The sequence below is a fragment of the Tauraco erythrolophus genome, chromosome 12, assembly GCF_009769465.1.
Source record: "Tauraco erythrolophus isolate bTauEry1 chromosome 12, bTauEry1.pri, whole genome shotgun sequence".
In the NCBI taxonomy this organism is placed as follows: Eukaryota; Metazoa; Chordata; class Aves; order Musophagiformes; family Musophagidae; genus Tauraco; species Tauraco erythrolophus.
In genome coordinates, this window is record NC_141476.1 from 21,757,990 (window position 1) to 21,827,740 (window position 69,751).

General features: G+C 43.1%; 4 protein-coding genes across 9 annotated transcripts in view; 3 read left to right on the top strand and 1 right to left on the bottom strand.

Annotated features, from left to right (window-relative positions):
* The first annotated feature begins 8,362 nt into the window (after positions 1–8,362).
* Positions 8,363–17,838, top strand: CNBP (CCHC-type zinc finger nucleic acid binding protein). 2 transcript variants are annotated; one of them, XM_086618885.1, is made up of 5 exons: positions 8,363–8,457; positions 15,063–15,182; positions 15,464–15,559; positions 15,748–15,946; positions 16,863–17,838. In XM_086618885.1, the coding sequence occupies exons 2-5, from the start codon at positions 15,080–15,082 to the stop codon at positions 16,978–16,980; spliced, it is 516 nt and encodes a 171-aa protein (XP_086475011.1). In that variant the 5' UTR covers positions 8,363–8,457; positions 15,063–15,079; the 3' UTR covers positions 16,981–17,838. The 2 variants fall into 2 exon arrangements, with proteins under 2 accessions (XP_086475011.1, XP_086475012.1); XM_086618886.1 differs by having other exon boundaries at positions 15,467–15,559.
* Positions 17,839–21,990: 4,152 nt separating this feature from the next.
* ISY1 (ISY1 spliceosome associated protein) lies at positions 21,991–35,182 on the top strand. The gene is made up of 12 exons (XM_086619375.1): positions 21,991–22,037; positions 22,297–22,319; positions 23,978–24,029; positions 25,805–25,870; positions 26,631–26,673; positions 26,841–26,953; positions 27,680–27,797; positions 28,616–28,738; positions 31,184–31,293; positions 32,410–32,496; positions 33,939–34,056; positions 34,717–35,182. Exons 1-11 carry the CDS (start codon positions 22,035–22,037, stop codon positions 34,044–34,046), a joined length of 846 nt encoding a protein of 281 aa, XP_086475501.1. The 5' UTR covers positions 21,991–22,034; the 3' UTR covers positions 34,047–34,056; positions 34,717–35,182.
* On the top strand, positions 34,845–50,727 carry LOC104371126 (haloacid dehalogenase-like hydrolase domain-containing 5). 4 transcript variants are annotated; one of them, XM_086619371.1, is made up of 9 exons: positions 34,845–34,874; positions 37,072–37,183; positions 40,512–40,721; positions 41,185–41,297; positions 42,834–42,927; positions 44,108–44,141; positions 45,061–45,235; positions 47,630–47,818; positions 48,646–50,727. In XM_086619371.1, the coding sequence occupies exons 2-9, from the start codon at positions 37,130–37,132 to the stop codon at positions 49,058–49,060; spliced, it is 1,284 nt and encodes a 427-aa protein (XP_086475497.1). In that variant the 5' UTR covers positions 34,845–34,874; positions 37,072–37,129; the 3' UTR covers positions 49,061–50,727. The 4 variants fall into 4 exon arrangements, with proteins under 4 accessions (XP_086475497.1, XP_086475500.1, XP_086475496.1 ...); XM_086619374.1 differs by lacking the exon at positions 34,845–34,874 and adding an exon at positions 37,324–37,385 and having other exon boundaries at positions 37,143–37,183; XM_086619370.1 differs by lacking the exons at positions 34,845–34,874; positions 37,072–37,183 and adding an exon at positions 37,711–37,830.
* An 11,383-nt stretch (positions 50,728–62,110) lies between these two features.
* Positions 62,111–69,751, bottom strand: part of RAB43 (RAB43, member RAS oncogene family) — a 15,707-nt gene continuing 8,066 nt past the window's right edge. The window contains exons 2-4 of one of the 2 annotated variants that reach the window (XM_086619330.1): positions 66,883–67,066; positions 66,165–66,218; positions 62,111–65,999 (exon numbers count right to left, since the gene is read on the bottom strand). In XM_086619330.1, the coding sequence (XP_086475456.1) occupies positions 65,746–65,999; positions 66,165–66,218; positions 66,883–67,066 (492 nt within the window). In that variant the 3' untranslated portion in view covers positions 62,111–65,745. The remainder of the gene's footprint in view (positions 66,000–66,164; positions 66,219–66,882; positions 67,067–69,751) is intronic. The other variant, XM_086619331.1, reaches the window with a different exon arrangement.

Below are 69,751 nucleotides of genomic sequence, written 5' to 3' on the forward strand. Positions count from 1 at the left end.
CGGCTCCTGTCTAGATGTTATTTGCTATACACCAGTACATCTCCACCAACCCTTACGCACCCGTGCCCCTGCACACACATCCAGTGCCTAACTGTGACTCCAAACAGTTTTCAACTTGGGTAGTAGCACTGGATGTATTTAGTGTAAGAAGGAAGGTCTTGCAAGAAGACAGTGCACTGGCAAACAGTTTGAAAGGTCAAATGTGAAATGGAAACCCTTTCTGCATTTGTACCAGAGAAGAGTTTATGTGAAAGTATTAAGGTAAACTGTATGTTCCAGAGAGAGCTATTCTTGAATTCCCTAAGACACCACTACAAGGTGTTACGAATAATCAATTCAAAAAGCTGGAAAGCAGAAGAATATAATTTATTTATACGGAGCAGCTCACACCTACTGTGCATTCCGAACTATGAATTCATACAGCAGGCCATACGTGCTCACAAGGAGATCCTTTTCTGAAACTCCAGACGTAGGTAGCTTCCTACTAAGTTATATTTTACACGTGTTAACGAGAAGAAGCCTAGGAAACGAAGATAGTTCCTCCCTAAGTAAAAGTCCTGCTTATCACAGTGAAATGCACTCCCAGGACAGGACAAGAGCACTGACCACAGTGCAGAGCGCATCCTGAGCTGAGCCCTTCCGAGTAGCTTCCACAGGGCCTGGCTTACGAAGCTGGCTCGAAGTCAGCGTTACACTCTGAATTTAGGGATGCAGGGCCACTTGCCTGCACTCGTAACAGCCAGCAAAACCCAGGAGCTCTGCATGTTTTTGGAATGTCCATTTGCATTTCTGGGACCAAAATCCTTAAAACAACTTGAGAATATCCCAACAGGAGAAGAGCAGAACCTGGCCATATGCGTTGAGAATAATAAAAAGCTGGTTCATGGTTTTAGGATGATGTCATTTACTAAAAGCTTGCATCGAAGCTGACAATTTTTTGTTTGGCTGAAGCAAACAATTAGATCTGTAAATTCAGCTTTGTTGTTACAAACAGTGGGGAGATTATATTATTATACAATTACGTGGAGAGTATTCTTTCATTTCTATCTAATTCATATGGATTTGACATGAAAAGACTGGAAGTGGGGATGACTTATAAGTGTTTTTACGTGTAAATCTTCACCTTTACAATTGCAAACACAGTATGTTTGCACTGCTGGTGAACCCCAGGCTATCTGGGCTTGTTTTAACCTTTAACATTGCCTCACCTGTCTAACTTCTAGCTTATGACATAATTAAAGCAACTCTATTAACTCAGCCCTGCTGAATATCTAACATACACATCTTTGTCAGAACTTTTAATTCTGATGTCTGCTCTGATGCTTTTTTCTACTTTCAAGCCAAGCACCTTTTTATGACCTTTTATTCATCCTCAGCTTGTAGTTTCTCACGCAGCTGAAGTGAGACATGCCTATTTTTAGCACACAAAAATATTCTAGGAACTACAGAACTGTTTGCCATCTCTGTCGGTAGAGCCTGATTGTTTTCATTTGTTAGCTGGTTGATATTACCATGGAATTCAGTTATCTTTTTGTTGTTGACAATGTTTACATTGTTTAGATAATTTCTGCCTTGACTGTGGGTTATTCCCACTGCTCCTTCCTGACAGGCATAGCCCCTAACCTGGCTTTGCCCAGCATTAAATGGACATCTCTTTTAATCACCTTTTGGTTATCAAAAGATAATTACATTTGTATTTCTACTTAATATTTAATGAAGCCTAAAGGATGTTGTCATTTTTATATCCACATTTCAATAAGAGGCAGGATAACCTCACTCAGCTCTCTCACATACACTCTGCACTAGTTCAGGTGAAGCACCAGACTGGAAAAAAACAACAAAGCAGATAAATCTCTGTAATATTAACACAAACTTTTTTCCCATTAGATGTCTATATTTCCTCACAGAATTTATGTCTGAAAGGAATGTGGCTATAATATTTTCCATTAAATTATCATGCTGCTAAATCTCTCTTTGCAAAGACTGTGGTACGATGAAACAACTCAATTGCTTGATTGCTTGCTTGACAGATTATTCCAGTAATAATGTAGAGGGAAAAAAAGTTCTGCTGATTATTTCAGTAATGAGACGTAGGGGGGAAAAAAGTTTTAATCCCTTTGGCTTTGGCAGGCTGCAAGCAGGACACCAAATGGGATATGTTTAATAAATAAACACTGCAAAGCCTCCGATCCACCTACAGCCAAGTCCTTACTCAGCCTTCTCTTACCGAAATCATTTGGAGCCTAGTCAAGTACAGATAAAGAGCTCATTTCATTTTTGGATCCAAGCTGAGTATTACTGAATCCAAACTAGGTTAGGAACCTGATAGTGGGGAGAGGTGGGAGTGGGAAAGGACAAAGCAGCTTTGCTTTTATACTTCTCTTCTAGGCTCTAGCTGTCTTGCAGTCAAGTCAGAACAGTCTGTTTTCTCTGCTTACAGTTGCCTCCTGAAAACTGAAAAAAAAGCTCTTCTAGCATCTGGATATCTCTGGGCTGCCGCTGCACTCTTGACATATTATTTTTTTTTTTCCAAAGACTCTCTTTCTTCCCCAGAATTAACTGGAATGACCATGTGGGGATGCCCTCTAAACAAGGTAAAATCTCTGGTGCCCAGTTACAGGTGCTTGACAGCAAACACATGCTGATACAAGATGGGTTGATCATGAATCTCCGATGTGGACCTCACCATCCATTCCACACAGTTCAGTACGATTGCCCAGCAAAGAAAAGTTTTAGCTCCCAGGAGTCACAGATCAGGAGGCGCCTCGTTAAGTAACTAGAATTGCACAGGCGTTCAGCTGGCATACACAGCATGGAAGGCTCGGGCTCATATAGTCTGATGATGTTAAATTAACATTTTCAGTTGCATTTAGACATCTTCTGTCACTGGTTCCTAGTCAGCAAGACTTAAATTTTGGAATCACTTGTGTAAATCACTGGGAGAAGCGAGAAAGGCATTTGAAGGCAAGTGAGCAGCCCGGGCTGCAGATGGACTGCAGCAGGTGCCTGCGGATCAGACAGCTGATGATGGACTTCAGTGTGCTTCAGTGCATTCCCTGGTACCATCAAGGGCACCCCCTGACCTTGGCTTCACATTGTAACATTTTAACCTGAGGGCACTGAGCAAAAATAGAAGCAGCAGCACTACAAAATCTGACCCTTTAGTTGAATATCCCATTTTAGAGGGATGCCAGAACTCCACGTAAACACCTACTATTAGTATCACAGTATAGTGCCTAAGCCACTTTACACTTCAGGTTATGTAGGTCATTCTTCAATCTTTTTTATGTGTGTGGTCTTAAAGAGGTCCTTCAGCGAGAGCTGCTCCACTGTGCACAAAACAGTTCTTTGAAGTGTCATACAGACCACCAAATACTAGTGTAATTTTTAACAGCTTAACACAAGTAACAGTTGGCTCAATGGTGCCATTGCCGATGTGATAACAGGATACGATAGCCCGAAGATGGAAATAGTGCAAAATGTTCAAGGCTACTGAGCAGCTGGGAGCCAACAGTTCTTCTATAGGTTCCTTTAAAAATAAGAGAAGAATGGCAAAAGGAGGTTTGGGTGGGTTTTTTTTTACATCAAAGAACATTCTTTAGAGAATACTTTATTGAGACATTTTCTCACTACATCTCAGTCTGGTGCGCTGGCCATTGGTTTTGTTGGATATGACCTCACGGTGCCTTCTTACGCAGGTTGTATCTTCCCATTGTCACCAGACAGCATCTCGCCCTGTTTACAGCCACGGGACCTGACCCTGATCTGCAAATTGACTTCCTGGCAACACCTTGGACCTGCCTCCTCCTTAGGAGCTTATCTGATGATCCAGACTCCTGGTTGACCCCAGCAGCCATCCCTGGGCTTGCCCTGCCGGGATGCTCTGGGGCTGAGTGCTGCCCGGCGAGGCCACTGCCCTGCCACCTTGGTATCACGCCTGGTTCCCGGCTCCTTCTCCCCTTGGGAGCAGCTGGCCCTCACTGGGCTCTGCCAAACAATATATGCATTGCTGCATATATTTATATAACACTAAAAAATATTTAGAGAGTAGTTTTTCAGACATATTTAAGGGTTTCATTCTCTTTAGAGAAACAGAAGGATGATGGTGTAGCCGGACTCTTTAGTTTGCAAAGGAAGTTCTTTTTGCCTGACTCTAAATGTGGGCATCTGTGCAACAGTCATGAGCTAACTAATGATTCTTGCGTTATCATATACATTAAATAAGTAATTATTTGAAATCTCATCAGCTAATTATAATAAACCAAAATGAAGTAAGCATCTGGAATCAGTCAGTATGATTGCTTCTCTTCGACCGGAATAATTTTTCCTAGAAGACTCTATGTAGCTAATTTAGCATAGACACACTCTCAAAAAAAAAATTGATATATAAGCCTATGAAACAATCCATCCATAAGGCTTCAATATAAATATGATTATTTTACAAAAGCAGCAGGCAGATCTTTCCTGTTATCTGTTCCATCATCCAAGGGGTTATGCCTTCTATATCCCAAAAGTCTCTCAAGATCACCACTGAAGCTTACGGAAGTGTCATTTACACGGACAAGCATTAACCAGAGTCAGTCCTTCCTTTCTCAATATACCAACTGATTTCACTGGGTGTTTTATCAGGCCTCTTTTCAACAGCCAGTTGACCATTACTTTTTTAAACAAATAAATTTATAGAGCTGACTAAAGACTCACTTTGTTTCTTTTCAGCAACAGATGATTCTGTTTTTGCAGAAGTAATCTGGGTGATGTTGCTGACCCACTGGGCTTAAACCAGGTAAAATACACTTCTCTTATGTGACACTGTAATACAGAACGTCACAAGCAATCTATTGACCTTAGAGAGACAACCTCCCTCGCCAATTTTTAAAAACAAATACTTTCCCTCTTTGCTACTCTTATACCTCTGGAATTAAATTTAGTGCAGAGGCTAGGGCAAAGCATTCAGGGCAGAACTGTGTAAAGATGGGTATTCCCAGTCCGCTATGGCCTCCCGTCAGGGGACAAGAATGGTTGGGAATGGGGGAAGGAACAGGAAACAGCCCCCACTTGTTCTGAAACCGCGCTGACAAGTTGTTTTCAACTAAGCCATACTCCTGAAGCAGTTTCTCTTTTGAATACTTATGTTCCATAGTGATTATTTTAGTATCCTTGGTTTTGAAAAATCCCACATACAACATGAAATAAGATTTACTTTAACAATAAAATTATGTGGCCGAGAAGCAATGACAATTGCCCAGCAACTGAAACCGTTTTCTACCCACATGTCCAACCACTCAGAGGAAAACCATGCAAGAACATTGGTTGCAAAATGTGATTTGTTGTTTTATTTGGTCTTAAAACGATTTGGCTCTTCATCCAGCACTTCTAAGAACTGTCTGCGCTAGGAAAGATACATTGTTGAAACAACAGGTCACCTTCAGCTATTACTGTACTTGAGCTCCTTTGAGCACTGTTTTTCATAAATTGTTCTTGAGGCTTGGAATTTTGGGGGCAGAGCTAACACAACGGAGAAGTCTGGAACTGACACAAAATTGTTCGGTGATGCGTCTTTTCCTTGCGCATAAGAAATCCAAAGACTTTGTACTTCTACCTTGTTTTCTGCCTATTTTGTACTGTCTACTCAGTACTAACTGAGCCAGGAACAGATGTCATGCCTCTCTTTTGCTCTTCAACTGCAAGACTATCCTTTGCCTAAATATCAAAGAGAAACCTGCAAAACAAGAATTGCAAGCTTCATTAAGATCAACAAGCCAAATTAATTCTTGAGGTAAGTACGCAAACCAAGTGCTGTTAGAAGACTCTCTTATTATCTGCTGGGGGAAAATTTCATCCATCATAACGAAACATAGCTAAAAATACCCTGCATTATGAGAACACTGGAACTGTATTTGAGGCAGTACACTTAGAAAGGATGATTAACTGATTTGTCACCAGCAGTAACACTTCTTGAGCAATGCATTTTCACTCACGGTTGCGCCCTATTTCAATTTCCACTAAGGGCGAGTCCAGAATATGATCTGAAGTTCCTTCAAATAAAGTAAACAGTTTTAATTTGCTCAGGGGAGTTTACCGGCTGTATCAGTCACAAAAGTTTTATAAGACAGTAAGTTTACACATTGCCACCTAGATTAAGCTTGGAGTTTCGTAGCCTCATGGACAGTACCAGAAGTAGAACCAGCGAAACACCAGAAAAAGTTAGAAAAGTTGTACTACAATTGTTTTGTTAGTCTGACGTTCCTGAGTCCTGTTACAAAGACTCACAGAGAAGCCAGGTTCTAGTACTTTAAAAAAAGTAAAGATTTAGTGAAACATTTGAGGATATATGATTTTCCCTCTGCATTCTTTCTTAGTGACATGGATCTGTTGTTTGGTTGGGTTTTTTTAATGCAGTGTAGGCACACTCATGATTTAGAAGCTCTGAGCACTTCCTTAGCAACACACAATAATTTTCTTCCTTTTATTGCCTGAAAACAGTAGTAATTAAAACTAAAACTATTTGTGAACAGGATTGTAATGTATCCAAGGCAACAAAAGGCCATGAAAATTATGCTGAAATATGCCAGTAAAGATGAAAAAAAAGTCATTAATGGGAAGAAATGTTATCGTGAGTTCAAAGCTTGTTGGAAACGTTGGAAGTTTTTACATTGCTGTAAAACAAATGCCAGAAAGAGAGCTGGCAAAAGTTTTAGTCCGACAGTGTAGCGTAACATGAAAGGCTCGTCCCCTCTTCGAACCTCGGTGCCAAGGCAATCCAGCCTGGTTTATTTCTGTAGAAAATACAGCATATTAAAAACCACAAAAGACAGATGTGCAAATACAGCACACAAAGTACAAATAAACCCAAATAAAGTCCATCTTAAGTGAACTGCACTTCACACGGAGGAAGACATGCATTGTTAGTCATATTCTAATAAAAGAAACCTAACGATAGTGCTATGATATTAGATTCACAGCCTGAGGAAAGGTCAATCCAACGTGTCTCCATGATCAGCCTCTCACCGGCGTTTTACTCCGGAGGGTCTTTCTGGCTTTTGTCACTGATGGACGGGAAGGGAAAGACATTTCAACATGGAGCTGAAACGGTGGAATTTTAGACAAAGCTATCATGACCAAACGAACGGAGTCGTCGTGGATTTTGCCGGTGTGTTTTACTTCCCGGGACGTTCACACAGAAGTGGTTTCAGTGCAATAATTAGTCACTAATTCATTTACAAAGTTCCTAGGCGAAAGGGAGAGGGTTCATGTAAAAATCCTCCCAGCTGAGTACTAAACTGAGTAATATTATTTATGAGATTTGTCTAAGACACGCATTCTAAGTTAATTTTGTTCAGTAGTTCAATTCAAAAACACATTTTCCTCCTGCCGTCGGGTAAAAACCGCTGGTTACTCCGTGACACCCCCGGCGCCGCCGCTGCCCTTGTCCACCATTTCCCGGCGCTACCGGCGGCCAGGCGCGCCGTCAAGATGGCGGCCGTTTCCCGCGCCCGGCGCGTGCGGTGCGCGCGGCCTGTCCCCTCAGGAGCTTCCCGCCCGCCGCTCTCTTCCCCTCAGCGCCGTCCCGGCAGTCGAGACCGGGTCGCACCGGCGGCTCAGCTGCCTCACACGGTGCCCGCGGCGGGGCGGCGTGGGGAGCGGGGACAGCCCCGGTGCCGCCGGGGGAAGGCGGCCGCTCGGGCGCGGGCGGCAAGCCGAGCTGCGGTGGACGAGCTCATCCGGGCATGAAGATGGAGGCGGCTGCGCGGGAGCGGGAGGGCAGCGACGAGGCGCGGCAGAGGGGCGGGCCGGCAGCTCCCCGCGCACCGGGGCCGCTCCCGCCGATCCGCTGGATTTTGCGTGGGGCTGAGCTGCCTTTCCCGAGGCGGCCAACCCGCGGCAGCGACCGCCGCGGGGTTTTAACCCGGGCTGCGGAGCGGGGCGCAGGCAGAGGGCGGCTCCGACACGGCGTTTCGAGGCGCCGCGGTGCCGCCGCTTTCTGCTGCATCGCCGGGGCGCCCGGCGCGGGGGAGAGGGAGGTGCGGGAGGAAAGCGGAGCTGCCCGGGCGGTGAGTCACGGCGCGAACGACAGGGAGGCGCCGCGGAGCCGGAACGGAGCTACTGTCCGCGCGGCCCGCGGGGAACAGCAGCCCCGGCGGCAGGCAGCGGAACGGGGCGGGGCGGGTGCGCCCCGCCCACCTGCCGACGGCGATGGTTGGGTGCCCCCGTCCGCCGCTCCCATTGGCCACCCGGAAAAGAGGTTTGCGCCTATTGGCTGAGAGGTGGGCTCCAGCGAGCCGTGCGCAGAGTAGTAGGGCGGGGCGGGGTGAGCTGAGGAAGCGGGGGGAGAGCGCGTGGGGCCGTGTGCAAACCGCGTGTGGCGCAGCCAGAAGGGAGCAGGCGGGCCGAGCGGAGCGAGCGGGGCCTAGTGTCGGCCGGGCGGGCGACTGCCGCAGCGAGCTCGGGAGTCCGCAGGTAACGGCCGGGCCGGCCTCGCCTCGGCGGCCGAGGGAGCTGCTGGGGCCGGGGGTGAGGAGCGGAGGCAGAGTGCGGAGCGATGATGGCGCTGGCGCACTCCGGCCTAGTGCGCGGGAAAGTGGCGCCGACCGGCCCGCCTGCGCTCGGGTGCAGTTCCCCGGCCCGGGTGTCAGGGGGAGGGTGGAGGGAGGCGGATGGGGAGCGCTGAGGGGAGAACGGGGCTCCCCGGGCCCTGCGAGGGCGGGCGGTGGCGGCGGGTGAGTCAGGCTCCGGCGGGTTCCGGGAGGCGCGGAGGCAGGCTGCGCTGCGCTGGGGGAAGGGAGGCCGCGGTGAGGGCAGGTTGTCCCGGGCCGCTCGCTCAGGCCGGGCGCCGCTCGGGAGCAGTCTCCTGCCGAGCCCGCGGGCCGCCGGCGGCGCTCGGCCTGTTGGCCGGGGTCCGGCGGCGGCGACGTGTCGTGAGGGCCGGGCCTGCGGCGCGGGGGCGGAGGGCGGTGTGGCGGCCGGGGGTAGCGCTTGGCGTGGCCGGGCCGGCGGTGCGGGGAGCGGGAGGCCGCCTGGGCCGGCCCGAACGCGCGGTTTGGGCTGTGTGACTAACTTCCCTGCGGGAGCGCGGCTGCAGCGCGTTCGGGGAGAAGGTCTTGTGAGAGCGGGGCCTGGGTGGAAGGCGGTTAAAATAAAATCGTTTGTCATTCTTTTTCTAATTCTGTGGTTTTTTTATTTTTGTGGTTTTTTTTTTTTTAAATCTTTGCAAACTCCTCTCCGCCGTGACGGAGCGTGGCGGCCGGGCCGGGGCCTGGGCGCACCACGTGGCTGCCCACGTGTGAGGCGCTGCCGGAGGCAGGAGGGTCGAGGTGGTGCAACTGTTTGTCTCCGACCACGGGCGTGGATGGTGGCCTGCTGCAAATCCAAACGCGACCTATAAATGGATAGGAAAAACAGCCTGTGACATCTACAGATCACGGACTAGTGGAGCAGCCTTGTATTGAAGTTCCTGTCAGATGCAGTTCTCGAGTAACCGCTGTTACTCATTTAGTATCCGGAATTGTCATAAGGAATTATTAAACTTGATAGCGGGTTTTAGTTTTGTTTCAACAATTAATAAGGTCCCATTGGCAGGCAGCGTTAGTGTTGCCTAGGCCATGTTTTCTTCTTCCGTGCAAGCTTGCCTAGAGAAGTAATCCTGCATCTGTCTTCAAGGCAGGCAGGTTAAATGAGATCACCGGTGCTGCGCAGTAACCTTGCGAGTTACAGGCTTAATCTGCTGTTTTCTTAAACTGACTTCGTTAATGTCTGAACTGAATTTTATGCTGAAAAGTTTGCATGTTGCTGGTGGGGTTTGCTTCTTTTTAAAACATAATAAAAGGGGAAGACGATAGAATGTGCATATTAGGTAGCTAATCCGTAGTTCCTCCCACTCTGTAGGGAGAGGCAGAAAGTGCTACAGAGTCACTTTTTTGATGAACTTTTGCTCTCCTCCTGATTTGTGTCAACAAAGTTATTCAAGAATTGCTAGGCCTAATTGAAGTCATAATGTCTTTTTGACCTGGTTTCTGACCCCTCAGTAGGGATCCAAGTTCTTGAGTTTTAGTTAATGTTCAGCATTCTTGGATCAGTGTGGCTGCAGAATGTATTGAGGGGACACAGATGGAGTATAGGGCTTGGCTTTCCACTTCTGCAGGTGTTCTTGAAGTTTCAAACTACTTCCTTTCAGAATTGGCGTATTTTACTTTGTGGTCAGAATACTTAATTTTGTATCTCTTCTAGTGAGGACAAAAGCTGGAGACGGGAACATCACTAACACTCTGTAGCATGTTTTTGGGTTGCAGATGTGGAAGTTCAGCCAGCTGAATACTGAGTAGCTTTGGTGACAGTCATGTGTCCTGTGCTCAGGAATTCTCAAAAAATGCATCTTGGGAAATAAAAACTCTTCAAGGGTAGCATTTCTCTAGATGAGTAATATTTTGACTTCTCTTTTGAAACTAAATGCTAGCACTCTGTTAGCAGTCCTTCCTGCCTTTCCGTTTCTTTATCCTACAGGAAAGCAAAGCTACGCTTCCTGTTTCATAGGGCTTTTGCCATGTTCAGGCTGGCTCTGGGCTGGCTTGTCACATTCAGGTGTGGTGGTGTAGGTTGGTCATCAACAGCCTGGAAGGAAACTGCTGATTTCTCAACATTTGCCTCTGATATAGCTGACTTGCCAAAGAGCTCTTAAGTATGCTGGCTGTAGCAGCAGTTTTATCTAGTCTGTCCCTTGATTGAGGGAGCGAAGTCTTAGTAGTGTTGAATGGAAGTGATACTTGTAGCTCAAAAGAAGCACCTGGTAAGTATCATGAAGATAATTGCCCCTGTTATATTGGGCTGGTGAATTCTAAGGAACTGCTAGTGTCCAGAAGAATCCTGAGTAATCTTAGATGTGAAGTTCAGCTTCCTTTCTACTATGAGGAGCCCAGGTTAGTTTTACTTTTGTTAAAACAAACTTCTTCCTCAGAGGGCATGTGGGCTAAAAGCCATAAAATAAGGAGCGTTACAGTGGAGCTTAGTGGTAATTCGTTCCATCATCAGGTCTAGATGGGTTACTAAAGCAGACTTGAATATTGTTTAATTTGTGTGTGAAGACTGGAGATGAATAGCACCTCTCCATTTTTAAAAAGTTTTGAATGTGTATTAACTGTAAAGCCGCAGAAAGACACAATTTTCCACTTCAAAGTTCGAGACAAGAAACTTTGAAGTTTCTTGTATCACTAGAAGAATCACAAAGAAACTTTGTCACTTTGAAGCTTGGTGCTAAAGTTGCACTCAAAAAGTTTCAAGTCTGACCTAGGAAACCACTGTGGTGGCTCCTCTTACTTGGATCTTTGAGCTGTTCTCAGCCCATGATCTTTAGCCGTAGGGAGATCACACAGAACAAAGTCTAAAACTCATTCGTAATGTTTTGCTGAATAGCTGCAAGGTGATTTATTTCAGCTTCAAACTACAGTTGCAGAGCTCTGTAGAAGTTCAGGTAAATCACTAACTACCTTCTCCCTTTAGTAGAAAGGTGGTAAGGTCTGAGGCACCTAGGCTTGTGTTTCTTCACAAGTTTTGGAATCTCTTCTGTGAGGCAGTGGCTTAGGATATCTTGCAGAATTTGACCTGGCTCAGAAATGCTGGATGAGGCCATAGTTGTGGTTTATTTCCCATTATTACTTTTCCTGTCCTGGTGAGGTAAAAGCCTGGTTCTGGGATATTAAGCGGGGGTAGAGGTAAGCTGCTTCGCATAACACATTTGAGCTGTGGAAAACAGTGATAGATATGACTGAGTGAAAACTTCCCAGGAAGACTTAAACAAGTCGCCTTCTTACAGAAGGCTTGTTTAAGGTGGCCTTGGTAGATAAAAGGAGCTGCTGGAAACTTGCCTGTGGTGACAAAATGGGGGAGTATTGACTAATGGAGGAGAATTTGCACTTGGGTGGTTTTTACTGTACTCATTTTTTTTTCTTTTGGAAGTAACTGAAAAATGTAATGGTGTCCAAACTGCTTGGAGGCTGGCCATTTAAGGACTTGTCTTCTGAACCAGCCTTTTCTGGATATTGCGCCTTCAAGGTGGTAGCTGGCTTTATCTGAAAACTAAGTCCTTTTAGTGGTTTAAAAAAAAAAAAGTTTACGCCCCTGGGGAGTTTTGTTCCTGTGTAAGGCTTCTTAGAATGCGGGGCAAGTAAAACTAGTGTCAACTGCATCCACTTCTAGCTGGTGAAATTGTATTCAGTTTCAGATCCTTTACAGGAAGAATGCAGAAGTTAAACATTAAAATACTGGTGAAGAGAAATTCCAGACAAACTGTTGGGTGCTTTGATATACTGAAGGTATCTGAAGGCAGAGTAGTGTGTTTTGTAATCGTGCTTCTATTGCAGCCGTAACCTTCAAATATCTGAGTTCAGGGGGAAAAAGGGGCCTCTGAAGAGAAAAGTTTTTAAGTGAATGTCTCAAATAGTCTTGAAGGATAGTTGTGCAGAGACTATTGCTTGACTTCATAGTTCTTACTCGGTTTGCATAACCTTACTTTGCCAATTTGCTGTATAGCTGAAAAAAAAGAGACTTGGGTTTTCCTCCTGAAGGAGCAGTTAGGAAGCAACTTTGAATCAGATGTAAGACTTCTCTCTCTTTTCAGGTTCCTTTGGGGCAGTGAGTAGTGAGCTCTTCTCCATCATGCAGATCTTGACCCTGACTGGCAGACTGACAGGCTGACAGAATAATCTTTGTATAAAACTTTTCTGCTGGGTATCTAAAGCAGGTCTAGCTCACCTGTGAAATGTGTCTTTTACCATATGTTAACCTGACTGGTTATGTTAGGTTTTCATAGGGGTAACTACCGGAATAGGGAATCCTGTCGCTTCATGCTGTAGCCTCAATCAAGGTCATGGTTTGGAATGAGAGCCTGGTAGCTGTTAGTATCTGTAAATACATATTGCAGTTGTTACAGCTTTTGGCTGTAATTTGCTCTTTTTCGCAGGTTTTATGTTGCTGTTCTATAATGTTTTAATGTGAATACTTTTTTAAGTGAGTGGCGAGTCGAGTGGAGGATACATCTTGGCGTACAATTCAGAGCACCTGCCTTGTCCCTCTTGAAATCAAAAGCAGCGTTAACTATTGTGCCTGAGCCCAGCTCCTGCAGTTGGCTTTGCTTGTGTTTTCCCTGCTCTGCAGTGTCAACATGGTTGCTATGCAAACAGGCATAAACAATAGCACACTGAGTGCCAGCTGCTGCCACCGCAGCAGACAGCCCTCACCCTTGGGTGTCTTAATAAGATACTTTGAAATCTTGAACTCTGAGACGAAGCAGAGAAGACGGGGTTATGTGTAAAATCCAAATATGTCTCAAGTGCTCAGACAACCGGTTGTTTTATTCTCGTCAACATCTGTTTAAGATCTTCTTGCATCCTCTCATTGCAGAACTTTGTTGTAAGAGCAAATACTGCCTTGTCCAGCTGGAAAGTAGATGTGGGATTATGGAAGTAGCATACTAAAGTTTATATCTCATGTACTTTGAATTCTTGGGCTTCTACTGTGGTTGGATGGATGGATGGTCACTTCTGTGCTGAAGATGACTGGGGAGAGAGGAACTGTTTTGAGAGAGGGGTGACAAAAAAGCAACAGTAGTTTTGCTCAATGGTGGAGTACTTTTAAAATAACTCTAAATAAAAATTCTTGGTTTGATGTACAGTCTCCATTTAAGAGATGAATGTCAGGATGCTGATTCTGGTTCTGTCTCGTGGTGTTCTTACTGCTTCTGTAGTGGCTTTCTTCAAGACACAACTCCTGAACGTTCCTGTTAATCTGGGAATGCTGGATGGCTTAGAGAGGAGGGAAGTGTTCTGTAACATAAATAAATTGTAGGGTTACAGGAGGATTATCTTGGTGGGGGATCAGGTAGACTGACTAAGCATACCAGGTAATGATTCTCCTTCTGTTGGGTTAAGAATAATAAATTGGGAGAGCATTTAAACTTAGGGAGGCTTCATCAAAACAAAGCTTGACCTGCGTATTTTTAAACTAGTGTACTTTAAACTTGTCTTCAAGCTCACTTTAAAAGTCTCCCATTTAAATGTTTAGCTTCCTTGTTGCTTTATTTCTCGTTCTGGAAGTCTTGCGTGACTGTTTTACAGCGTGGGGAGCTATGGGTGCTGTGACCGCGGTCTGTGTCACCTGCCCCACCGTAACCACGGCTTCAGTGGCTGCGGTGCCGAATGAAAGGCATACCTCCATTCCCCAATATGGGCAAAACCAAGTGGTTCGTACTGGCTTGGACCGGCATGCCTATCTGATGTTTCCCCAGCATTCTAAGGATGTTTTCCAAGTTAGCCTTCCAGATATCTGGCAAGTGTCTGGTGTCTTTTAGGGAAGCCAAGCGTCTTACACGTTTTCTTTCATGTAAACCTGGGAGTGAAGTATGCATCCTGAGCTGTAGGTTAATACACTGAAGTGTTTCTTGTTTCTCAGATTTTAACTGCTGTTTAGGTCATAAAAGAACTTAAGGCTTCAAATGTAAAGCTAATATATCCTTTAAGACTTTAGGTTTAATACTGCCTGTTCTTACAATTAGCTTCTGGAATGAAGCTTGGTTAGTCAATAAATGTAGTAGCTGCCAGCCAGGCACATCAAGAGAAAGTGTAACAAGTACCAAGGAGAAAAGATTTGTAGAGATAAGCAGCTGGCTTTTGAGTTTAACTCTGAGGAATAAGGAAGAAGGTGCATTACTGAAAGAACAACAGTAAGGCTGGGAAGACAGTAGTGAAAAGGGTCTACTTTTTCCCCCACTCATAAGCATTTTGTAAGTTTTTTTTGAAGCAAAGACTGGCTGCAAAAACTAACTGGAAAAAAAGTTACATATGCTGTTTCTTTGGTGGTTCAAAGCTGCCTTACTCCAAGCGAAGCAGTGACAAACTCTTGCCTTCTACAGTGGTTTTAATAGTCATGATCAGCTTTTGTACAAGAAAGTATTGGGTTAGCCGGAAGTCCTTGGTTTTCATTGCCTTTGGGAGGGTGCGAAACCTTAAATGTCTTATTTTAACGTAGCCTTTGGTTGAGGGAGGGGAAGATGTTCTAACAATGTCTGTCTTCCTCAGGCAGGTGATCTGCAGCCATGAGCAGCAATGAATGCTTCAAGTGTGGACGTACTGGCCACTGGGCTCGGGAGTGCCCTACTGGAATTGGCCGTGGTCGTGGGATGAGAAGCCGTGGCAGAGGTGATTGATCACTGTGCTTTTCAGTTTATTCGTACAGTAAGATCTCTAGCAGATTGTTCTGAATAGTGTGTAAAACTGGCTTTGTTGGTCTGAAGTAAAGAAGTTAGGGCACAAATTGGTAATACGTTTCACTGGTTCTTAACCTCTGCATAAGAATTTTGCCAGGGGCCTCTGAGAGTGAAGTTAACTTCTCAATTCAGCTGGCAGTGTCCTTGATTAACTCTTAAGAATATTCTGAACCTTAATCCTTAAGCCTTTTTTCTCCTGTTACCCCTTTCAAGCAGGCTTCCAGTTCATGTCTTCGTCTCTTCCGGACATCTGTTACCGCTGTGGTGAGTCTGGCCATCTTGCCAAGGACTGTGATCTTCAGGAGGATGGTAAGTATCACTAAATATTCTATCTCTTCAATCACGTGGACAGAGATCTGTGGTTGAAGAGAAGGGTATAGTACACTGCTCATAATTCACTGGAAACAAGCTGTACGTGTCCTTCATTAGAAGCACGCTACATCTCCCTCTACCAAGGTTTTATAGTCTTGTTTGGTATGTTTTTCTTATTGTGGAAGCCTGCTATAACTGCGGTAGAGGTGGCCACATTGCGAAGGACTGCAAGGAGCCGAAGCGGGAGAGAGAGCAGTGCTGCTACAACTGTGGCAAACCTGGCCACCTGGCTCGTGACTGTGACCATGCAGATGAGCAGAAGTGCTATTCTTGCGGAGAGTTTGGGCACATTCAAAAAGACTGCACCAAAGTGAAATGCTACAGGTAAGAGCTGACAGACAACTGCAAAACGGACCGTAAGCGATAGGTGCGTTCTGTGTCTTAATTCTGGTTAGGAAATGAAGCTCAGGCTTTTGACTAGGTGGCTTGCTTCTTCAGTTACCTACTGCTATGGAAAACTAAAACGCCTGTTAGCCAAGTCAAGTAATCGATGCAAAGATGTGTGTCTCTGGATGGCCATAACAGTGCAGATGTTAACTCTCTTAGGCTGTACAGGAGAAAGGGCCATATCTTTTTACAGAAGGTAACACAGAGTACTTGCCTGTAGCACAAACTTAAATTGGAGCTGGGTACCCTGTGTCTTAAGCTGGAACTAACAAACTCCAGCTGTACAGATGAGCTGACTGGCACTGCCAGCCCCAGCAGGAGTGTACTTCAGATGTCTTGGTTATTGCACACACAGGTGGATGTTAAATTAGTTTGAAACACCAGCTTCAGAACGCTGGCTGGTTTTTGAATGCGGGCCTGTACCAGAAACAGTGTGTTCCCCAGCGTGGTGTTCTTCACCCCCACCAAGATTTCCCTCCTGTGGAGGAAGGAGAGAGAACACGGTACATTTGAGTCAAAACTAACTGCTCTCAAAACAAAGCTGTGCTGCAAACAGAAGCATTGGAGCAGGCAAAACCTGGCTTAGATTAAAAACCCCTGTACACCACCACTTCTGTATTTGTACGGTGGTTTTGGTGTATACGGTTGTTAACATGTGCTGATAGCTGGGGACCAGTTCCTGGCTCTGGGGAAGACAAACTTGCCTCGTGTCAAAGAATTCTGGAACACTGCAGTGAAGTCTGGAATGTGGAACTAGTTACATGGAGTTTAAGTAGATCATGTGACAGAATAAGATTGCTTTTTTTGAGTAACTACTGTGGGTGATTTTGATAAAATCATTTGCTTTTTCCAGGTGTGGTGAAACTGGCCACGTAGCCATCAACTGCAGCAAGACCAGTGAAGTCAACTGCTATCGCTGCGGCGAGTCAGGGCACCTTGCACGGGAATGCACAATTGAAGCTACAGCCTAATTATTTTCCTTTGTCGCCCCTCCTTTTTCTGATTGATGGTTGTATTATTTTTCTCTGAATCCTCTTCACTGGCCAAAGGTTGGCAGATAGAGGCTACTCCCAGGCCAGTGAGCTTTACTTGCCGTGTAAAAGGAGGAAAGGGGTGGAAAAATCAACTTTCTGCATTTAACTACAAAAATGTTTATGTTTAGTTTGGTAGAGGTGTTATGTATAATGCTTTGTTAAAGAACCCCCTTTCCGTGCCACTGGTGAATAGGGATTGATGAGTGGGAAGAGTTGAGTCAGACCAGCAAACCCTCTCTGGGTTACATGGAAGTGATCCTATGCAGGAGGACAGAAATTCTGGAAGTGTCTAAACTTCCTCATAACTTTAATTTTATTACAATGGCCTTGGATTGTCTGACCTCAGTAGCTGTTAACACCAAGTAATATCTGTATCAGGCCCTACCTAGAGCATATAGCTGAGTGGGAGTAAAAACAAGATGCACATGCCTGTTAATGGCCATGAGAGAGAGAGAGAAATCAGGAATAAACTTAAAAGTAACAGTAATTCAGTCAATGAATGTTCACGTTGGAGATACAGAACGTAATGGGAAGCTTTTGAATAAATACTTCAAGGTAAATCTGAAACCCAGACATCAGTGCTCATAGCATATACAATTTGGAGCTATTCAGGAGTTGCAAATAAATGCATTTTCACAGAAATCAAGATGTTATTTTTGTATACTATATCACTTAGACAACTGAGTTTCATTTGCTTGTAATCAGTTTTTAAAGTAAGATGGTAAAAGCAATTGAAGTCCTAGAACATAGAAAATGTAATTTTAAACTATCAATAAAGCTGGAGGAGGAAGGGGAGTTTGGCTAAAGTTCCTTTTGTTTATTTTTGGTTTTCATGTACACGGTGCAAAATAACATATTAAAAAGGGGTATATGGAGGTGTAAAAAGTTTAGTTTGGACTTTTCTTTTGTGCTCTCATGTTCAGTTTCTATCCGGTAGCATCAGACTGCAAAAACATGAAGTGTGCAGTCTTCCCGACTCGCGTATCCGTGTGTGCTCGTATGATTGGATTGCAGTGGTCTCGGAGTGGGCTTGTTCTGTCTGTGCTGATGCAGTTAAAGCATTTCTTTAAAAAAAATCATGGAAGAAGGCACAAAAGCTGCTGAAGGTGCTGTGAGTTCCAAATCTGGAGTAGTTTAATAGTCTGCTGGCAGTACTTCAGGCTTCACAGATGTCATTACACTACACTATCGTTTCAAACACCTGGTATTACCAACACTGCCTGTTACCATACATTGTTCTGTGGCCATTGACCAAGGGCTAGTAACCAGTTACACAGATGAACGGGGAGCTTATGCAGTGTGTCTTGAGCGCACCCACTCAAGAAGTGACTGAAGTCCTGCTCTGCAAGAAAAACAAGGGCAGGGGTTCTTGACTGGTCAGTGCTTCAATTGTAGAAGGCACATTTTGAACACCTGGTGTTCAAGGCAGCTGAGAGCAGCTTCAGCTGGAGAACCCCCTCAGCTGTCTTCAGGAGCTGTAGCAGGTGATGTGGCATCTTTGTCCAGTTATGAGCAGGAGTAGCGTACTGGAGTCTGTGTTTGCATCTTCACACACAAACAAAAGGCTTTCCTTCCTTTCGAGTCCCAAAGCTTTTCGTAGGCTGTGCATGCTATTGCAGTGACACAGTTGCCCTGATGTTGGGGTGGCTGGGTGTGGAGACCTCTTCAGAGAGAGCAGTAATTTACAGCTGTGTTAGGGCAAGACTGCATTGGCACTGTGACTTGTAGATCTGTGTTATGGTTAACCAGTTAAGTACCATGTTCACATTCTCGGTTATTCTGAAATAATTTGGCTGTTAAACATTATGCAATGATGCCCCTGAAGGTCGTGGTCTTCCAGGAACAGCTTAAGCCAGTGGCTTTTGGCAGACCACGTAGCACAGAGGGGAAGCTTACAGAACAGTAAGAACAACTCGGGTGATGACCTGGAAGGTCCCAAGGAGGAATCTTACCTGGGAGCTTTTGAAACTGTAAAAGCAGGCACCTGTACCTGATGGTCTTTGGGTTGTTCCAGGAAATCTGGTGTCTAAAACGTGTGGCCAAGAAAATTGTGAGAGTCAGCTGCTGTGTCGTATCAGGTGAACTTTGATCGGGTTGTTGCTGTTCTGCGGCGGGCTGCTGCGGAGATCTAGAGTTCCTTATGCTTCATGAAATAAAGATTTACAAAGAAGGAAAGCTTTCAGCCCAGATTTGATGTTCAAAGCCTGTGGAACACATTAAACCATAGTTCAGGGAGAAAAAGCATATTCTTGGTGAGAATATGAAGTACAAGGCAGCTGGAGCCCATGGGGCTGGCAGCAGCCACCCTGAGCGGGTTCTAGAAAGGCTGAGTTGGAACTACTGCGAGGAGGGAAGAAAACGCAGGTTGGAAGAAGGCTCTGAAGCACTTAAAGAGGGAGTGTTCTTGTACTGCTTTGCCCAAGCGGAAAAAAAATCCCGAGTATTTGCTCCTGCCTGGTCAGCGTGACATCAAAGTGTGGAAGGCAGGTCCTACAGAGCGTACACCCAGATTACAATTGGCCATGGTCCTTCAGCAGGTTTTGTGCAACCTGTTTCCTGAAGAACAAAGCCTTTCAGCTCTTGTGGAACTGAGGGGTGGGGAGGAGGTTCTTGTGTGGGTTTTGGTTTGTTGTTGTTTTGTTTTTTGTTTTTTTAATAGCTGCTATTAGAGCGTGAGTATGCCTTTGAGTCTTAAACATGGTTGCCAAATCCCTCGTAAAATCCACACTTGAGTGGGTTTTTGGGGGTAGCACAGGTAGCCTAATCGTAGCACGTTCTTGTTCAGCCTTTTAGTATAAATTGACATATAATTATTTTAGTTAAACAGTAATAAAGCGTGAGGCTCTGTGTTTACAAAGACCTGAAAGTCTCTGGGACTTAAGCTGTAGCTAAAAAAATGCTGCGTCACAGACCTGCAGGGCTGCTGACGTCTGTAGTCGACCTCCCCGTTCCTGCAGAACCTGGCGATGAAGCTTGGTTGTGAAGATCCTGCAGCTGCTCTGCTGCCGAATTGCTTCGTTACCGCTCCAGTTTTGTGTGTCTGAAAGGCAGCATTGTTCCCTGAAAGTTATCCTGGTGGTTTCTTTTAACAAAGAAAATGGTGTTTGGGAGCTGAGAAATAAAAACCAGGATGTAACTTCAAAAGGAGAAAATGATCCCAGTGGAGGTCTCTCTTTGTAGTCCTCTTTCTGTAGAGAACAGTTCAGAACACTGCTGCTGCTGCCTTGAGTGTCAGTTGTTTCAGAGTTAACGAGACGAACGAGCAAGTGGTGATGTCAGAACTTGTGGGGACTTGGGAGGATCACACCTAATATTTAACTTATTCTGCGTTAATCTTTTTCCCTTCATCTTCATTTTGAAGACCAATCCCGTGACAAACTCCAGTGTAATGGTTTTCATAGATGAAGTGGATTATATGGATGAGGAAGGCAAAGAGAGAAACGTGTAACAGGGTATTTTCTACAAACAGGCCTCTCTGAAGGGCTAGAATTTTCTGGAAAGGGAAGTTTTATTTTGTTAAAATTATCCAGAGTCATTGAATAAATTCTCACTGAAGACCAGTCTTCCCAGTCTGGTTTTTAGACCAAGGGATTGATGTCATTGCTCCAGTGATAATGAGGCGCATGGTCTGTGCCCAGTCAAACACCGGTGGCTTTGGTCCGTAGGCTGTGGAAGTCTGGACAGCAGGATAATCTGTTGGTGTTTAGCGGTAGCAAAGTTTGGGATGCTCTGGGAATTTATCTGTATGGATGTTGCCGGCCATGCGGAGTGAATACGGAGGAGTCTGGTCTGTGTGCCAGCGTTCCCAAATCCGTGCCTTGTAACGCTGCTGCTGTGCAGGAAGCCTGGAGTGTGGTGTGTGAAATGGCTGCAAAAAAATACATTTCCATTTGGAAGTGGAGAAACCGAGCATGTGGAAGAACAGAAAAGTGTTTTTTACTGCCTTTCATTGTTTTGAGAACTAAAAGTGCAGCAGTAACGCTGCAGGAGGCAAGTACTGGATTTCTTTTCCCAACAGTTGGATGTTCCTTCAAGTACTCGGATTGCGAGAGAAATACTTAGAGGTTTCAAATTATTAGCAGGAAAAATAGTTACTGTTTTAAACGAGAGTGAAGAATTATCGTGCAATACCACATTTTGTATCTGGGAATTTCGAGTTTTGCACATCGTTTCCTCGGATTACGAGCATGTTGAAGGCCGCGAGCCAGGCACGGTCCCGTGCGACTCCGTTAGCCTGCAGGTGGTTGTAACGCAGACCTGGAAGGAACATGGATGCGAGGTGCGGGTTCCCGCGGCGGCTGCGAGCCGGAGGGATGTCGGTCCGAGTCCGGGCACGCCGTACGCGTGCACGCCGCACACCGGCCTCGCAGCTCGGTTTTCCGCGCGGCACGTGCTCCGCGCGTGACGTCACGCCGTCCTCACCGAGCGCAGCAACACGCCGTGTTCGGGGGGAAACCGTTGGCTCGGCGTTTGGAAACCACCGAGGGACGGGGCCCCGCGGTCCGGCTGTTCTCCCGAACCGGAGCTTGCGGGAAGCAGCGCGCATCCAACCGGGCGCCGCTCGGAGCGGCGCGGGTGGCGGCGGGTTCGCCAGCCCTCCCCGCAGGGTCCGGCCTCGGCGGGGAGCGCCGCGGTGCGAACGGCGAAGGCGGCGAGTTCGCTCCGCTTCCCGCCGCGGCGGCGGCGGCTCCTCGTCCTCCCCGGGGCCGCCCGCGCAGAGGGCGCGCTCGAGTCTCCCGCGCCTCGCGCCGGGCACCCCGCGCATGCGCGGCGGGGGAGCGAGCGCCCCCCCCCCCCCGTCCCCCACCCCCGCGTCGCGAGGATTGCGCGTGCGCAGCAGGGCGAGGCGGGGCGCCGCCGCGCGGCCCTTCGGTGCGCGTGCGCGGCAGGGCCCGGTTCCGGTTCCGGGGTGGCGGCGCCGCGGCTGCTTCCGGGGCCTCTCTCCGTGTCTCCGGTGGGGCGGCGCGGGGCCGAGGCGGCGGGTTGGCGCCATGGTGAGTGCGGGGCCTGCGTACAGCGGGGCCGCTGGGCGCTTCCTCTCCGCCGGTGCGACGGGGGCCCCGCGGAGAGCCGGGCTGCCGTGCGGGGTGCCCCTGCGCCGCCCCGGTGAGGGTGAGGAGCGAGGCGGCGGCCTGGTGCCCGTTCCCTCCTTCGGGGGACGCGTCGGCGCGGGGCCGGGCGGTGGGGCCGGGCGGTGAGGCGAGGTGCTGCCGAGCGCCGTCGGTAACGGCCCGTCTGTTCTCTCTCTTTCAGGCCCGGAACGCGGAGAAGGCCATGTGAGTAGGGCCGGGGGGGCGGCTGGGGCTGCCCGGCCGCGGGGGGCCCGCTCGAACCCCGCAGCGGGCACCTCAGTACCGGCACCGCCTGCTGTGGCCTGGGGGCAGGGCCCCGCGGGCCCCGCAGGTCCCGCAGCCGGCTCCGTGTTACCTGGGGGCGCTGCCGAAGCAGCAGCACGATCGTTGTTGTGTGCGTGGTGTCCCGCACGCCTGGCACCCCGGCTCTGTTTGGCTTCAGAGCCACCCGTGCCCTGGCTCGCACCCACGGAGCCCTGCTTACCCCGCGGGACCCCCTCTCCAGCCTTTGTAAAGCACTGGGAGCTTAATAATGCTTTTCGGTGCTTACTGGTGTGTTGTACTGGTCTGGAGACGGTGGGAGTAGGAGCGGTGCGCAGCACCCGTGCGCTGGTGGCGTGGAGCTGTGCGGCTGCGCCAGGCGGTGCCACGCTGACCGGCGTGGGAGAGAGCAGCAGCAAGGGCCGGGTGGGAAACGTGGGGAAACGTGTTCTGAAGGCCCGCTGCAGCTTTGGGCAGTTCCCGTTTGGAAGCAGAGGCGGCGGGCTGGATAGGGATCTGAAAGCGTTGGTTTAAGTGTAATTCTTCTGACTTGGGAGTGGCTTGGGCTGAACCAATGTTTTGTAATATATTTCACAGAATCATAGGATGGTTTGGGTTGGAAGGGACCTCAAAGATTATCCAGTTCCAACCCCCCTGCCATGGGCAGGGACACCCTCCACTACACCAGGTTGCCCAAAGCCCCATCCAACCTGGCCTTGAACACTTTTTATTATTTATTTATTTTCATATCGACTTTCTTGAGTACTTTTCAAAAAGGTTTGCAGACCACATGTTTAGAACTATGAGATTAGAGGCTTTTCAGTGTGTTTGTCTGGTGTTCGTTCTTTTTCACAAAATACGCTCCGACCTTGTAACAGTAAGTCTGGGAGAGGCTGGAGAGACTACAGCTGCCTGGTGCCTTGCGAGGTGCTCTCTGACTGAGCCCATCCAGTGCATCTGGGACACTGAACTGGACAGTGTGATTCTTGTCCTGGAAATGCCTCTTAACAGCAGATGGAGCCCAGATAATTGGCTTGGATGGAGGGTATAGGTGTGCTGTTAAAGGTTTTAAACGCTTAGATGCTTGTTTTGTGCTTTTTAAAGTAACTGTTATATGTCTAGTAAATGAATAAAACTGCGTATTAAAAAACTGTAGTGTGTGCAGTCTCTGATCAGTTGTGAGAGACTCAGAATATTTTGGTAATGTTAATAAATTTGATTACTAACTGCTGCTTTCCTTACTGAAACTTTTTTATCTTGAGTTTCCTGTTTGCTTTTTGATGTATCCCCTGCTAGGGTATGTAAACTTTGTGCTTGCAACTTGTTGACGTCCTTTTGCTGCTAATATCTGACATGCTGGCATATGCTAAACAGAAAAAACAATCAGCTGCTTACCAGGATTTATATTAATCTAAGGAATTAACCACTGGGGATTTCTAGTGTTGAAGAAGTCGCTAGCCAGAAGAGCTAGTCAAAAAATATGTCCAAGGCTTTGTTTTCTAGATGCTGTGATTAAGTCCACAGTAAACATCCGGAGCAAAGCTCTTTCCCGTTGGAATGTAGATTTGTAAAAGTAAACCTGCTGCCTTTCTCTTCCTTAGGACGGCCTTGGCAAGATTCCGGCAAGCTCAGCTGGAGGAAGGAAAAGTTAAGGTACGATATGAAAGAGCCAAAGCTTCGTTAGCCCCAGTCAAGAGGGGAATGCACAGTGGGTACGGAGCTGCGTGGCAGCTGTCAGAAAGGTCCTGTGCCAGGTACAGGTGTCCTGTGGGAGTCTGACATCAGTTGTCTGGAAAGCAGCTGAAGCAGGGACTGTTTTTCACAGTGACACAAAACAAACAGTAAATAGAATTTTCTTAACTAAATAACCTGTTTAAAAATTTATATATATTTATGTTTCAGAGGTATGTTGGCATGCCTGCCGAGAAGAAAGTGCAAATTGAACATCTTTTTTTTTTTTAATGTAATGTAGGTAGAATATGTAATAGTTTTGAAAAAAAAAAACAACAAACCCCAACAACAAAACCCCCAAGCTACAATAATGCTCTAAGCAGAGGCAGCATGCCGGGCGGAAAATGAAAATTATTTTTGAGACTGCGGTTATCTCCTTACAACTAATCACACAAACTGATGCATGTATAGTTATTTTTACGGACAGTAATCACAAGGTTTGTTCGGATTTCTTCCCAGAAGAGGCAGAGAAATCCTTCTCACAACCTTGTTCATTGGTAATATTCTGACAAAACAGTACCCACAACCCAGAGGGATTCAGGATTGTTGTGAACGTGAGGCTTGCACGAGACAGAGCGTTGGTGGGTTATTAACCCAGCTCATGACACCTGTGTGCTTGTTCATAATTGTCTTTGCTGTCCTGCAGCTTTTTTTTTTTTTTGATTGGTGTAAGATTGACAAAAAATGGGCTCAGCAACTTCGTATTTTAAAAAACCCCAACACCATAATGAAAGAAATAGCACCTCTAAACCCACATGGAACTTCAGAGACTGATCCTCAACCATCTCTGGATTTTCCTGTACGATTTTCACTGAATTACAACTCCAATTGTAAGAACGTTTATGTGGGGATCAGAGTGTTCCCAGTAACTTTTTGTGGACAGGTTTATAATTTTTAGTTTTGGGTAACTGATGAAGGGATTCTGGAAACTATATCTGAGGTGTCCTATGTTTGCACCTTAAGAAATGATGTTTTACACATGAGTGCGAGCAATATGGAACACTAAAGTGGAAAACAACGGTTTGGGGAAACTGTAATGGAGAAGATTCCGTGAACAACAGCCAGGGAATAAGATGGAATAGAGTTTCTGGTATGTTATGTGAAGGAAGGCTTTTTAGTGTATAAGGCAGAGCCGTGCGGGTGCTACTGTAGGGAAAGGGAGAAAAAACTGCACAGAGTCCTAGAGGTAAGATGAAGTATTTTTGTAAGCAAGTCAACAGAACGTAAAGAAGGTGCTTTGAGTAAACTGTAGTTGGGAGAGTACAAAACAGAATCATCTTGGAAAAAAATTACAATATTTAGGAAGCAGTGATTGAGAAAGAAAGGCCTAAACTTAACAGCTACTTGGCAAACAGCAGATTTTGTTCAGGTGCTGGTATACTGGAAGTGATGTAATTCAGCTGTCCTAAATGGAATATTATTTGTATTGGAGAGGATTGTGGGGTGATTTGAAAAAACAGATGACAGATTTGTTTTGAATAAAGTAGATTTAAGTAGGTTGTTCTATTCGGTGATAGTTTAATTTGGCAGGGCTGTAGATCATCATTGTTTTCCACTTAATAAAAATCGGTGGGAGCAGAAGGCACTGGATCTGGGTGGCGTAGTTTGGGCTGAATCAAGCAATAACATTTGCATGAAATGCTGTGAATATATTGATGCTGGCTTAAAACTTCATGGCGTGTGACTTTGTCAAACAGGAGCGAAGACCTTTCCTTGCGTCGGAGTGCAATGAATTGCCCAAAGCTGAGAAGTGGAGGCGACAGGTAATGTCAAGCTGTAGATTTTTTTTTTCCAATTCCATAGTAGGTAGAACTGTAGCACTTCCTGTTTAGATAGCCTGCTCACAAATGTTTTTCGAGCTTCTTCAGTATGCTGACAGTTAAATCACAGAATAATGCCGATTGAACGCCACGGCGAAGAGTATGATCTTCCAAAGTAGGTCGTGGTGCATCAACTTGATCAGGGCTGTGTCCAACGGAGTTTGGACTGTCCTCGGAGATTTGGATTCCACAACTTTTTTGGGGCCCCTGTTCCAGTGCTTTATTGCCTTCCTGATGATGTATTTTTTTCCCTTCTCAAATTTAATCAGAAATTCCCCCATTCCACCTTGTGTTGGTTATTTCTTGTCCTGTTGTCACAGACCTCCCAAACAGTCTGTCTCTGTCTTCCCTGTGCCCTCCACCAGGCAGCTGAAGACAGCAATGGGTTATTCCCTTTTTGTCTGCTCTTAAGGCAGATCAAACCCAGTCGTGTCTCAGCTTTTCTCTGTACTTCACATGCTCCTCTCCTCATCACATGTACAGCTGTAAAAGTCGTTCTTGTTTTGTGGGGTGGTTTTTTTTTTTGCTTCTGAGGTACTGTATTTGTACCTGAATAAAATCTGTGTTGTTATTTGAAATTGATAGCTCTGGTCCATTTTCTAGATCAAAAAGCTAGAAGTTGGACCTTTCTAGGGATTTTTTTTTAGCCTTTTTTTTTTTTTTTTTTTTTAAGAAATTCACTTCTGTGTTCTTATTTAACTAGATCATTGGGGAAATTTCCAAGAAAGTGGCACAGATTCAAAATGGTAAGATTTTTCTAATCATGTTTTATTTTTTTGAACCTCCAGTCCTAAGCAGTTACAGCGAAAATCACGTTTCACGTGAACTATACTGCTTCCATTGCATAAATTCTGAAATTACTCTGATGCTTTTAGTAAGCTGCCTGATTTATTGCCTTTTCCCCCTCTAACAGCTGGATTAGGTGAATTCAGAATTCGGGACCTGAATGATGAAATAAACAAACTTCTGAGGGAGAAAGGACACTGGGAATTCAGAATAAAGGAGCTAGGAGGTCCTGATTATGCTGTAAGTGTAGATTATTTTGTACTATGTGAACTTCATAATTGAAATCTGTACTACAGAATCACCTGCTTACAAATAAAGTGACTAATGAGAAAAATCTGTGCAGCCTTTAGTTAACCACATATTACCTGGCCAACATTTGTTAGAGGGGAACATTATTCAGCCCCTAAAAACATTAGGTTGTGTTAGAAGAAATACTTGTTTCTATGATGAGCAAATCTGACTTTTCCTTTGGAACACTGGTTCAAGGGATCTTGCCTTCCAGTTAAGAGTTTGCAGCAATGGTCTGATTTCACCCATCAATAAGTGATGCTTTTCTATATTGTACTCTACCAGTCTGCAGAAGGGTTTTCACTTGGCTCACCCAGTTACTGCTGGAAAGGAAATAATGACACTAGCTCTCACTTGCCAAAACATTAGAAGTGTGCTTATTGTCAGATTTAGTGGTGCTTGTTTGTCTGATACTGGATTGTACTTGTACAGAGAATAAGACATGTTAGATACTTTGTTTGGGCACTCTGTGATTTGTGTGGTCATTTTAAATGTGTGATTTGTAGTAAAAGTAGAGAAACTATCAGAATGAGCTGTGAGGGCCTTTAGTTGTGATGTAGTTTGAACTGGTATATTTGCTTTCTCAATCCTTTCATCTATTAAGATGCTCAGGAAAACAGGAAATACAAGATGCAAGAGGAATAAAATCTTAAGCAATTAACTCTGTTTATTTTCCAGCGGATTGGACCAAAAATGTTAGATCATGAAGGGAAAGAAGTTCCAGGAAACAGAGGCTACAAATATTTTGGAGCTGCAAAGGATTTACCAGGTGTCAGAGAACTTTTTGAAAAGGAACGTAAGTAAATAGCAACTCTTCCCAGACATTAATCTACCTAGTAGTGTATCTTGAGGTAACGCCGTATTCTGGCCTGTGTCTCTAGATCAGTTAAATGAAACGCTGAATACAAGTAATTAATTAAATGCTGTTTCTTCATGCAAATGATGCCTTTGGCAGTTTGCAATTAAAGGCACACGGAAAAGAGTAAACTCTGTTTTCTACTGGGAGTTCCAAATGGTAAGGACTGATGTTCTGTAGAAACTTTCCAGTGTAACAGGTTAACTTTATCGATAAGTTCTAAATAGTACTCTGAGTTCAGAATTTAAAAAAAAAAAAGGAAGTTGACTTGAACATGATTTTAGAAGCGGGAATCAGCTGTCATAATGAGAAAAATGATTTCTCATAGAAGAGTGGGAATGACTTGGACCTGAAAGCAAGGCAGACCTACTGAATCGGCCATCCTTACTTGCCATCTGCAGAGGAAAAATTGAGAAGTACTATGTGATCTGGGGGAGCTTGGGACAACTTTTTAACTCCTTTCATGTAGTAGTCTTGCTCGGTACTGGGGCTGCAGCACAAAACAACCGCGTGCCTGACAGTGTAGAATTGCCACAGGGTGGGAACTGTGCGGTGTGAAGCATCGGGTCGTGTATTTAAACTGTTCTGTGCGGGCCAGAGGGAAACACCAGTACTCCCAATACTGACAGCAGTCCAGGTCGTGCATTGGTGGCCAGCTTAGGAGAGGTGGCTGTAGCTGCGGTGAGGTTGATAGGAAACAGGAGGGCACAGCAAGCTGCCGAGATGGCCCTGGATGAATGACAGTCGTGTTCTTTCAGCGCTCCCACCGCCGCGGAAAACGCGAGCTGAGCTTATGAAATCCATTGATGCGGAATACTATGGCTACAGGGATGAAGATGATGGTATTCTGGAGCCACTGGAACAAGAACATGAAAAGAAAGGTTTGTGAGATTCAAAACTTACGTAAATCAGTCCAAGAAGTGGTGATGGTGGACTCTGAAGTTAAGATAGGTATTTTTTTTTCCCCTTGTGGGTGTTGTCTGGAGCTTAGCTGTCAGATTCCATCTGTCACGTAGGTATCTAAATCTCTATTGTGAAAGGCATTTCAGGGGTGAGGGGCTGTGCTTCAGAGTTGGCTTTCATCTTTGCTACAGTTAATGCTTTAATACTGTCAGCAAGTGATTGCTACTGAAGCAAAATCTCCTTTTTTCCTCACCTTTTTCATGCTTAAGAATGTAAGAGAGTAGGTTGCAGCAGGAAGATCTGTGGAATTCAAGCAGTTGTCTCCCTCCTTTGTGAAAACTGACTGTACCATCTGTTTCCTGTCTCACCTAATTATTGATCCATAATCACAGCTGTTTAGTTTCCTGGGAGATTAGAGGGGACCTTCTGGAAACCCTGAAGTCTAGATGACCTATGTTAATTTATCCACGTGTCATCTATCTCAGAACTTCGGCATGTTTGTGAATATTTTTTTCCTTTGAAACATATGCTTTCTCCATATATAACACTTACCCATGTGTCTGCTCACTTAGTTCTCTAGCTTCATTTCTACTGACTTGCCTGGTAAAGACTTTAGGATTATGAGTCTTAATTCCTGAAACCCTCTTTAAAATTCAGGACTGTGTGCCATCTTCTGGTATTTGTGTAGCTTTGAGCAAGAGCCTGTACACCCCCTTTAAGAGCTTAGCTGTTTTCTAAGTAGTTCTCTTAGTGCTTCTGGTGAGCATGGTCTCGTCCTGGCAATTTGTTGCTGTTTATGTTGTACGTTTGGTTTATGATCTCTTCTTCCGAAGCTTTAACTGCAGGCAGATCCTCAGTCATCTGTAGGAAATGCCCTGATACAGGAACCCCTGGCAGGTTCTTCCACAGAGCACAGCAGATAAAACAATTGGATTTTGCTTGAATGGTGCTTCTTTTTGTATACAATTCTCTCTCTGGAATTGGAGAAAAAAACTTTAAACAAAACTGCAATAAGTGACTTGTTTAAATGATTATAAGTTGTCAAGCTTGTAACTTATCAATACTTACTATCTCTTGGTGTGGTTTTTGTACTTATCCCTTCTCCATTTGTCTCCACACTTCATAGTGTCATGTGTTAGAGATCATGCCGTGTCGGTTAGATTATAGTACAGGGAGGAAGAGGGGAATAAAGGAAATATTTTGCTTATCTGTGTCCTGCAGCATAGCCTAGAGCCTTAAACCAAGTGCAGGGTAGCTGGTTGGCAGACAACTGACAGTGTGAGAAGGGAAGTTGTGTGGTGCAGCATTCCCAGAAAGTCCTCTCTGTGTTCATCTTGCACATCTTGCTAATTGCAGGCAGGAGAGGTAGCTCGTCTGGATTCACGTGGTTATTTAAGAAAATTACCATCTTTGGTGATTGTGCCACTTGCAATAACGAGGCTAGAGATGCTGACAGAACCAACAGGAGTACTGTTAGTGCAGAATTAATGCACGGTTAGTGCACAATAGCTAAGGTGGTCCTGGGATCACTTGTTGTCTGGACTCTTGCAGTTTTTACTTTGTTATCAGAAGAGTTAAATTGTTGTGAAACAAAGCATTGAAAAGACTTCTTCATTTGGGGTACCTTTTCTGTTATGAAACACCACAAAAACACAGCCATGTGCTGCTAGTTAGTTGGATCTTGCCTTCTCAGGGAGAGTGTTTTGATGTTTAACCTCTGACAGCTAGGGGCAGTGACTGTCTTGCACCTCCCTTGGACTTTTGTACACTGGTGTTGTCGCTGATTAAGCTTCTTAAAGCTCGTTTTAACGCTCTTACCAGCACTCTGTTGTGTGGCAGAGATACAGCAGCCTAACGGCTCCTAGCTAGCAGCGAGTTACAGAACTGGAGTCGTGCTTCAAAATAAGAGAAATACACTGTGAGACGAAAAGAAACTTATGTGGGTGGTCACTCTAAGGAGTGTAATCATGCTTAATTAATTACATGGTGATCAACATTCCTATAGCTGTTGACATCTTAGAGAGCTGTAAGAGCTGCTTAGCCTGGTCCTGGGACCCCCTGTTGTTCAGCTCAGAAAGTAGGTTGGTATTTAACCATGACATTTAGAGTCGAGGATACACCCAACTCAAGGCATTAGCAAGTACCACGCTTTCACAGCGCCGACGTTGGGTTTTGCTCAGACTAGGTGGGTGTAGTTTATTAGATACTACGTCAAGGTCCTACAGTAAGTGCGTGTTACCAATATAGGGGATTTCAGCAAGAAGTTTAAGTCTTTTGGAAAAGCTGTGGAAATAGGAGACAAATCAAGGGAGCCTGAGCTTCAGTTGCTGCAGAGCTGCTGTTGAGGAAACTGGGGCTACAGCTGGGCTGTGCTGCTTTGACCTGCTCTCAGATAACACTTGCCCTTTTCCTTTGCCAACCAGTTATAGCAGAAGCGGTGGAAAAATGGAAAATGGAGAGAGAGGCGCGACTTGCAAGAGGTGAGGAGGAGGAAGAGGAGGAAGTAAATATCTATGCTGTCAATGATGAGGAGGTATGTGATGGCTGAGGTGATGTAACCTTTCATGTGTCTTCTCTGCTGCCTTCTTGAAAGTAGAGTTATTTTGCAGAGAACCTGTCTGCTGCTGCGTTCTGCCCTTCTCTCTGCCCAACTTACTATACAATTGTCCCAGTTTAGTAAAAGTAGTAGGTGAGTACACTTGGTCCAAGCTTAGAGAGTGATGAAAGCTGGTAGTTAGGGCAGACTTGTTACTCGAGTGAGAAACAACTAACAGCTGAGACCTTGTGATTTAGCTGTCACTGCCTGAAATGCTGGCGTTTGTACAGTGGTGTGTTGCTAACTGAACACTGATCAGTCTTGTTTCCAAGTACGATCTACGTCAGTAAGAGCATGAGTAGTTCTGTGTACAGTATAATTCGATAACGCACAGCGAAACTAGGGGTTGCAGTGTCTTGGTTATGGTTGAATCCTGATGCAGCAAGGCTTTGCTGATGCTGCAGTCATTGCTGTGTCGTGACTCTTGCTCCTTTCCTCTCCCTGCTCCCAGAGCCAGTAAGGGAAGTGAGGGATGCTGCCTGTGCTCTTAGAGACCTGTAAAAGGGGTACTAGGAATGAGTCCTTAGTTTGCAGTCCATACCTAAACGGGTTTATCACAAGAAAAAAAAAGGAGATAGTCCACAAGGTAAAACTGGTTCTTCCCTCAGTACCCTGTTTTATCTGCATTATCTCATGATTCATAAGCTGAGCTCTCAGGTGTGAGAAAGAAGCAGTGCAGAGCTATACAGGGAAGTGAAACATGTATTTTTAAGGTACTTGCTTCTTAAGCTGACTAGCTCCTCTTCTGTTTGGAACTTTGCTATGGCAGCCAGAGAGAGATGGAAGAGGACGGAATATAGCTCTGTGTTCGTGCCCATGCCTCAGCAGAGGAAAAGCCGTATAAAGGACAAAAGCAGCAGTCCTGAAAATGTCAAGGAGCAGGATCTGAATGTGATGCTTGTTGTGTTCCTTTGTTTCTGCCTAGTTCTTGTGTTTGTAGCGCTGATTGTTCTCCATCTGGTTTCTTCTGGCAGAGCAAGTGAGAAAAGGTGGTTTGGACTCCTTCAGAAAGTAAACTTGATGTGGCTTAATTTTTTTTTTTTTTTTTTTCAGTCTGATGAGGAGGGTGGCAAGGAAAAAGAAGGTGAAGAAGGCCAGCAGAAATTTATTGCACATGTTCCAGTGCCATCTCAACAGGAGGTAAGGCATAAGAAAACAAAGTTGCAGAGATGCCCTCTGGCTTTTGCAAGATAGAGGTCTTAACTGGTGGCAGGTCATCTGTGACTTTGCCCGGCAGCTGTTCAATCCTCTTGCAAACGCTGTGGAACTGGCCAGAGTTATGGTACCATTGCTATAACCCTTTTGATCCGAGAATTTCCAAAACCTTCATAACTATTACGCAGACGGAAAGCATTGTGGTGTTAAGATCAAGATAACCCTGGTTGCCTACTATATATTTACTGTGCTTTTCTGCTGACGGTCTAACTTTTTAGTTTAATGGGATGATTTCTGAATTCCAGGGTTTGCTCTCACAAGCTTTCTAAAATTATTTTGGTGGTATGACCTTGAATTGACTGTTAAATTTTGAAGCTGCTCTAGGGTATATGTTACCTTAATGTTGACAGGTTGTTTGAAATGTAGGCAGGAAGCTTCTGGAGTTATGTATCTTTTGGTAGGTACACTTTTGCATCACACAACATGTGGTGGTTTGTTCCCTGCTGTCGTCTTGTCAGATGACAATGTTGTATTCTGCTGTGAGGTCATGATCCTGCACATTCAACAAAATATGTGTAATGGTTTGTCAAAACTGCAGGAGAGAAATAATGATTAAAACCGTTGCTCTCTGGCTGATCGTGTTCTCTTAATGAAGAGAGCATAACTGAGAGTCAAAACTGGCTTCCCAATACATAACCACTGATTTTTCTTAGAAATCTATTCTAATTTGACAGTAGTCAATGTCATCTTTTCTCTTTTTTAGTGGCAAATCACTCCATGCTTTACGCCTATAGGATTGTGCCTTCTATATTCTAAATTACAAAAAGCTAAGGCTCAGAACATTTATTTTTGAGAGATTCTATGTGTGATTTGGACAAATATAAAATCATTACCGAGATTAAAACAAGTCTTGCACGTTGCCGCTAGTAGATCTTTGAAGTACGAGCTTGTTAAAGAGTCGTGCATCGCTGGCACTTCCAGACAAATTTAGGGAAGAGGTTCATGGCCGTTGCTGGTGTGAAAGGCACACTCGCTGGACCGTTACTGGAGGGGTGCGGACTAGCGTGGCGTAACTCCGCTTGTTGGCATCTGTGAGAGCTGTACCCGAGACAGTCGTTTGAAACAAAACTCAAGTGACTGTACTGAGAGTAAAACAAAATTGCAGCCAATGTCCTAATTAAGAAGAGTAGGAGCAGAGACCTGGAGCAAAGGCATCTATTTTACTGCTCCTTTTGATTTCCATGAGCTTCAGCTGGGTATTAAAAACACTCTTGAGTTATCTTAATTCGACTCCTTTTACATTAGTACACCCCTCTAACTTTCACAGTCTGTTTCCTGTGGTTTTCTTCCTCCTGTCTTAATAGCTGAGCGTGGTAGGCTTCAGCAGCGCAGTGAAGCTGAATGTCATCCTGTTTTTATATTTGCAGATTGAGGAAGCTCTTGTACGGAGAAAGAAGATGGAGCTTCTTCAGAAGTATGCCAGTGAAACCCTCATGGCACAGAGTGAAGAAGCAAAAACACTTCTAGGATTGTAATATTGCACTAGTATGTCCTGGTTTTTATCTAATCCATCTTAAAGCAACAGGTTCATATATTTTGGTAGCAATCACTTTTCCTTTGGATGTTAGGAGTAAACTGATGAAGTTATGGTGTGTTCTGCAGAACGAAAACCATCATTTTGGTTTATCCACTGGGATAACTTGCACTTCAGTGCTGAAAAAGGTCAAACCTAGGTTAATCTGTCACTCCATCTTCAGTAACTGTCTCCAATCCTTTCACTTTGTAAAATGGTCAGTGCAGTGGTGCCTTTTACAGATAGAACTACAAACCCAGTGACTCCTTAAATCCTGAAGGAAAACTGGTGTTACAGCCATGTGCACATCTTCCTCATGTTAGTTTTTGCTGACCTGAGTCCAGAAGTAACTTTGTTAGGCCTGGTTAGTTCACCAGAATAGCCTAGAACCTGTTTAAAGGTGCCTCGATGGCAGATCTTACGACTGGCTTTGAAGCTGATTTGATTCATCGTGTAACACATGCCACGTGTCTAAAGCCATTACCCCTTTTGTGGTTTGTAACCGTGCCTGGGTGAATTCCTCAAGTGCTGGATATTTCAGCAACTATTGTAAATACTTCCAACTTTGCAGTAGCTTCTTCCAATATTTTTAGTAAAATTTATTTGCAACCTGATGTCTCGTTTCATTCTAGCCCAAAGGATTGTGGTGGTGCCCTAATCGTAGCCAAAGAATGGGATCATAAACAGCCATCCGAGTAGGAATTTGAAGCTGTGCGTCCCCTCCTGCTCTTAGCTTGCGTGTCCTGTGACAAGAGGCAGATCACAGCGGAGCCTGTTTAGAGTCTTACAGGTGACTAACGTTGTTATACAGGTCTGAATGAATGAAATTTTAAATTGGACATCTGCAGCCATGGAGCAGAAGTGCTGTCTGAGGAATATAGTGTTTAACGACCAAGTAACCGTGTCTTGGACTGTTTAGAGTTTCTAGATGCTCTTAGTATTCAGTACTATCTGTTGTAAATAACTCACTCCAGAACAGTCAAAGCTCTAAATTTTAGAGGCAAGCTTTGTCTTCCTTGATGTAAATGATCAAACAAAAAAAAAGCTTTGAAAAAGTGGAAAGCATAGCTGCTAAATTCAAATCTTTAAAAATAAAAATTGAAAACTCAGGTATTGATATCAGGCAGGCAGCTAACATTACAAACACGTTCGTCCCTTTTCCTGCTAGCAGCATAGCTTTCTCTTTTTTGTAATAAAGCAGCAAACAAGTATATTTATGATTCTTAAGTTGTGTGCTCTGAGTTGCAAGCACCTGTCCAAAGTTGGTTTTAGTTTTTGCTGCTGCCCCTTTAGTGTTTTCTGTTCTTGGGTTTAGAGGAGGTGATGTGCTTTTGTCCACGTGAGTTACTGTAAAAGACAAAACTGTTTCCCAGAGTTCCTTCCCTGAAACCTCTGGTCACCAAGAATGGAAAAACAGGCTCCTTTCATGTTGGTGTGCTAACACACCAGGGGCTAGCAGTGCTGCACCAGGCTTCACCTGTGGAGAAGGTTAGAATGTGAGGGATAAAGGCTTTGTTGCGTGGTACTGAGCCACTAACTGGATTCCTGGAGCTTCTTAAATTGGCAGGTGGTCTGTTAAGTCCCTGTCACGCTTCAGGAGTGTTGGTCACCAAACCACGGTGTGACTGGGGCAGGGGGGACATGACACCACCAAAACAAAAACCAGGAGCAGCCAAATGGGCTTGCCAAAAAGGTGTTTGGAGCTAAAGCTGGAGACACCAGAACAGGTTGCCCAGCGAAGTTGTAGATGCCCCATCCCTGGAAGTGTTCAAGGTCAGGTTGGGTGGGGCTTTGGGCAACCTGGTGTAGTGGAGGGTGTCCCTGCCCGTGGAGGGTGTCCCTGCCCATGGCAGGGGGGTTGGAACTGGGTGATCTTTGAGGTCCCTTCCAGTCCAAACCATTCTGTGATTCTACAAAGCGCTGTTGTGGACAGCTCCCTGCCAAGCATGTGTCTGCTAGACGCTGCTTTTTTCTTCCTTTTTTTTTTTTTTTTTTTTTTTTGTTCAGTACAACAGTTTTCATTCTAAGGGGAACAGTGCTTGGAAGAAGAATGCCAGTCTTGCTGTAGATGTGCTAACCTACACGCTGGAGATAACCAAACTAGATTTAGCGAGGGGAAAACCCAACTAGTCTTTATGGCCTGACACAGTCTGGGAGTTTGATAGTACCTATGGCTGATCCCTTCTGTCGCTATGTGAGTGACGTAGAAGTCAGAAAACAGAAGGGTGAAGACACATCAGGGACAGACAGATAATAACAGAAGGCATAAGAAGAAGAACAAAGGGAAAAAAATGAGAGAAAATCAAGACAAGATAGTAATTGCATTCATGTTCAAATGAGTAGCTACCAGCCCTGAGCAAGAGCAACATAATGAGTTAACTAGAGAAGTCTTCAAGGCAGTGCTGATCTCCGCTGACCAACACAGAATTGGAATAAATGTGCAAAAAATGCAGTATGGAACTGTGCAGTGTAAACTGGCTGCTGCCTGAACGCGCCGTACTGAATATTTGCTCTGTAGCTCTGAGTGCTGAGCATTTTTAAGCTGAACGCTCCTTTTGGCTGCATGTGAGCCAGCAAATTGCAGCGTAATTGTTTGCCAGCGGTGGCCTGCAGCAAAGCGCCTGTGTCCTGCTTCCTGGACGGGCCGTTCAGCTACTGGAGGAGATCAGGCTGGGAAGCTGCTGTAGCCAAAGGCAGGAAACTCATCTTGTAGTTTATCCAAGAGAATGAAACGGTGCCTGGGCTCTGCTTTAACCCTTAATTTGTACTTAAACACAAGCGTGTGGCTGGGCTTGTAATTCATACCATCAGTCTTAAACGTCTCTCTTTATAAAAGAAATGTCATTTTATACATGCTTACATTGTTCTGTCTGCTTCAGAGTTCTGCACTGTGCATGATCCTGGCTTGAGCTTCGAGAGGACAACCTCCCTCGTTGTTCTAACTGTTCTGTTCTCTGCATCGGTTTTGGTTTGCTTTTGTGTTTTAGAAATGTGTTCGATTCTGTTCCGTGCAATGCCAGCCACAGCAGTGGTGCAGAGTGGAAGATGCCTTGTTTGTCTTGGGAGTCTGGTGCCGTTTCTCCCTGGAGCCTGAGGGTGGTCAGGAATATTTGTTGGCAGAACTAGGAAATAAGTGGCTTTGCCTAATCTGGGTGAGCTGATGAGGAAGATAAACCGAGGTAGCTCTGCAGAATATCCATTAACTACTGGTGGTTTGTGCTTGTTCTCTCACTTTCAAGCCTAGTCGCTGGGAAATGCCTTGGCCATGCGGATCCCACGTCTCGGATACCGCAGTGGTTGCGTATGTAAACGATCCGCTTTCTGCTCAAAAGCGTGGTTCCTGAAGAACCGGAGGGAACATTGGTTTGTTACTGAAGAAAAACATTAGTTATTTTCTTGGTAGAAGCTTTGTGCTGCTCTCTGTTCCCCCCGCCGGAGGGGTTGGAGCAGGGCGCGAAGGCTTGAGCGCAGCGCTACGGAGCCGCCGGGCGCGGGGGGGGGGGGGGCGGGGCTTCCACCAGGGGGCGGGGCCTCCGCGGCGGGGCGGGGCGGAGCCGCGGCGGGGCCGGCCGCTCGCTGGGCGCTGCCGGCGCTGCCGCCGCTCCCGCCGCTCGCCCGCGGCCGTCATGCGGCGGACGCTGCCGCCGCTCCGCGCTCTCCTCAGGGCGGGCGCGGCGGGGCGGCCGCCCCGGCTCCCGGCGCTCAGCGGGCGGGGCGGCGCGCCGGCGGCTGAGGGCGGCGGCGAGGTGAGCGGCGGGACGGCGGTTGCGTCCCGGGAGCGGGCGGGACCGGGGGGGCGGTGCCGGTCGCTTCAAGGCGAGCGGGAGCGAAACCGAAACGGCCGCCGGCGAACCCGGCCTGGGCGGGGCGCGGCCTCCCGGTGCCCGAGGGTGCGGCGGGGCCGGGCCGCGCCGCCCGCCGTGCCTGAGGGGCGGCCGCGGGGGCGCGGGCCCGGGCGGAGCTGCGGGTCCCGCTCCCGGGGGCTTCCCCTGCTCGCTCCCGTCGCGCCCGCGGCGCGGGAGCCGTTACCGGGGTTCCCTCGGCCCGCGTTTGCTTTATTTTTTTTCGACAGAGGAACGACGGAAGGTCGTTATGATCGGGCTCCTTCCCGGCCCCTTTGTTGTCGCAGCGCCGCAGGTCTCTTTTGTCGGGACGAGTGTTCCTTTGTGGTCAAAATGAAAAGAAAATAGCTGTTAATGTCGTTATTTTCCTGTTGGATGTACGCTGAATTCCCTTCTTAGTGCTTTGTTTTTTTTGCTGCATACTTAAAAAGAGACTTTTTTTTCCCCTTCTTGCTACAGTTCGCTGTAAAGTTCACATGGTAATCTACGTAATTTGTAGCAAAACCCATGGGAAACACTGTGTTTACTACAAAACTGTTACAATATCGTTTCATAAGGGTGTGGAGCATCTCCCTTCTGAGGAAAGGCTGAGGGAACTGAGTCTCTTTAGCTTGGAGAAGAGGAGACTGGGGAGGGACCTCATTAATGTTTATAAATATGTAAAGGGTGACTGTCATGAGGATGGAGCCAGGCTCTTCTCACTGGCATCCAATGATAGGACAAGGGGAAATGGGTATAAGCTGGAACATAGGAGGTTCCGCTTAAACATGAGGAAGAACTTCTTCCCAGTAAGGGTAACAGAACACTGGAACAGGCTGCCCAGAGAGGTTGTGGAGTCTCCTTCTCTGGAGATGTTCCAAACCCGCCTGGATGCATTCTTGTGTGTTCTGATCTAGATGGTCCTGCTCCGGCAGGGGGTTTGGACTAGATGATCCTTTGAGGTCCCTTCCAATCCCTGACATTCTGTGATTCTGTGAGTAACGTCACATACCAGTTTAGGAAGCCTGCGAGGGGTATCAGCGATCCTGCGACGTCGTTTGTGCAGCAGTTGGGTTATTTCTGACGTGGCGCTCGCCAAACTGTAGCAGACAACTTGGAGAGAGTGGCTGCAGGGTTTTTGTTTTTAAATAGAGGGCTGATGGTTATATAGGGGAGAAGGGACAGGGCTTCAGGGGGAGTACTTGCGTGTCAAACTGAACAGAACCCACTGCCTAATGAAAATCAGTGCTCTTGCAATATGTTTGAGGTGTTGACTTTAAATCGAGCCCTGTAGGGGAATGTGCTTTAACTCATGGGCTTTCAGCTGTTGTTTGTGTGTCCTGACTTTAGAAAAGGCAACAGTGAGCCAGAGTGTCACAGCGCATCTGCAGCTACGTCACCTTTCCGATAGTGGTGGTGGCAGCATCTGTGCTCTACTCAGCTGCAGGAAAGATGTAGCAGATGAATAATTGATGAGGAACAAAGTGCTGCTTAAATGGGCCAAACGCCCTTCTGCCTGCGTGGGAAAGCAGTGGGCTGGATGGCTGTCAGCGTGTGCCCCGAGACAGCTTGGGTCGCAGAGGCTGTCCCACCGCCGTTGGCTGGAGTTGTTCCTGCGCCTGTCCTCCCCATCACACTGGGTCTCAGCCCTTGATCTCTCTCTCCTTTTTCATCAAACGATGAAAGAGGTGGTCATAAATCCCAAGAGTCCTGGATTTCGTTTTAGGCTTGTGGGAGAGAAATTAAGTTTAGATTTTAGACCCTTTTCGGTCCATACTTTTCCAGCCTGATTTAGTAACAGTTTCATTTCTCAACAGTCCTCTCTCTGTCTCCACTCCTTAGGCTTATCACCCAGCTCCTCTTTCTCACCCCCAGTTAGCCAGGCTCCTCAAGTCCATTTCTTCAAAGGCAGGCAATGAGATAAATTTTAGTAACTCAGACAGCATCTTTGTTTCAGGAGGTGCTAACTTTACCAATAGGCATGAGTTTGCCATCTGTAAAACTAAGAATATCTGAAATATGAGGAGCCCAACAGATAATCTGGCTGTAGGCTAACCTGTTGTGGAACTGATAAATACAAGTGACAGCAGGGACGGTTTTGATATCTAATCATCTTGTAAGGAAGGAGCCAAGTACAATATTTGCATTCAAGACCCACCTGCTGCTGAAAAATTTACTTCTGTTTGTTTTGATAGTAGAGGGTCCTGTTAGTGCTCTGTGCACTGGAATTACCTGTGAAATCACAGAGTGGAGTTAAATCAAAGTGTGACTCGCTGGCACAGCAGCCTGTATTTCGTACCTCTTTTTGTCAGTTTAACTCAGTTTGTCTCAATCTGCTGAAACTTTGTGGAACTACTCATAGTGCAAGGTGGAACTCATGAGGCTGCATGCACAAGACAAAGGGAGTTGCGGTGCTCCTTTTTTCACAGAACTATTTCAGCGTATGGATACGTCATAAGGCACATTAAAATGTGTGAAGTTAAAGATCCATTCCTTCTCTGTGGAGGCACCTGTTTTCATTGGGCTTTAGCTATTGTAAGCTTTATTAAATATGTGTAACTGTGGGCATAACTAACGTACTCTTTCTGTTCAATTCCTTCTTACAGCTCAGCGTACTGCCCTCCTTTGGCTTTCTTTTTGACATTGATGGTGTACTGGTACGAGGAAAGACTCCAATTCCTGCTGCAAAAACAGCCTTTCAAAAGCTAGTTAATTCTCAGGGACAATTCTTGGTGCCTGTGGTGTTTGTCACCAATGCAGGGGATTGCCTTCGCCAGAAAAAAGCTGATCAGTTGTCTCATCTACTGGGAGTTCCAGTGAGTAGCTTAAATCTTAGTTAGTTAGTTATTTACTTACAGTGAATGTGTCAAGTTTATTATCCTCCATAAAATGCTGCTCTGTTAAATCAGTTTTGTTTTCCCCTGAAAGCTTCTGAAATGCTTTACTGGAGATGTTATAAAAGTAAAAAATACTGTCCAAAGCTAATGGTATTTCCATTGGTAAAGGTCTGGATTTTTCCAATGGTAATGGTATTTCTTTGCAACGTTATTTTTGCGGGAATAAATCTTGCCTTCTCCTTCTGAATAAAAAACCAGTAACATGAAACTCTGCTCTAGCAAGCTGAATGTCTTCTGTGATGGTGTGCAAGACAGGAGCTTCCTGCCTCTTCTTGTGATTGTTTTGTAATTCGTAGAACTTGTCACACCCGTTAGATAAACCTGCATATAACTAACTTACCTGAAAAACAACAGACTCCTTTTGGTTTTAAATCCCAAACAGGTTTCACAAGATCAAGTCATGATGTCACACAGTCCTCTGCGGATGTTCAAACGTTATCATGAAAAATGCGTTCTTGTATCTGGACAAGGACCACTTCTTGATATTGCTCAAGAGTATCTTTTTTTAAAAACAAACAAACAACTTTCTGTTTAAGTATTTTCTTTATTCAACTTCAGGAGATCCTGTGGATCAAGTGAAGACCAAATATTTCAACACTACAAACCCAGTAATAAGCAATGGTAGTTCTTACTGCGATGTCAACTTTTATGTTTTGAAAATGGTTGGTGTGTTAATATTTGCTTCGCTTTGTTCTATCTGGTTTTAATGGGGATGGAAAAAAAGAGAAAAAATATATTTTTGACTCGTATGTAAACGACACTTTAGCACAAAGGGTTTGTGCTCTCTAGAGGATGAGAGCATGGCATTCTATCTATTATTTATCTGATTTCTGGCTCCACAGCTCAAGATCTGCTTGTAAGCATGCGGCCAGGCCAGGCCACATTGTTTTTGTAACCGTCATCGACAGGAGAACTCTACTTGAAAATATTCTGCCACTTCTATACTAACTGCCAAAAAGAACTTGAATTATGTTGATGTAACGGTGGTATCAAGGCTTCAGACTGTAATTTAATGACCTTAACTTGCATAATATTCACTCATGCTTCTGTACTTTCTTTTTTATTGGGATTTTAATTGAAGTTGGTGTAAATAATAAGGTGTGAAAAAGGTATATGCAACTTCTAAGTGTAAGGTTTATGTCAAATACAAAGATGGGAAGAAGTTACTGAAGAAACATTGCAGTTAACTGTCAAAATTTGTCAGATGGCTAGCAGAAAAGTACATTACAAGAGTGAATACAAAATATAAAAAGCTTATTTCTGTTAGCATTTTTGTAGGGGATAATCTTATTTTAAAATAACTTCGCAAGTGGTCTGTGGTGTTAATGCCAATACAGAATCAGGTGGCTTAGTTTGTGTGACTCTTATTTTTGTTTGCACTGTAAGAAGTCCTCATAGTATTGACAGTAGCATCATAACTGCTTTGCACATAAATAAGCAGTTTTAGTTTAATTACCTGTTGTTAACTAAATTAATGGGATATATCACCATTTAAGAGCCCTAATAGGCAAATCAGGAGGTTATTTTTTCCCTTTTGTTCCTCTCCTTTTTTGATATGTTTTGGTATTTGCAGTAACTACCTGTAGGGCATAATTAAACCTTTTTGGCTAGTTCACTATTTTGCAAGAGACTGAGCTTGAGGATGTTTGTTTAGCTCACATTTCTTTCCTACAGTAATTACACAAGATGTTGTCTTGCTGTCAGATAAACTTCCTTTTGTGCTTATGTAAAGATAATCTTGGAGTATTGCAGGTGTAGATTGGCTTCTTGCTTTTCATCTCACGTTTTTAGCAAGATTTATGTATAATTTCTGCCTTAAGACTTCAGACACACAGGTGTCCCATTTATAAATAACGGGATGATCATCTTTTTACCTCACAGAAGAAAAAGTCAGTCTTTGGTATGTAGCTTTCATTCCTAAATAATTTGCTTTATCAGATAAACTGTATACGTTAACATTATTTAAAAGTTCCAGATTTTAAAAATCCTTTAATATGAGCAGTTCTGTGTCCTTAACTGGTATTTCCCCAGCCTTGGTTTCTGTCAGCCCGTCACCATTGAAACATTGCGGGAGAAATACCCTTTGCTGGATGTCGTCGACCACGACAGGAGACCTAACGTTCTGGTGAGTGAGTATTTTTGTTTGAAAATTCTTTGTTTTTCATCAGATGACATTCTATAATAGGGGTCAATATTTAAACTACCGAGCTAACGCTGTTGTTCTTACACTGTATTTTGCTTTTCTGCTTCTTTATTTGTTTTATGACAGCATTTTCAGGAACAACTGTATAGACTTTTTTTTTTTTTCTATCAGTGATAATTCTTTAACATAATCTTTGATTTTGTAACTTATTGTGAGAAAACTTATAGTTTAGTACTGATATCTAATTCAGAAATCTGTCTTGGAAAGCTTACTAGTTTCCTCAGATGTGTGGAAGATAAAAAAAAAGCTTTTTCCTTCAGTATAGGACTGTTTTGGCATTGTTTCTAGGCTGTGAGGTTTCTTTGATTATAAGTTGATGCTTTGCAGGTAACTAATTCTTCTCCAAAGGACTCCCTTTCTTCTTTATACCATTATTTAAATATTAACAGTACGGTTTCAACTGAATTGTGCAGAATTTCAAGAAGTAGTGAATACCTACACAGTAAATACATGCATGTATCGTACATATTCAAGGTCCATATATAAAGTAGATTTTTCCCATGTGAAGTCAAGAAATTCTTGTGGTTCACAGAAGCCATTAACTCAGTTCCATCACCTTCTGCCTTGCTTCTCAACTGTGCAAGTGTCGAAGTTCAAGAAACTGTTAATGGATTTGTCGCCGTGGGGAGTAAATCATGAAGTACAAACTCTTGTTTGTTTAGAAATTTATTATGTGCTATACAATGTATTTTTCTTTCTTAGCCATGTTAAAGAAATACATTTCATAAAGTGTTTTTCAAAGGTCTTGTTAACACTAGAGGCCTCTTACTCCTGTGGAAAAATAAACTTGCACGCTTTCGTACGCAAGTAAATTAAACAACTGAGGCTTTATGGGGTGCCAGGGGAAGTTAAATAGATGTAGGAGATGAGCGAATGTAGAGCACACTAACTGGTCTGCTGCCCATTTGCCACAAGATTTGCCACTTCAAAACTGAAAGACGAGTTTCTAAGTAAACTGATGTGGGATATGTAGCAAAATAGAGTGCGTTTCCTGTCGGTGTTGCAGAAGGCAACTGTGGGAGCTATACTTGAATTTATCCTGTTAATAAATAGTAGTAGATGTTTAATCCTGTAGAAAACTTTTACTTTTTTCTTATTGCAGTACCCTTCTGCTGTGGAGCTTCCCAAGATTGAGGGTCAGTTATTTTTACTTAACTTGCAACTACCCGTTAATAGATTAAATATCTTTATCGTACTTTTCTTTATAATTAGAATTTCTTTTTAGATTGTTGGGCACTTGAGAAAGTTGGCTGAGGCAATTCTAAAATTTCCTCGTTAATGACATCTGTCATTAATTTGGAATGTATGACGTGTGATAAAGCTGTTTTTTTTTTAATGTGTGCAGTTTTCAGCCATGTGTTTTTGAAGTTTCAGAAGACAGGTGAGGTCTGCTTTCCTTTTCATCTTCCTTTAACAGGCTATCATTGCCTTCCTTTCAAAAATAAGGAATGAATTGACGTGTTCAGAAATAAACGGTCGTCTTCATACGGTAGTCAGGATAGTCACTTCAGAGTCGTAGTAGGAGAAGCATCTTGTTTCAGCATACCATACTCACCCTCATCTCATCTGAAGTACAAGAAAGTAGAAACTGGACCTCAGGATTTAAAAACATCCACATCAGATGATTGCTGGAGGCCAGAAAAATGTCTAAAAAGAACATTCAGATTTCATTTTAAGATAAACAAAATAACATCTCTGATGGATTATTTAAACACCGTATGTAAACATAGAATTCACAAAGGTATGGAAGACTTAGAAATGCAATTTAGAAATGAATATTTTGTGGTGCTGTGGAGAAACTTAACCAATAAAACAATTATAAATTTCTTAAACCTGTAGATTTTGCAGTGGGGTCTTGTTACTTCTGAGGTTTTCTGTAAACAGATGGGTATGTAACATGTTAAAACCCTAAGTTAAAGTTGATGTGACTGTTACATCAGTTCACAGTTAAGTCAAATTACTTGTTCAGTCTCTTTAGGCCAAGTTTTAGTGTCAGAGATTTGGTGCCCTGTGAACTAATTCCACAACTTTATTTTGTGATTCTTGTTCTCGTAGCTGTTGTTTTGTTTGGGGAGCCAGTCAGATGGGAAACCAACCTCCAGTTGATAATAGATGTTCTGCTGACAAGTGGCTATCCTGGAAACCCGTATCACCATGGGAATTACCCTCACATTCCTGTACTCGCGTGCAACATGGATCTGATGTGGGTTGCTGAAGCACAGTCTCCAAGGTAAGTGCAATTATAACACGGGTGGATATCGTGATATATTTGGGGTTTCCTCATGTCTTCAGGAAAATTCAGAGTCAATACTTTTGTACAAAATGCTTTCTATAGCTTTGCAGTAAGTCTCAGCTCTGAGTACAATGTCTCTAAAGCAAGGCACTTTCAGCAAATGCTGCCTCATTATTGTCTACATTATTGCATTCAGGAAATTGGTCCCTCAAGATGAAAGAGTGGGGAAAGATAGATTTTTGAGGGAAATCAGTCCCTTAGAAGAGTGGGGAAAGATAGATTTTTGGCTGAGGGCCTCTGAGTCTCAGTTCAAAGGAAAAAAATGAAACAATTATCAAGGCCATTGTTTCATTTTATTAGATTCTTCTTTAGTATTTCTCTTTTTCACCCTACAGTTTCTGGTAGGGTAAATAATTGATCCTGCTAGTTGAAAGCAGTGAGTGTTTTTGAGCTAAGGACAATATAGTGAGCGAGTGCTTTAAGGAACGTAAGAAAAAACAAGGAGAAGACAGAGCAAGGTGACGTGGTCTCTGGTAGTGGTTTTGTTTGATTTTGTTTTCAACAGAAGGTAGTTCTTTAACAGTTTTGTTTCCCCTCCATCTAAAATTTGCACATACACTGGAAGAGAAATTGTTGTTTTTGTGATGGGATTGCTGCCTTGATCTTGGATCGAAGATCTTGTCAGATATCTTTACTTGGATGCAAAGACCATCTCTAATTAGCACGTTGCCAAAAGACATATGTGTGACAGCTTCAGGCTAGAGTAAGGCAGCCAAAATATCTATGGTGGGTAAGACGTAGTTTCAGCTGCGTCCTTTGGGAAAGATCCAGTATAAAGATCATTTTTCCTTTGAGTTTGGTGGTGTGACAAGTTTACATCTGTCAGTGCTGTTTCCTTCACTATTGGAATATAATGCCATGACTAAGTTGTTTTAAGCTGTTGATGCTAATTACTGGAAATAATTTTATGCTTATTTATTGGTATTTCGTAATAAAAAGCAACAAACAGGATGGCGAGAAGGAATGAAGGGCTAAGTCAGAATTCAGAAAAGCTAATTCTGTACCACATTTAAAAGTGCTACAGCTCCTTCCTTCTTTGTAGCTTTTTTCCTCAAAAGACTATTTTGATTTCTAGGCTGCTAGAGATTGAATCTCTTTAGTGTACCTCATATATCTCTGCTGGCTTCTGACGCTCATGATACTGGTGTTTTAGGGTTTTTTAGGCTGTAGATAGCTGGTTTGAGCAGCTGTACTGATCTGTGTGCATTAGAAGTTACCTAGCAGCTCTTAAAACTGTGTGTTATTTATTGTATATAGAATTGTTGTATAGCAACTTTTTATTCTTCTTCTGTGTTTTTGATAATGCCATATTCTCCAGTGATATGTATTAGTTCATCCCTAATATCACTTGCTGACTTCTGTAATGAAGTAAAACTGCTGTTTTCGTCATGAGATTACATCTTTGAAATGGCTGATGTACTGGCTTGCTTGATGACCCACCGTGACTGTTTCTACCTTGATCAAAATAACCGAGTGAATTATCAAAAGCATGCTGTAAAATCAGAGTTTGTTCCTTGATCCTCCTTTGCATCTGTTTTTTTTGAGAAACCCATGAAGATTTTTTGTTTCCATATTACAAGGGAGTTTTGGTATATTCTGTGTTTCAGTTGAGATTAATTTTCCTCTCTCTGATTCTGACTTTTCCATTTCTCCTCTTTGTTAGTTTTGCTGATTCTGTTAGGTCACTGCGGAGAGTACATCACAGGCTAGGCAGGATTTCAAGGAGCATCACTTTTGTAACTAGGGAATCTGCTGAAATGCAAGTAACACTAACACAAATCATTGCTACATTTTACAAACAGATAAGTCCCTGGAGAGGGACTTTTTACAAGGGCGTGTAGTGACAGGACAAGGGGCAATGGATTTAAACTGAAAGAGGGCAGATTTAGATTGGATATAAGAAAAATTTTTCACTCAGAGGGTGGTGAGGCACTGGAACAGGTTGCCCAGAGAAGCTGTGGCTGCCCCATCCTTGGAAGTGTTCAAGGCCAGGTTGGATGAGGCTTTGGGCAACCTGGTGTAGTGGAGGGTGTCCCTGCCCATGGCAGGGGGGTTGGAACTGGATGATCTTTGAGGTCCCTTCCAACCCAAACCATTCTATGATTCGAAGTCTGTTGTGCTCTCCCAATAACGTGTTTTTATTGCAGTCTTTATTGTTCAGCTAATCAGCACTTAATTTTCAGTGAAACAGTTGTGGAAATGGTGCATCCCAACGGAGGGAAATTTGATAGTTACAGGATATGATTTATTCCTAAAAGATCATGAAATAAAAAAGGCTTTCTTTTTTTATGTGTACTTAATATAATTTGATTTGTCTTTGTACCGTTGTAGGTTTGGGCATGGAACGTTCATGGTTTGTTTGGAAAACATTTACAAGAAGATCACTGGCAAAGATCTGAAATACGAGGCCTTAATGGGCAAACCCAGTAAACTGACCTACCAGTACGCGGAATACCTCATCAGGGCTCAGGCAGCAGAAAGACAATGGAAACAACCTATTCAGACTCTTTATGCTGTTGGGTAAGAGATCATCCGTCTAGACAGTACTGCAGGAGATTACTCGCAGCATAAATACCAGTGGAGAAACACACACAACTCTACTCCTTTGTTTCTCACACCATTGGAACCACCTAATTCTTGGTGCTGTGGTGTAGTTCTTAAAATGTTTTCAAGCTTCACTGTTTCTAATCTTGAAAATTAGTAATACTTAGCTCTTTCTATGTGTAATTTCTGTAGACGCGCAAAAAGTGTTTTACATGCAACTAAGATTTCTCTCTTTTAAAAAAATATATTTATTTTTATGTCTGCAATAGGCTGTGTAAATCTAACAGAAAGGATTTGCGTTGTTTTGTTAGGTTTACTGGTGTAACACCAACGATCTTTGACTAGATGATAGTTATTAGAGAATGTAGAGCTAGAATTTATTTCCGAGGTTGTTAAGCTCAATCATATGCTACTGTGTGTGCTGTCACATGATAGAATCATTTTCATAGAAAGAGATAAAGCTGTATTGTATTAAAGACTGTTCCAGAATCTCCAAGATGTTTGGAAATATAATAAACTCATTCATGGATTTCTAATACCTATCCTTGATTTCTCCTCTCCCTGCCCCAGTCTGCAATTTCAATATGGAGAGTTATTCACTTTTATCATATGTTGTGCTTAATGAAAATGGTGTAATAAAATAGTTATAAGATTGAATTTCTTCCTAGCTGCATACTCCCACATAAAGTTATGGAAAGTATAAAATAAACTGTTAAATAGAAACCATAAAAATGTCTCTCATACAATTGAAGTTTGACAACTACAACTGCACTGCTGACTAAATTTTCTTCTTGCGTTTCCAGAGATAATCTCATGACTGATGTCTATGGTGCTAACCTTTACAATCGCTATCTTGAAGAGGACTCCAGAAAAGGTTCCAAATCACGGATTCAGGCCAAAGTTGCTGGTGGCAGAGGATCTGCCGCTCTCTCTCAGGATGATGAAATAGACCACAGTTGGGAGAATGAATTAGCATCTGCAGCTGCTGCCCACTGCAGGTCTGTTCTTGTTTGTACTGGGGTTTACAACCCTCACACAGAGGTACCCGTGGGTACCAGGGAGAGCATCACTGAAACGGTGTTCCACGGCCACAGAGATTTTAGATTTGATCCTGGTTTAGTAGAACCAGATCACGTTGTACCAGATGTCAATGCTGCTGTAGACCTGGTCTTCCAGCTGGAGAACTTTGCACCTCATCGAGGTGACGTGATTTCTTAAGGACTACTCAGTGCTACGCTTTTCTTCCCCAAAAAACAAACTGTGCTTTAAAATCATGCCGCAAACTGCTGCTTTCAAAAATGTTCAACTTCTAAATTAATATGATCTTACATTAGTATACTTACTAATAATATACTTAGGTATATTATTATACTTAATATAAGTCTATTAAGTATCAATATGCTTTTAAAAGTATTTTGAAATATGTTATTTTTTGCTTTAGTTGTCCTTTATTGTGCTTTTATTCATTGCGTTAGCTATTTTAATTGCAATTTTTCATAATAGCTTATGCACGTTACTGGTACTTAAACTCCCACACGACAGTACGTTCTTTTGTTTGCTGGAAGATTTAGCTTCTAGGTATTGGGGCTCTTGAGGCTATCTGATCATTCACGCAATTACAAACTGGCTGGCACAGAGCACAACATGGGTTACTGCTTGGAATTCTGCATGTAATGAGTGCTCTTTCAAACCAGAGAGAACTCCAAATGTGTTCTGCTGCTTTGTGCTTGCTCACGTAGAACCCTCAGCCTTTCTTTTTAGCTGTTTTCCCACATATCTGGAGCTGCCGTTGCTTCGCCCTGCTTGGACATGTAAAGCCTTAACAGAAATGCCCAGATAAGACGGAGAAGGCTGACTTTTTAACGCTGTTTTTGGAACTCCAGCTAAGCTGAACGCAGCCATGGAAGGAAAACGGCTAACAGCGGGTGTCCTGTGCAGTGTAATAGCTGGCCTTTTTGTCTTCGCCTTTTTATCTGCACTTTTCTGAGGAGTTTGGAATCTTAGAAAGCTTTAGCAATTATGTTTCAGGTGTTTCTGTCAGTTGGACTTTTCCACTGAATGAGTGACTACTGTTTGGGCAAAAGGTGCCTAGTAATTTACTTGAAGCTTCGTACCACTGTGGTAATTAACCAGCCTTTAGTGTAATGTATTTAATTTTGTGTCAATGTTACATGTTTGGTTCGTGGGTTTTATAGCTGTTCATTTAAAAAAGAAAAAGGTAATTTATTTTACGTTATTTTTGTAAAATAATTTTAAACGTTTTCATCCAAAAGATGTCTTTGAAAATATTTTTGTGTTAAAGTATACGGTGTACTTGTGACAAGCTTGGAAAACATAAGCCAGTTAAGCGTGTTTAAAAACAAAGTCAACTTACACAGAAATATCACTTAACATCACCTTGGGCACTAGTCAGGTTTTTGTGGTTTTAGTTGTTTTTTTTCAAATTAGAAATCGAGTGAACCATAATCTGTGGGCCTTTAGTTTTACCAGTATCTTGCAGAACTAGCAGAACACTAGCTGAAACGCATCAATAGACATTTGGTGGCATAAAGTGAAATGACTTCCTGGCTGACTTCTTCACTGCTTATTATCCTGAAATCAGAATCTGAAAGCTCACATCAGGAAGAGAACATTGCTGCTGTGAAGTCAGATTTTTTTTGCTGTGTTTTGTCCATTTGCAAGGCACTGTAATCCCTCTCTCTGCTATCAGGATTGTTGATTCATTCACTCATAATGTTTCATAAGTAGCTTTCAACATACCTTGCTGGATCTAGTTTAAGGACACTGCTCTAAACAGTGTATTTCCTGTTTCTTCACTGGGAAAGTATTACAGCAGCACGTTCTTGCCTTTTAAAATTGTTACAATAAACAGATATATACACCTATTTCTTTAGCATTTTTCTGTAATACGCCAATTGCTTGCAAGGTATGCCCCATCTTTCTGAGTAAAGACTGTAGTTTTGTACAGCGTCAGGGTGACTGAGGTTGCGTTGTTTCCATACTGAAGCGTGTTGCAGAGCTCTTTAGCTGTTACTGGAAGCGGTTTCAGGCGCTCAGTGAAGCAAGGAATAAAAATGTGCAAGTTGATGAAGAACAGAAAATGTTCAATTTGTTTCTTCTTTCTTCCCCAGATTATGCATGAAGGCTTCAAAAAGTTCATAAAGGAACTGTGTATATACTTTTTAAACTTCATCCCTCATGGTAACATTAACTTGCCTGCTAACCAAGCTGCTACTGTTTCCAGCTGAAAGGAAGACAGGTTTTTGGTCTGTATCCCTCTTAGACCATTCAGGCTATGTCTGCGTTGCAGCGGTGTGAATGTTGCCCGATGAGTCGGCTTGAGCTGTTGTTTATGTGATTCTTCGTATGAATGTGTGACTGAGTCCCAGCAGCACACTGGGACACCACTAGGTTTGGAGCTGTATCAGCACCAAACCAAAAATAGGCAGCTGTTGCCACAGATGGTGGACAAAGGTGATTAACACGTGTGGGTATTACTATAAAACACAAAAGAGAAATGTTAGCATGGTAGACGCTTGTAGTGTAACGGTGAGCTAGGCAAATATTCTGGTGACATAAAAAATAAATTTTTAAGGAAGGATTTGAAGGAGTATAGTGAGTTACCATTGAGGACATTTGCGTGGAGCTCTTGCCAAGTGTGAAGGACCTCACAGCATCCACTTGCTAGATGCTTCCACAACTTCACTGCAGCGCTGAGCTGGGTACATTGGAGTTAGACTGTGTATTCCCTAAGGGTACTGCAACCACACAGCATGGGTCGGGCTCTAGAGCCTGAAAGCAAACTGCTTCCTCAGTGACATGTTCCGACGTTTATGTGCACTGAGCACTTACATCACAGTTAGGATTTTGAAATATTACTGGCGTTAGGAGGATGGCAAACTCCTCACACTTTGCAAAATGAATAGAAAAGCATGTGTGTTCCTACTTCTGGGAATTCCACTCCAGTTTACACTTCTACTTAAATTTCTGGTGAAAATACTTGTACCAAGATGCTAGTACATGACTCGGGCAAACCTTCCATTCTGCGTGCTTCCAAATAGTATTTCCCACATGTTAAGTCAGTGTATTTCAGTTGTAACATAAGTAAGCTAGTGGATGGCATGATACTTCTTTCAAGTTTAAACTGCACTGTTGAAGCACCTAAGTGACCAAGATGTACAGAAATAGCTCACTGAAATCACTTTTAAAAAATACTTCTGAGGATCTTGCTGTAGTTTCTTATAAGTAGAACTTGCCTTTTTTTTTTGCATAGTAGTGTTTTTACTCTTGACACCTTTTGTTCTATAAAAAAGAACCCCCAAAAACAACCTTTCAAAAATATATCCTGTGCTTACTTTTGCTAATACAAAATTGACGATATTTTAAACTCCAGTTGTGTTGTCTTCTGTATCACACATTTTTCTTTAGAAACAGTTTTCAATTAAACTAAAGGAATGTATGAGACTTCCATTTTAAGGAAAACAAATTCTCAGGTATCTCCATTTCCATATAAAAAACTACTTGCATTTAAAATTAAGGTTATCGTGTCAAAACTTTAATTCTCTTAAATATAATGAAAGGAGTAATTTATTTTGTGGTACATCCTACATTTATGAAATCAGTCTACTGCACCTATTGATACTATTTGATACGGAATAATCTTTTCAAATTGCAGATTTTTTTTTTTTTAAATACCATATCCAGGCAGCTTGTTTTAAAGATGTGAGTAATTCACGATAACCTGTTGCAGTATTTTGTAGTAGTTTACTTCTTTCCATAAAGTGCTCAGTTTTTTTCTGGGACAACTCCTTACGTTGCTACGTCTTTTCTTGTCCAGCAACACGAATGTGATTATATGCTGTGATATGCTGTAATCAAATCGTATCTAGAAAAATTAAAATATTTCAGTGGTAGTAGGAGACAAAATGCAGCCTCTGCAATGTGGTGGGATTGGCAGACGACTACTGGTAAGAATATTGAAAAAGATCCTCTAAAGTCAATGTTTTCACTAAGCTTGGATGTTCTCGCTGGCTGTCGGTGTAGTATTGGAACCCAGTATGTAATTTTTAGACCTCCGTTGGAGCGTGTTGGGATCCTGCAGCGGGAGACGTGCCGGGTGACTGCTCTGCGGAGCGAGTGGAGGTGAGCAGGAGCTTCGCATCACGACACCTTGATCCAGCTAAAGCAGTGATGGAGACACCTGTAGAGGAGCACGGGCTTTGGCAGAGCCGAGGTATTTAACTCCAGGATCCAGTAAATCCTGGAAGAATAGTGAGGAGCGTAGGTGGGGTTTGGGGTGGGCTGTTGGGGCTGCGAAGATGTCTGTTTCCACACGTGGAATGGGTTCGCTGCTCCACCACCATCTGGGGTATGGGATTTAAAGGGATTATTTGTCATTTTGGTGAGTTAACCTGTTCTTTTGGCAGAAAATAGCAAAACACTTAAAGTAGAAGATGGCTGTAATTCATCTCCAAATTAACGTCCCGTTCTCTGAGAAGATATTTGTGGCTTGCCTCCTAAAAACCTTCAAACACGTAGTCGTGTAGAACCACCTCCTATGAACGTGAGCAGATACTAACAGGTTATTCTTTGGTTTTCACACAAATAAACTGTGTGAAAAACTGCACCCCCGCAGCGTGGCCGCCCTGGATTTGCCTCAGTAACTCCGTAGGCGGGAGGCTGGAGACTCCCATGTGTTGAGTATACCAGTACGGGCGCCTCGGCAGGAACTGGATTTGTGCGGGACGCGACGGGATGGACGGACACCCGCCGGGGCCGCTGCCTGCCGCGGCACCCCCGGCGCGGGGGCGGGCGGGCGCTTTCCCGCCGCGCTCCTGAGGGGCCGCCGCCAGGGGCGCGCTCCGCCATCTTGGCTGCTCCTCAGGCGGCTGAGGCGCGGCGGGAAAGGAGTCGGAGTATTGACGTCCTCTTTTTTTTTTTTTTAAATTATTTTTACTAGTTTGTGGTTTTTTTTTTTTTTTCTTTTGTGTCCCCCCCTATCATCGAAGCGATAAAACGCAAAGCCATTGCCCCGACACTGTTCTCCAGGGCTCGGGGTGTTTCAGGTTCTCCATCTCCGCGGACTGAGCCCCAGCTCGGTAAGTGGTAATGAGGGATTGGCAGACCCTCAAAAAGCCAAAGTGCTTGAAAAATAGCGGGAGGGAGTGTGCATAATTTCAGCTTCCTCTCATTCTCACCCTTTCTTGGTTTCAAACAAGTGTGAAGCGCTTGGTCTCTCTTCAGTAATTTTTTCCTCTCAGAGACTGAGAAATTGTGCCCCAGGAGTTTGAGATGAGGCAGAGCTTGGTGCTCTTGCAGCCTCTCCCAGCTGCTGGGAAAGAGACATTTACTCCCCAGTTTTGCTTTATGTTTAGCCTTTACGTGCTTTATAAAACTGACAAACGTTTGGGCTTTCCTCAGCAACAAAATGAGCAGCTGTGGCATGGAAGTGAGTTTCTGTAAGGATGAGCAGTGGAAAGGCCCTGGAGCATTCGGGGTTTGTTCCATCGGGGATGGACTCACAGAGATGAGTATCGTACTACAGACCTGTTTTCTCAGCTCTGGGTTTTCAGAACTTCAGTGTTCTGAATGTTTCTAGGGGATGGATGGAAAGGAGGAATGTTACCAAAAGGATTCACAGAACCATTGTGCTAAACTTTGACCTTTCCAGTGTCAGTTATTTTTGTTCCCAACAGCTAGGATTGAATCTCAGTTGAGTCAATTAATTGTTCCCAGTGCAGCTCCAATATCTGCATGTAGGGGCACCGAGACCTTTGTAATGATTGAATATAGTTTTTATGAAGTGCAAATACATTTGAAATTAACATACATGTATATATTGCTTTAAATTACCCTAATTGCACAGGCAGCCACAAGTATATGAACTTGCCCAGACTTTTGGTTGACTTTGCTTTCCACATACCTTGTCCTCTGTGTGCTGGTTAAAAGCAAGAATGCCATGTTGCTCTGTGAAGAGCAGTGTAGCTATTTTGTCCTCTCACCTAGTCTCACCAGGGATTAAAGGAAGGTAGAAACAGTGGCCTCAGTAACACTACATACAGAAGGCAGTTGCTAAAGAGGTAGAAATCTGTTTCCTTCAGTGTCATAGGCAAGAAGCCAGGATTTCAGGAGTTTCTTTAAAACTCAGTGGTGTGCTTGTATGTTCTGTAACTTGAACAGAAATGGGTACAGTCTGTATTAAAATCTTTTGTCTATACAAGGATGAATTCTTGGGTGATGAAATACATCCTGTTTTCAGCTTGACTGAAACAGCTTGTGTGTTGAAAGTTTCAGAAAAAAAGTGTTTCTGTGGTCACTTCTGTGAATAAAGCAAATTGATACATCTTTAAAATAGCACAGATGGTTTTACTTTGTGTAAAGTAAAGATGAGTTTACTTTGTGTAATTAAGACCACCTGAGACTCAGCTGTTCTCTTCCTTGCATTATGTTGGTCTTGTATGCCAAGCTCAGAATCCAGTGTCAGAATCTAAGATCATGCTAAACATGTGTTACAGCTGAACAGCCAGCCAGGTTTACTGCAGATTTATCTACTGACCTCTTTCTGAATCAGAGGCAGCACCTGTTGTATAGGTAAGAATATTTCTCAGAATAAGAAATGGATTTGCAATAGGACTTGGGTCTCATGTCTTGTTTTATGGAAGTGTTACTGCTTTCTGCTAGCTTAACAGCTAAGTTCCTGAGTATGAATGGGGAGAAAAAGCACTCAGCAAATTTAGACTATAAAAAAATACGGGTTTTTTTTTGCGATGAAGGCCAGTTTACCTCACTGACAAGAAAAGAAAAATGGTTGTGATGTGTTTAGACCTCCTATATCCAAGCTATTCCACATTTCTAGAGAATTCAAGGAAAGGTTCCTAGAAATGTGACTAAGAAGTCCCTTTAAACTGTTTTGCCAGACGCACTTATAATAAGCCAACTAAACTGTTGTCATGATTGTTTTCCAAAATAAATTCAAGTTACTGAAAGACACTTGTTAACAATACATATTTTAATTTGCCACACACACTCACAAATGATCAGGCAGCAGAGATCAGAGCAGAATTTGGGGTTTTTTTTTCAATGTGTGCTTTTTTTTCCTCTGCATAACCTTTTCTGACTGGTTTAGCCTGTTGTGCAAGAGAGTATCCTGGGAAGATCCTGGCCACCCATTGGCAGCCACCCATCTTGTTCCCTCGTCAGCCAGGGCTGTGTGTTCTGCGTGTCATACAGTGCTTTGGAAGATGACCTGGGAAGCAGCTTTGGAACTAGTTAGTTTTATCAATGCAGGAGTGTGTCCTTTCTGCTCTGGAAATGTTGTGAGACCTTCTTAGCAGCAAGACAGGCAGGTTCTAAGGTTCGTACAAGGTGACATATGACTAGCTCATCATTGGTGCATGCCGTGAAAGCACAGGTTCACTTTTGAAGGCCATGATTTTACAGGCTTTGGAGAGAACTGTTCTACATTTTATATTCTAGGACTGTATAACAATAATGCTATTACTTACATAAATGAAACCCAGTTTGTATGAACTGTTACATTTTGTCTCATATAACAGTCTTGGAATTCATAGCTTGCTTTTCCTTTTGTGTTTTTGGGTAAGTTTTTCCCCACACAGATTTAGAACCTATAGTAACAATGCGCAGAACATTGTAAAGTACATCAAAAAATAAAGGTCAGTACCTACGAAGAGCAGGTACACCTTAAGCATGACACTTGCATTATTTATCGCTTACACTGATTCTCTACAGCACTGTGCACAGCAGTGACATGTATAGTTACAACCAGAATGTTTCAAGAGCAAAGAATAAGATAATTAACTAATGTATTCAGCTATACTCAGCACTCTAAAGAACCAGCTTTAGAGCTAGACCATTTCATTGAAAACTACTGATTGCTATTTTGGTATCTGAGACTCTTACTGAAGTAGCAGACAAGAACGCAGAACCCAGTAACTCAATATTGGGCTCCTGCTGATCAAAAAGGCAGGTTTTAAAAACCTGCTTAGCTCATCTACTGATGTGAGAATTAAAGAGCCAAGCAAAAAGAAAAGGGTGTTGCTTTGTTTAATTTACAGCACTTAAATAAAATCCAGGATCTAAACATTCCCTTAGGAAGGCACGGTTGTAACTACATTGTTTACACTTAGCTGCAAGCACTGAAAAAGTTATTTGCACTTCTCCAACACCGAGGACTTCGGTTTTCATTCTTAATCTTCCAGACGGTTATGTTGGGCGCTTACTCATTTGAAACAATTTAATGTGCATGCATTTCTGCAAGTGATGGGCAGTTGCAGGGGTAAGAGGAAGAGTTCAGCACTGTTTGTTTAATAGAGAGTACATTAGATCGTATCTTGTGTAAAAGTAGAAGACCACACAGCACTGTAGAATATGAGACATAATATCTTAAAATCTTGACTTCGTTTCTGATAATAAACCACAGCAGGGTACGTACATAAAATAACAACAAAAGGTATTAATTGCCAAATGTTTACTTTAATTAAACCTTTTTAATGATACACAGTACAATGTATCCACTACTTTGCTAAAATTCACAACAAAAAGCAGGTTTCATATGTTTAAAAATATTTTTCATAATAAATTCATAAATAGATGTAGGTAAAGTATAAAAAATTACTGTAGTATGCAAGCTTGCTCCCTTGTCTCCTCATATTCCACATGATCTAGTCAGTATTGTGAAAAAGAAGTTTAAAAGCAAAGTAGTTACTGATGATTAGAAATGTACAGCCTGCATCTCTTGAAGGAACTTTGAAAAACAGCAACAGATTTGTCCTAGAAAACGCAGAATGATTTTAACACTGTTATCATCCAGACCCCTGAAATCATTTTGGAATGCAGTGAATGAATTCAATATGAATTAGAGATTTTTATTTTCTCCCCAACAGATGTGTGAGCCAGACTCACTTGGATGCTCTCTAGTCTATGGAGTTGTGGGGTTTCTATCTGTCAGGTATCAGTGAGTGAGGCACAAAAGAGGGAAAAGAAATAGAGATTTCTATTTTATCTGACTATAAACCAGAAATCTTTCAAACCTGTTACAAATAACTAAATTCACCTTCTGCTCAGTATATGCCTGTGTCTCCTTCATGCCTGGCAAGCAGGACAGTGTCTGCTCTCATCCACTGCCTTCCCCTGGTTTTGAAATGGTATGTGTACATAGCACCAGTCCAGCACTAAACTCTAGTGAATCTCTTGTATTGCACCACCAAACTATATTAGCAAAGTTATTGTCCTCATCAATATTATCACTCTCTTAAGAAAATGTACATAGTATTTTATTTTGTCAAGTATCAAACTGTTTTTCATACTTAGAATAATCTAGTTTAATGCCATATAAATGGTATTTAAGGGGAAAAATGCTTACTTACGCATAGCATTGAAATAAGAGAGTGAACATGAAAAACACAGAATAATCAGGGTGCTCTGCCTTTCACATCAATGTATTTTTTTTCCTGATAGCTATTTCCCTTTAGTTCAAAACTGGTTCCATGCCAGTTTTGTGCTTTTTGCAATGGCACCTAGATGCTTTTGAAGATGTTGGTAGGCATCTGTCTGCAGCTTTAATGTCTGGAAATTCAGCTCTTAACTTGTTTTTAAAATGTACCTTCAAATTGTTGAGACAAGTTTGCATGCCGTGTTCAAAAGATAGTCTTTCATACCCTTGTTTTCACATACAATAGTTTATATACCCAAAATCTCCCTCACATCTTCATATAAGTCTACATTGCCCATAGAATTTACTGCAGATAAAACAAGTGTTGATCCTCACATGTTCTACAGCACAGTGCAGTGCAATAGGCTGTTACTTAGCAGTTACTGAAAAGACACTGGCTTTTGGAAGTGCACACATTGTGCCTCAAAAAGACAATTTCTAAGGAAATGCAGTCCTTCATTTAATGTCTTCCTCTCCTTTTATCTGGAGAAAATATTCTTTTGTGTCATAAGGGGTTTTTTTTATTGATTGAACAATTAGAAATCTTAACTGCTAGCTTGCCACACTTCTGATCATATGTAAGGTACTTTCTCTAAGCTAAAATTTACAGAAACTTGGATCCTTTTAGGTAGCTGTTACAACTGAACAGTGTGCACTTCAAGATGTCTGAGTGAGTTTATGGGGGAATTAAGGTGTAAACTCCTACAGAGTAGTCAATGATAAGGTATATGTTCTTACAAAAGCTTAAAAGAGGTGACTACTTTCTTAGTATCCCAGTCTATGCTTTAGAATTAAAAGCTATAAATGTAGGATTTTTTTAATGTTATGTTTATGACTAAATGAAAATAAAATAGTTCACTTGTAGTCATTTAGCTGTAATAGCAAATTTTGGATGGGCTAGGTAAGCCTTAGACAAAGTGGCTTAAACAGAAGCAGCCTTGCAAAGCTGCTGCACCTACAGCATGACCTACACTACCTACTCGGGCGAATGATCTCAAAGCTGGCCTTGATTGATTCAGAGTACAGTGTACTGTGCACACACATTACAGATATTAGGTACCTGTCGCAGGAGATTTATGGTTATACACGTGCAAAAACTTGCTGGTTATAGTCTATCTGGTGGCCCTTCAGCTCTTTGTGATAGGAAGATTAATCCTCAGTTTTCTGTTAAATTTGAGGCTGAAAGAAAGTAGAAATCAGTGTCAGCAGTTCAGCTGGATAATCAAATTGGAAATAACTCAATTGATGTCTAAAAATATCTTGCAAAAGAGACATGGAAAGTGACTTTTTTAATGATAAGGACAGCCTCAATAAATTTCTAGCAATGTACAATCTTGGAACTTCTGAAGGTTTTCAAATGGTGTCCTGAGGGAGAGAAACATACTTTTTACCTCATAAGGGAAGGAATAGGTTCTAAATACAGCTTTAAGCCAATTTAAGAGCTTTCTAAATGTTAAACTGTCCTGTTACCAAACACTTCAGTAGTTTAGCAGTCTACTCTGGTTCAGCATAGGCAGCAGACAAATTTCCGTTGTACAAAAAGTGAACAGGAAAACCCGTAACTATTTGGGTAGTGTGTTATTTTACCCTTGGAAAGGAAAGTGTTTTCTTTGAACTACGTAAGCATTGATTAAAACTAACATGTTTAATCAGACTAACCAGAAAATCTTCCCTGACAGTTACTCAGGCTTCACTTTTCTCATTCTTGTGAAGTTACTCTGTTCACCTGTTTTCCACTGGCCGCTGACTCACATGGAAAAACAGGACAATTGTTGACACTGTCTTCAGTGATGCCTAGAGTTATGAATGTAATACAGGTAACTGCCTTTATCAGTATTCAAGTAATAGAAACCTTTGTTAAAAAAGACAGTGAAAAAAAAATCACAACTCTTTTGTGCTTCAAACAATTATTTTCAAAGTGCATTTTAACATTTTTAAGTCATATTAAAAAATGCTATCAAAGATCAGGATAGGAGAGTTTGCTGGCTATTTTTATCTAACCTCTGGCAACAATTCCATGGACAGCAAACATACATTTGGGTTGGTTGGTTTGTTTTGATTTTGTAACCCTGCTCTTTTCCAAGTAAACTAAAATGAAATGATAAAAAAGACACAGAGGGCTAAACTTGTGCTGGAAATCAGAACATCTAGTTTTGGAATAGTTTGTTTTTTGTTTTTTTTTCTAAAATATGCAGTGGAGATTGCAATTAAATGCTTCCATGTGAGATTTTTTTGCTGCTTCAAATAGCTTTATAATCCAATTCAACAGAGTTTAAAGAAATTTAACATTACCTAAGATACCCAGGAGGCTGGTTCTCTAACTGAAATCTCAGTGGGATGATCAGCACCAAAAGATACTACAAAAATAAAACTGAGACAGTACCTCCCAAATCTATGAATCTCTTCTTACAGTGTGGAAAAGAATTGTCAAATCTGAGAACAGCCCCATTATAAAGGACTCTGCTCTGTGACTCTAAAATCATAGAATCACAGAATGGTTTGGGTTGGAAGGGACCTCAAAGATCATCCAGTTCCAACCCCCTGCCATAGGCAGGGACACCTTCCCCTAGATCAGGTTGCTCAAAGCCTCATCCAGCCTGGCCTTGAACACTTCCAGGGATGGGGCAGCCACAACTCTTCTGGGCAGTCACTATACTTCATACATAATAAACGTCATAAAAACGTAACGGTTAATCTGCATGGGTTAACAATGTGGCACCTTTCATTGCCACATTTGTAAATATAGAATGCCTTTTAGTTGATGAAACAACCTAGTATCATTTGAGAAGAGTGGTTCAGGTGATAAGCCTAAATATTGGGATTCATTTCCCCTTTAATTGCCTCACTTCTTGTACCACGAGGGTGGGAGTACAGCTACATGGTCATCATCAGGTACCGGGGAAAGCGAGTCACGTGGGAACTACCTCTTCTCAAAATAGTGCATATTCACTCCCATTGCCTTGCATTTCCCCTGCTTACTGGTTTCACACTCTATCCATAACCTGGTTTGTTTCTGTGAAGTCTCCGCCGAGAATGACTGACAGGGGTTAAACTTAGCACTCTCCAAGGCTGGAAGATGCCAAAAGGAGAGTAACTTTATTTTCCGGTGTCACAAAGCACGTATTGTTCTCGCTTCATTCTCCTCCAGCACACTGTTTACACAAAATAACGCAACAGGGTAAACTTCAGAGGTCTGATAATATATAAATGTTCTGGCAGCAGGATAGGTAAAGATAAACATTTTCTATTAATGAAATAATATATAAATTCATCTTGATTTAAAGAGAGTTGCATTATAACATCGAGTAAAACAATCCCATGATAATGTCATTACTTCCCAGTTCCTTCAGGATTGGCACGAGATGGCAAAAGACAATGAAATTGCCAACTAGCTGGGAATAAAAGATTAAATAAGAGAGGTGTAAATCTTAGTGGGACAATATATACTTGGGGCAAATCAAGGAAACACTTTATAAGGGTGCTACTGCGTGAGCGTATATATAATGTAACGTACTACTGTAACACAACGTATATTGCTATGTGACAGTCAGCCCTATTCTTCAAATAAATGTGATCTTTTTTAAAGGCAAAGAAAAAACCTGAGCATGAGCTCCACTCTTCATGGAGTGCTTAGAAATCTATACAGTATCAGCTGGGCTTCACTTCATTTTGTAGTTTTCCCCTCAAAAAAGTGACCTGCTTTCCAGTACAGTGAGAGTGATAAAATCAGGAGGACTTTTCCTCTGTTCTGAAGGGGTGTCATTTTTTAAAAATTTTGTTTTGCAAAGCCAGTGTTAGCAGGTTTCTGGGCTGACATTTATTTGGTGTTATATTTACTTAATTATAAATATTTCTACAAGTTCCATCTGTGATGATGGACTGGATGAGTAACTGGAGATAAAATTAGCTTAAATCAAAATCAATAGAAAGGATAACAATGTCCACGCTCCTGGGAACCACATTCTGCTGATGGTTTCATTTCAGTATTTGCCTCTGCATTCCACTCCTAAGTGTTACAAGGCAGAGCTCAATGTCCCCTTCTGTGTTTTTGTAATATTTTGCACCGTTTGGGTACTGCCAAAAATAAATTATAAATACTAATGCAAATATATGGTCAGCCAAGGAGATCTGCTTAAAAGCAATTACTGCACCATGGTATTGTTAATGTTCAGCTGCCAGTAAACATTTCTTGGCAAATGTTTACGCTGTGAATGCTGATCATGCACTACTGAATTATTCATTTGATGTCCATCAGTGCACATTTGTAACCTAAGATTTGAAACTGAGGATTTTACCCGTAAATCTCAGGTTTATTGCCACTCACTCTCTTCACCCAAGTATCCTTTCGGTTTCAACAGGATTAATGGAATCAAGCCAACAGGACTGTCTTCCTAATACTTGAATTGCACAGCTAAGTGTGTGAATTACAGATTTAATAAAAGTCTTCAGAAAGGGGGTGAAAAGCTCTAAGTTACATTTACTCTTTGGTTTGTTTCTGGTCCAGGAGCTATCAGTCTACTGATATTGTGCTATTACCAATAGACAAAGCAAAAGTTTGGTAACTGAAATAGCTTTTTACCACCGACAGCCCAGGCAGTGTCCTTCACATCTGCTCCTAACCTGAAAAAACAAACCAGATGTTCGGGCTATTTCTTTGTTCCCTTTTGCTCAGTTAGGTAGGGCATGCAAACTTGTATTACACTTGTTACAGTACAGAAGAGCCAAGAGTTAGAAGACAAAGCTGAGTTAAAGCCCCAGTCTTAGCTTTCTACAGCAAAATGAAAACTGATCTGAATTGGTGCCATCTCATTTGTAAACACAGTGAACAAATCACTGATGCTGCATTTCATGTTTTGTGACTAACCTGCAGACAGAGTCTCAACCTCCAAGACTAGTTTGAGAGATACATGGGAGCAAATCCTATATAGTGCTTGGTCTAATTCTACTTGTTTACTAAACAAACCTGAAAACTAAGGAAATGGATCAACAGTTCCTCATTTCTCCATCTCCTGTAAAAACACAACCACTCACTGCCTGCACTGGGAATGGGATTTACGTTCATTTTGCATCTTGCTCCAGTTCTAAGATGAGTTACTATGTAAACTACTGATTTCAATCTGAGTAGCAGCAATACTGTTCTTAAACGTGTGTGAACTTTTATCAGCATGGCGTAAATAATTTGGCACTAATCCTGCAAACAGTGGGAGGCTGAGCTTATCTGAGGGTCCGTGTTCAAGCATGCAGAACTGAGACCTACAGATGTGCACTACAACATGTCATAACAAAGTCAAATGCTTGCTAGGATCCTGTATCTTAAGGACCATCTATAACCAGGAGGAAAAACAGTCATCAGGACTGAGTTTTAGCTTGGACTATCTTCATAGTTTCTCCTGAGAGTGGAATACAGGGTTTGCTAATCACTAACAAATCTAGAGCTTGGACAATTCTCGTTTTCAGTGTCTAGCTATTGCTGGACACTTATTGCTTGCTATCTTTGGATGTAGGAGAGCTGGGAATGTCCTGGAAAACTGTCCAAAAACACTACTAAAGCACTGCAGCTCAACCTGCCCTTCCATATAAAACATTGGAATTGTGAAAACTATACTAATTGAAAAATTTAAGGCCCTTTCACTCCTACAGCTATAAAACGCGAAAACTAACCCCTTAGATTAGAAGCGAACAGGCTACAAAGCGTACGTAACTCCTCAATTATCTACCAAATAGTTTAAAAAAACCCAGAAAGACCAGAGAATGGTTTAATATTTTCTGTAGGAAGATGAATAGTATTGAAATTAGGATCCATTAGCCCTTTCTTAAATCTTCCTGATTTTTATGATACTGGATATGTTGAATGGCTAAAAAACCAGTGTAGCCCTAGTAGCAAATCAATCCAGGTCCTTTTTGATCACGATTTTCAAAAGGGACAAGTGACTTCACTTTAAGTGGGCACTTTCTGACAATGAGCTCCTTCAAAGTACCAGGATTGCAAAAATCACTTGTCACCTCTGAACACCTTTGCTTTAACTGCAGAGTTAAAAATAATCCTGCTTCTGCTCCCTTTGCAAATCCATTTTTGCACGGGGCTCGAGAGTGTAAATCCAGAGAGAACTGCTGCCAGCAGTACTTCAACTGCACCTACAACATATAATACAGAGCCGAATCTGAAAGACAACTATATGGAGTTGAATTCCGAAATCTACTTTACTTAGCAATGTAGACTTTTGATAACCCTGAAAGATTTTCCTGCTGAGTGTTTTCAAGAAATGAAAAGCAATTGGTAACTTGTGATAGGGAGAGGGAAGCAGTCGAGTACAAAGCCGGGAGGGAATCACTTGAAAAGATGCTGGTTTCTTACAACCAGGAAGTGCAAAGCATGCAGTTTTCAGCTATTCTGAGGTCTTCTTTCCTACTATACGCTCAGATTGTATTTAAAGAGTTGGTTTTAAAAAACCCCACCAAAACAAACCCCCAGTTCACTTATGCCACTGAAGCAAGAAACACTCTGGTAACACAATGTCAAATGTATGACCAGAATTAACCCTGTATATGACCATTAGGCACATGGCAAGAGATCACGGATACGGGTCAGCTGAAGGTTTCTCCAGTTCCTGTTTCCAGTGGTGCAGGTTTTGAGTTATGGAATGAAACTGAGAGACCTGAGGGCAAAAACTCAATGATACCCACTTGGAAAAGGGAGCTATCACTGTGCAAACAATAACAAATGAAATGCATCTACCCTCTTCTCAAGGCTGTATTTAAAATAACTTCACTGGTCCAATCCTGCTTGACAGCAAGTCACGTGATACTGCTCAGGCTGATTTTGCTTTTTGTTAAAATGTTAACATAAAAAAATTGTAACGAAACCTGAGAGAAGTCTTCCCCACCTGGGCCTGTTCCAATACTAACTAGCAATCCAGATGCCCTAGGACAGGTGACTGCTATTTGGTCCTGTAATCAAAACGTTGAGTATTCTGACACTTGAAATACCTTTATCTAAGACACCACCACTTTCTGGTCACGGGTGGAGTGCTGAGGATTTAAAGAGACACTGTCAAGACTGCCTGTTCCAAAGGTGACCCTCCTTTGCAACAGTCCCATGCTAAATGCTTCAGAACTTTGGGTGTGCATCAGTCTCTTCCCCAACCATCTGTCTCCCCACCTCACACCACCAGTTCACAGTTGTGTCCTCCACTTTTGTAACTTGTATGAAGGTTACAGAAAAGAAAATGGTGGGCACAAATGTTGAGGAAGTTTTTCAGAGGGCTTGACTTTTAGGACTACCTCTCAAGAGTCCCTTTTTAAAAATAAGACACTAAAGCAAACAGGATTGTGTCTAACTTCTACAAAATTGCTGGTTTCACAGGAGGAGGAGAATATGGCTACCGTGCTACTCAGCATTAGGGTGAAGCACCATCTAAATTCCAGTAAAGTCAGGGATATCACCTAGCTCATATCAGCAGCCACACCCCCAGCCTTCTACAACGTCTTTGCTGTCAAGCTTGATGCTGTCAGTATTCTTCTCACTGAACATAGGGCCTCCATGCCTCATCATGAGCTCTGTAGCCATCTTCACAAAAGCTTCCTCCACATTGCTGGAGTCTTTCGCAGAGGTCTCTATGGCACAGATGATATTGTCATAGTGTTCAGCCAGATTCTGAGCTTCTTCCAGCTGAACCTCTCGAAGGTCACTTAGGTCAGACTTGTTTCCTTGAAGAAAAAGAAACAACGGAGTAATTTATAATGACTGTTTATGTCAGATGAAGTATTTAGCAGGAGATTCTCAGGCTGCCCAGAGAAGCTGCAGAACGTCCATTCTTGGAGATTTTCAAGATTTGACAGATAAGGCCCTGGCCAACCTGACAGTAGCCTTGCTTTGAGCAGGACGTTGGACTAGATAATCTCCTAAACCCCGTCCAATCTGTATTTCTGTATGACTTGTACAGAGAACAGAAACAGTCAGTAACTGAAGAGTGCTGGCCATAGACCTTTAACAGAAGAAAAATGGGCTGGAAATGAAAGCTAAAACCATTTTGTGAAAACGGCAGCAGTCTGCTGGTCCCTAGGGAAATCTAGAACAGCACTGATGTTGTATTAGGAGTTCTAAGACCTCGAGAGCCATGTCTGAGTCGGGCACTTTGGGGCTGGGAAGCAGAACTTCTAGCAGAGAACTGGCAAACCCTGATTGCCCCAAAGTCCTTCTGAAGTCCCCCATCCAGTTTGCCAAAACACATTGGCTTGATATGACGGAGCTTCTTTGGGCCCTGGAAACCATACAGTCCTTATCATGAGAATAGCTCCAGAGCAGCTGTGCCTCAGAACCTGCAAATCTTGGGTACCCAGTTCTCCAGTCGGTGAGACGCAAAGGATTCAAAGCCGGCTACTTAACAGAAGTTAATCAAAGCAAAACATTTTGGTTTTGATGAATCAGCACTTCCTAATTAAAAAAAAATTGGAAAAATTTCCAGTCATATCTATTACATACACCTTAACTTCAACCAAACCCAAAACTTTTGACCATCTTAAACAACTGCTGCAACTAATTACATTGTACAGTAACCTGTAGCACTTGGTATTAATATTTTTAACTCACCGATCAGTAATTGTACTATGTTGGAACCGGCATACTTTCTCACATCCTCGATCCAGTGAGGAATGGACAGGAAAGAGCCTCTCTTGCTGATATCATAGGCCAGGATTGCTCCGTTGGCGCTGCGGTAATAACTCTGTGTGATGGTTCGGAATCTCTCCTGGCCAGCCGTGTCCCAGATCTGCAACTAAATAAAACAAAGCACACAGTGAGACACTGGCTAGCAAGTTTTCCTGAATCTAAAGATAAGACTTGATTCAATAGCCTTCTTAGGCTATTGATACATTCTGGCATCACGTTTTTCTAGTCCTTTGTTCATGATTTCAGGATAATAACAGATGCTGGAGAACCTTTTTGCACTTGGCTGCTCAAAGCTTCCATCTGTATTGATTGAGACACTCCGAGTTCCTGCAGGTGAGCTCTGACACATCCTTCTTCTGTGGTAGATTATGGAATTACCACTTTTGCATGCCCAGCCCTACCCCTTTGACTAGCAGAGTTAGCAAAACAAGGCATTAGGCCATAGCCAAGGCACCCCAGTTCATCATCTGGTGTGTTGCTGAAGCTACAGGTGGGTTTCCACTAGCACATTGTCTGAGGTACTGCCATGGTTTGCCAGTTCTGCTACAGGCGCAGTAACAACTGGAGCAGGATGTGGAAGCACCATATGAGCACTGATGCTGTTTTGTAAGGAAATATGAGACGATTAAAAGAATATATATAAAAAAAACATAAAATGTATAAAAGAATGTATAAAAGAAATGCCAGTAGTTCTAGGTTTCAATAAAGTCAGTCAAAGATCTAGTCAGTCTGTTCACTTCTCCTTTTTTAGGTGATAGAACAGACATTACATCTGGGCAAGAAGAAAAAATGCTTAGCTTACATACTTTTGCCTAAATCCAGCAGCATAAGAACTAAGGGTTTAGTATCAGAGTTTGAGTTTCCAGTACTAGATGTTCCAGAGGAAGAAGCCAAGTAACTCAGAGTGGACAAACACAATATCCTGCTCATAGGGAAAATTTTTTTAAAGCCTCTTGTTTTATAGGTTGTCTGATGTCCTGGGACATGATGGCTTATATTTCAGGAGCTTTTAATCTAAAGTAACTGTGGTTGTTCTCATTCTCCATATAAATCTCTCATCCTTTTTGAATCTTTCCAAGCTCTTGGCTTCAATATATAGTAGCAAGGAAACCAAAAAATTTCCCTCTATAAACTTTGTGTTTTCTGTCCTTCTGTTGCACTTTCACTTCTCTATCCCCAAATGATACATGAGACCACTGCTTGTCTTTTTGTGCCATTCCTTATGTTTTGCATCTCTTCTTAACTGAGATAGGATATAAGCAAATACTCCTGGGTTTTTGAATCTTTCCATATTAGTTCCTCTCTCTCTCTCAACCTCTTTTAAAGAGCTGACAAGAACTTAACGCGGTGTGCCAGTGATGTTTTGTATCAAATAATATGGAATAATTTTTCCATTTATTTCTTTCACATAGTAGTATTTTTCTTTGTATCTTCTGACTCTGCGGCATGTTTGAGCAGAAACTTTCACTTTGGAAAAGGCTGTACTGATTGGATCGCTCTCCTCTGCTAACCAAGCATTTAGATCCCAAATGATGTACGTACAGCTTAAAAAAAAAATAAAAAAATCAATCCAATGAAAAAGTACTTTAGTGCTGGTAAGAGTTTTCTCAGAGAAGGGGAAGGGACTGTAATGGACTCAGAAAACCACAAAGCAGTGATCATTAATGGAACAGATAACGATTTAGAGCAGGCAACAGACAATTACTAGACAAGGAAGTTCATGGCAGGTTTATGTATGATGTTCTCTGTACTCAAGTCTCCCACTTAGACCTTTGTACTCGTTACATAGTTTTAAATCTCAATATGTGATTAGGTCAAGTGCAAAACAAAGTTAATGATGATTATCCATCTCTTGGGAGAGGTCTGAGAGATTCTGTGCATATAGAAAAAATATAAACTTTTTAAATTAAAAAAAATATTTGTTTTAGCTTATAGTTTTCACGTAAGCATAAACAAAAGTGATTTACCTGCAGAGTGACTGATCAAGCCAGTCTCACGCTTTGTGCTGTAAGCTGGATTTTGAAAACCTCTGTGTAAGAACATTGCATGGAATCACAGAATCATTGAGGCTGGGACAAGTTTTGGGAGGTGACAAAGCCAACTCCCTGCTCAAAGCAGGGTCAAAACTTAATTCTTCCAGGAAGAATTGCTCCATGATTTGACCAGCCCGTAGTTCCCAGGATTTCTTGCCTTTTCTGAATATATTTGCCTTTCTCTGGTCCTCCCCAACTTCCGCAGCCTTTCAAATGTCACCAGCAAGATCTCGTAGCACCCCTACGCGTATTTTACTAAGTGTTTATGTCTGTGTGTTCACAGGACTGAATGCACAAAGTTGCTGAAGCCCTGAGCGTCCTGCTGGGAAGAGCACAGACCACAGGTTTGACCTTCTCAGGAGCCCAAACAGCACTCTTCCTCCCAGCTCACGCCCTCAGGTAGGCTCTTTCCCTCAGGCATCTGAAGTTCATGCTCCCCTACTTGTCACTCCTCTTTTGTGTAAGGACTCTGAATCAGTTAGCTTTTCACATGACCTTCAGTTTGGTGTGGTTTTGTTGTCATTGCTGAGACTACAATATGCAGTAGACCTGTAAGCAGATACTTTCTTTGCAAACATATATACCAACTGACACACCTGTTTGTCACTGGTCCCATCACCTCTGCTGGCAGGGGAGCCAGGTGAGCACCCACTCTTCATTTCAGGAAAAAATCAGTCAAATAAGGGCATGGTTTATTGACTTGCTTAAGCCAAGCTAAGCACGCTGCCATCAAAGCCTTGCCATCCCAGCTGCATATC

Excerpts from the sequence above, each read along its gene's own strand:
- CNBP (XM_086618885.1), top strand. The coding sequence starts at position 15,080 with ATGAGCAGCAATGAATGCTTCAAGTGTGGACGTACTGGCCACTGGGCT. Across the intron at positions 15,183-15,463 it reads GATGAGAAGCCGTGGCAGAG|CAGGCTTCCAGTTCATGTCT; the intron begins GTGATTGATCAC and ends ACCCCTTTCAAG. Across the intron at positions 15,560-15,747 it reads CTGTGATCTTCAGGAGGATG|CCTGCTATAACTGCGGTAGA; the intron begins GTAAGTATCACT and ends TTATTGTGGAAG.
- ISY1 (XM_086619375.1), top strand. Across the intron at positions 24,030-25,804 it reads TGGAGGAAGGAAAAGTTAAG|GAGCGAAGACCTTTCCTTGC; the intron begins GTACGATATGAA and ends TTTGTCAAACAG. Across the intron at positions 25,871-26,630 it reads CTGAGAAGTGGAGGCGACAG|ATCATTGGGGAAATTTCCAA; the intron begins GTAATGTCAAGC and ends TTATTTAACTAG.
- LOC104371126 (XM_086619370.1), top strand. The coding sequence starts at position 37,711 with ATGCGGCGGACGCTGCCGCCGCTCCGCGCTCTCCTCAGGGCGGGCGCG. Across the intron at positions 37,831-40,511 it reads CGGCTGAGGGCGGCGGCGAG|CTCAGCGTACTGCCCTCCTT; the intron begins GTGAGCGGCGGG and ends TCCTTCTTACAG. Across the intron at positions 47,819-48,645 it reads CAGACTCTTTATGCTGTTGG|AGATAATCTCATGACTGATG; the intron begins GTAAGAGATCAT and ends TTGCGTTTCCAG.